Source organism: Aquarana catesbeiana, linkage group LG04, assembly GCF_042186555.1.
Source record: "Aquarana catesbeiana isolate 2022-GZ linkage group LG04, ASM4218655v1, whole genome shotgun sequence".
NCBI classification, from domain to species: domain Eukaryota; kingdom Metazoa; phylum Chordata; class Amphibia; order Anura; family Ranidae; genus Aquarana; species Aquarana catesbeiana.
In genome coordinates, this window is record NC_133327.1 from 56,195,654 (window position 1) to 56,260,555 (window position 64,902).

Here is a 64,902-nt window from a genome sequence, read left to right on the forward strand (position 1 = left end):
TGTCGTCTCAAATGGGCCAGATCATTCCCCGCAGAGGGTTCCTGTGTTCTCTTATGCTGTAATTCAAGGTCCTGTATATCCCCCAGTAATTTTGGAATCTGTACTTCTCGTGCATTCTTCAATCGGGATCTATTATTGATCAGAAACCCCCGTATTACTGCCTTATGTAATATATTTAGTAATACTGCGCCAACTATATGGGACCAGCAGCCAACATAAACAATAGACAGATTGCAAAAAAAGAAGACGTGTGTAACAATGTGGCGCTAAAACAGTTGTCCGTTATCAAGCAGAGAACTACCAGAATATGCGTCTGGAAATTGACCTGCATAACAACGTTTTATTGAAAAAAACTCAATTCAATTCAATGAGCTTAAAAGTGTGTGGATAATAACTCAAAACTTTGGTGCTTAGCATATATGCCTAGTGCTCTTCTTATTATACCTCATGAAAAATAAAAGTGCAAATAATGACTTTCTAAAATCATAAAATATTACAACTTGTGTACTCCCTAAACGGAGTGCACACAAGAAATACCAAATAAAAAGTGCAAATAATAACTTTATGAAAACATAAAATATTACGACTTGTGTGCTCCCTGAAAAGGAGTACACACAAGCAATATCAATAAACACAAGTGTGCATGCATCTGAAAACATGAAACGAATGTGACAACAAAATTGCATTTGTGTATAACCAGTAATATAAGGTATAGGGTTAAACCCGGTGAATGTTGACGTGTGTGTCAGTACAACATGATTGATTAGTCAGTGTTCACCAAAACATGGTATGGTACATAAATCTAGTGTTAAAAAAATTGAAAAGGAATCCGTTCCAATGCTTCCCAATGGGTTGGATTTCCTTGCTCTATGATGGCCGGAGTGGGCCCTGGGGAGGCCTGGCATATATGTATAAGAGGTGAAATACCCTTACCAGAGTAGGTGGACTTACTAACTGAAGGTTGCAAGTCAGACAAGCATGTATCAAAACCATCCAAGGAGTGGTTGTTCCAGGGGAGATGGATACCAAACCGGATCCTGACGCGGTGGAGCGTGATACCGATTACTCACCGATCGTCCCGATCGTCATCATACACTCTAGGAATCTCTCCAGTTGAGGTAGATAGATGCTGATACTTGGACTTCAAGTATTGATCGATCAGTAGGGTATAAGTCCCTCAGGGGGAAAAAAATAAGAGAAATCCTCCACATAGTGTAAATCCACTTCATAAAAATTTAATGAAGTAAAATGGTTTTCTGGTACTGACAAACAGAACCCAGATAAAAACTGACAATATAAAAAGCGCTTATAAAATAAGTGGCTCAGCAAGCATATCAGACCCGACGCGTTTCGTCCTCGTGGACTTCAATTGGGGTGCATGCCTGCTAGCCATAAAAAGACATCTTTATATATGAAATATAAAACCAACATCAAAATCACCTGTTTTCGCCATGTAAAGCATCACTTCCGGGTTCCTGGCATAAAAATGGCGTTCAGGATGTTATCTTAAGCCAATGGGGAAAGAGTGGAAAACCAAGCCTCAGTGTGGCTCTCCAATAGAGTGTCAACCGAGCGTTCTGGTTTGTCAATTGGCTAAAAGAGATGATGGGCGTTAAACTTGTCCAATCCAAGTTTGACTAACAAGGACGGCGCAGCGTCACCTACGTTAGCCGTCACCTCTAGTCTTGCGAGACACAACATCGCAAGTGAACCTTGGAACGCTAATGCGGTCCAAGCTAGTAGCACCACGTAAGCTACGTCCGCCGTCCCTTGTAGTCCCGCGAGACGTGCCAACGGTACTAGACCTTGGAACGCTGCCACGGTCCAAGCCTCGATATGACAATTTTATGGTCCAGTTTATTGAGGCCCCAACTAGGAATGAAGCTCTGTTGGACCTGGTAATCTCAAACCATGCAGAGCTTATTACTAATGTGCAGATAAAGGAACACCTGGGTAGCAGTGACCATAACATGATTTCATTTGATGTTAGCTGTAAACAAGAAATACATAAGGGAAAGATAAAAACACTTAACTTCAAGAGAGCAAATTTTCCAAGGATGAGGGCTGCTCTCGAGGACTTAGACTGGGAGGGAATATTGGCAGCGATAAACATAGAACAGAAATGGGAATTCTTCAAAAAGACTGTTTGGGACCTCACTGCAAAGTATATTCCCATGGGCAATAAGTTTAAAAGGCTAAAAAGAAAACCTATGTGGCTCACGGTCAAAGTTAGAAAAGCTATAAACAATAAGAAAAGAGCTTTTAAAAAATATAAAAATGAAGGAACACTAGTGTCATTTAAATGCTACAAAGAATTTAACAGAATATGTAAAAAGGAAATCAAGGGTGCAAAAATTCAAAATGAACGAGAGATCGCAAAAAATAGTAGGACAAACCCCAAAAAATTCTTCAAATATATTAATAGTAAAAAGGTCAGGTCTGAGCATGTAGGCCCTTTACAAAATAATCTAGAGTGGGTGACTGGGGACAAGGAGAAGGCTAATTTATTAAATACTTTCTTCAGCTCTGTATATACAAAAGAGCATGGGGAAGCTCATGTCCATAAGGGGGGTGGTATTGACACAGCCCCCAATGATCCACAATGGCTCAAAAGGGATATGGTCCACAAATATTTAGACAGAATAAAGGTGGATAAAGCACCTGGACCTGATGGCATCCACCCACGGATCCTAAAAGAATTGAGCTCTGTAATTTCAAAGCCATTGTATCTAATTTTTAGGGACTCATTAATGACGGGAATAGTACCGCTGGATTGGCGCAGGGCGAACGTGGTGCCTATATTTAAAAAGGGATCAAAGTCTTTACCAAGTAACTATAGACCTGTTAGTTTAACTTCTATAGTCGGGAAGATACTGGAGCGTTTAATAAAAGACCACATAGACGAGTTCTTGCTGGAAAAAAACATTTTAAGCAACAGACAGCATGGGTTCATGAAAGACAGAAGTTGTCAGACAAACCTGATTTCTTTTTATGAAGAGGTAAGTAAAACCTTGGACAGAGGGGTGGCTGTGGACGTGGTTTATTTGGATTTTGCAAAAGCGTTCGATACAGTTCCGCACACACGGCTCATGTGTAAGTTAAAGTCTACAGGCTTGGAAATATCAGTTTGTAAATGGATAGAAAACTGGCTAAAAGACAGAATTCAGAGAGTAGTGGTTAATGATTCTTACTCTGAATGGTCTAAGGTTATCAGTGGTGTACCCCAAGGTTCAGTGCTGGGACCCTTACTCTTTAATATCTTTATAAATGATATTGGATCTGGGATCAAAAGTAACATTTCTGTCTTTGCAGATGACACCAAGCTATGCAGTGGAATAACGTCCTTACAGGATGTCTCCAATTTACAAGCTGACCTCAATGCTCTGTCTAATTGGGCGACTATGTGGCAGATGAGGTTTAATGTTGAGAAATGTAAAGTTATGCACTTGGGGGCTAAGAATATGCATGCATCATACATGCTAGGGGGAGTACAACTGGGGGAATCTGTAGTGGAGAAGGATCTGGGGGTTTTGGTAGATCATAAGCTCAATAATAGCATGCAATGCCAAGCTGCGGTTTCCAAAGCGAGCAAAGTTCTTTCTTGTATTAAGAGAGGTATGGACTCCAGAGAGAGAGATATCATTTTGCCCCTGTTCAAATCATTAGTAAGACCTCATCTGGAATATGCAGTTCAGTTTTGGACACCAGTTCTCAAAAAGGATATCGGGGAACTGGAGAAAGTGCAGAGAAGGGCAACCAAACTGATAAGAGGCATGGGGGAGCTCAGCTATGAGGAAAGATTAGAGGAACTGAATTTGTTCACTCTTGAGAAGAGGAGAATAAGGGGGGATATGATCAACATGTTTAAATATATAAGGGGTCCATATAGTGAACTTGGTGTTGAGTTATTCACTTTACGGTCAACACAGAGGACAAGGGGGCACTCTTTACGACTGGAGGAAAAGAGATTTCATCTCCAAATACGGAAAGGTTTCTTCACAGTAAGAGCTGTGAAAATGTGGAATAGACTCCCTCCAGAGGTGGTTCTGGCCAGCTCAGTAGATTGCTTTAAGAAAGTCCTGGATACTTTCCTAAATGTACATAATATAACTGGGTACTGACATTTATAGGTAAAGTTGATCCAGGGAAAATCCGATTGCCTCTCTGGGATCAGGAAGGAATTTTTTCCCCTGCTGTAGCAAATTGGAGCATGCTCTGCTGGGGTTTTTTGCCTTCCTCTGGATCAACTGTGGGTATAGCATTGGGTATATTGGATTGTACGTTTTTTTTTTTTTTTTTTTTTAATGGTTGGACTGGATGGACTTGTGTCTTTTTTCAACCTGACTAACTATGTAACTATGTAACTATGTAACTATGAAGCAGACTGCGATCGGACTTCCAGTTTTTTAAAAGAAAGGAGATGGGATACTGGACAATTCCTCTAATAATATAAAGGGACAGTGGTGGTATGGTTACATGGCAATATCTGAATCTCAATACAATAAAACTTTAAGATTAAATTTAAACCTGTAAGTGTACCGCTTCACATAACGGCAACAGTATACTAACATACAGTGTAGTTCACATCAGCGACTATAATGTAACTTTATAAAAAATGAAAAAACGTATATAAATATTCTCCAATAAACCTATAAGAAACCCATATGTCCCCATAAAGATGAGGTATATATGAGTCTCACATATATATGTATTGTGAGGGTGAAAAAACCCTACCTTAGCTGATGGCAATGTCTGTCTAATCCACCAACTCGTAACATTAACGAATAGACATGTCTATAAACCATTCAAAGTAATGCATATAGAGTCAAAACAGACTAGGCACTAGAGGGGGGCGGTGCACCAGAAAAAAGACAGCGAACTTAAAAGATAGTGGTATATTTAATTTGAGCAAGGTCAGCCTTTATGAGGCTGAACTCCTTGTCCTAGACAAAGGATTGAAATTCGCCCCTCCCAGAAGGCTAAATAAATTCACCACTTTTATAGATATACAGAAATATGTACGGAAGCTGAATGTTCAAAGATGCATCAATTCCAATCCTATCAGACCCCATAATGAGGCCACTTCACATATTTTACATTTAGGACTCTCAAATCCCTCACTTTTTAACCCTCTGGGCCCCATTGCCCCTTCTATTTCGGGATCTAGTATTACAGGATGTTGATAAATTACCCGTGAAAAAAGTATTTAATGATCCGAAGATTAAAATAGGACTTGGACTACTATGCGAAAGGAAGGACTTGATTATCCGCCCCGCTGACAAGGGAGGGGGGATAGTCATTCTGGATAAAGATGATTATCACTCGGAAATGATCCGAAATTTGAGTGATACTGAGACTTACATAAGAATCCCCAATAACCCAACATCTACTTGTAAGAAATTACTCGCAGATGTAATTGATACGGGATTCCAGTTGTGGATTTTAGATAAAAAAGAAAAAAGTTATTTAATTCCTGTGGCCCCAAGGATCCCGGTGATGTATTATTTACCTAAAGTGCATAAAAGCATCGTTCAACCCCCAGGTCGTCCTATTATTAGCGGCATCGACTCTAAAAATCGATGTATTTCCCTATGCGGGATGTAATATTTACAACCTATCGTACAATCAACGCCGTCATGCCTGAGGGATACGAAAGATACTATCACCAGATTAAAACAAGTAAACTGTAGTGAGGATTTATTGCTTGTTACTGCTGATGTCACAGCACTATATTCGTGCATACCCCATAATTTGGGTTTAGCAGCAGTAGAATCTTTTCTATCCAGACAGGAGACCATCCCAAGAACCCAACAGAGATTCATTATGGATTTGCTAAGATTTGCGACCAAACAACTATTTTTGGTACGATGGAGATTTTTATCTCCAACAAAAGGGGGTGGCCATGGGTGCCAAATTTGCCCCAAGTTTGGCAAATATTTTTATGGCACATTGGGAGGAGGATGTCGTCTATGCCCTAGATCCCCCAGAACTGGTTCTTTGGGCTAGGTACATAGACGACGTCCTCCTCCTATGGAAGGGTAGTGCCGATTCTCTGCACTCCTTCCTCACTACACTGAATGCCAATAACATTGGCATTAATTTAACATATGAAGTGAGCACTTCCAGTATTCATTTTCTAGATCTAGAGATAACCAAAGCAGATGACCACTTAGAGACTAAAACATTTTTTAAACCCACCGACCGGAATGGTTACATTCTGGTCGATAGTTGTCACCATGCCACTTGGTTGAAATCTGTACCCCGGAGCCAGCTTACCCGAATCAGACGAAATTGCAGCAACCTCTCTGATTTTTTTCATCAAGCGCATGTCTAAAGACCCAGGATTTTGTAGCAAACTCTCATTAAGACGCTAGCACCACTCCGGGGAGCAAGCCGAGCCAGACAGGGAGAAGCAGAGCGTAACCGGGGTGTGATCTGACCACGTTATATTTCCAATGGAAACATCCCGTACAGAGGAAAGTAAATAATGTGGGACCAAGAATAGATCTATTCGAGAGTACATTTGATGTGGGTTAGAAAAAAAAAGTATAATCTTTCCCCTGCGTGGAGGATGCGCCAAGCATCTACCAGCTGCAATCCATATAGTTTCCTAAGGGTACGCTTCCTGACACTGCCTGGGACCAATGAAGTCCCTATGGAAGTGTCTACTGTAGGGTCCAGGGGGAAATTAAAATCCCCCCCCCCAGGATCAGTTTACCTTCTACAAATTCTGCTAGCTTTGGTAGGACTTTTGATGTATATTTGGTGCATATACAGTAGCCAGACTCTTTTTTGAACAGTGTCACCTTAATGCCATCAAGGTATCCTTTAAGAAAATGATAACGACCATTTCGATCCAAACGTTTTTCTGTAAGTGACCAGGATACTCGACTGGAAATCAAAATAGACACCTTTGGATTTTGCTTCTTGATTACAAGCATGATATACACAGGGAAAAAAATCTATTCTGAAGAAAAGGGAGTCCACTCACCTTAAAATGTGTTTCCTGCAAAAATGCCACATCAGTGCAGGTTCGCTTCAAGTCATTGAGGAGCATCCTCCGTTTCTCTGGGACATTTAGGCCTTTAACGTTTAGAGTAGTCACTCGCACTCCGTCCATCTCCCCTGGGAACGGAAGGAAACCCCCCCCAAAAAAAAACCCTACCCCCTTACTAAACCCCTAGAGAAAGCACCCACCTCTGAGCTTCGGCTCACGTGGGTGCTGGCCTATGTGGGGAGTTGGCTTGATGAGAAGCTCAAGCCAACTCCCCACATAGAAGCTCCGCTCCCAACTCTACTCCCCCGGCTGTAGTCGCCTAATGTATTACCTCCATACCACCCAGCCAAGACAAAAAAAAAAGAAATTTATATCATCCTCTACTCTTCCCTAAACATAGCCACATATTACATCATATAACAATCTTCCCCCTTATGTAGGAGAGAGAAAAAAAAAAAATAAAGGGGAGGGGGGTGACCTGAGAGGAAGAAAGGGACTCAGCAGCCCCCATCTTCCTTTTAAAGGAAAGCTGCCCCATGTCCATGTCCAATTCCCCTGATTCCTCCGATTTCACACCGCTCCCCTCTGACTCCCCCTCGGCCATGAGGTGCCCAGGGGCACTTCCCTCAAGCACAGTAGAGGCCCCTTCTTCCCTCACGGCTTCAACAGAGGAGGGACCTGACTCACCCTCCATAGGTGGGCAGACACCAGTCCGCACCACCACTTCCTCAGGCAGTTCTGTGGTCCGCTCTACGGAGTACACCGTGGCAATCGGCGTAAGACAGCAACGTTTTGCCCACAACAACCTCCACCTCCGTCGTATTTTTTTTCCACAACCACTGTTGTGGTCTCAGGCACTTTCGATATCTTTGGGCACTGCCTAGCAAGATGCATTCTACTCCCACAAATGTGACAGCTCCTTTTCTCAGGACACTGACCGGCTCCATGACCCTGCTTGAAACAATTGCGGCATGTCAATCCGGCCTCGCACTGGTCCCTCGTATGCCCGAAAGAAAAGCACTGTCTGCAGAAAAGAGGCTGGCCAAGGTACCACAGGTATCCTCGGTTTCTGCCAATAGAGAAGGCCTGAGGGGGATGCCGTACGCCACCTATACCCTCTGGGTCTGCCCTAAATACCACCCAGAATTTCCGGTGACCATTAAAAGGTACCCAAAACATTGGTCTGCTTTACACCAGCAGATACTGATTCACAATATCGAAATAAAAAGGCCACGATCTCCTTGTCCTGTACTAAAGAATTGTACATATGTACCGTAACAGAAACCCGCACTTTCGTCTCACTAGACTCGTCACCCTCCTTCTAGATCTTACGCAACAAACATGTCTGCAGGTCTTCCTTTTTCCAGAAAGTAACATCATAAAATCCAGTGGTAGGAAAACACTGCATGCAAAAAATGGTTTCTCTTGCCATACCGAAAAAGTCTTCAATCAATTGCTTCTGAATGAAGTACAATCCGACATTGAGGCTGGTCGTAGCGGAGCCTAGACGGAGCAAAGTATTAGGTGCGCTAGGGGGACCCGCCATACTTACGCCTGCCAATCCCACAGCCAACACATGGATGGTAGGGAAAGGTTATCATGCTCGTACACTCCCGGTGGCTTCCCTCCCAATAGCAGCATGGGATGCACCTAAAGGAAACACCCCAAGGCCGAGAGCGACTGGCAGCGGTCATTACCTAAAGGCCCAAACCAAGACAGGATTTTTTTTTTTTTTTTTAAAGCCCATGGCGTGCAAACACACCCAAAAACTTCACCCGGTGCCAAAAAAATGTGCACACACATAAAGAGTTAGATGCAAAAAAGTGCAACAGGTACACAAGTCCTCTAAAATCAGAGGACCTTGCCCAGAATCCCCTGGGGCGTTAGGCTCCAGACGGGGACAAGAGTACTTTACACTTGGTCTGACTGGCCGAAACCAGACGGACCCCGTTCTCTGGAGGGCCTGCCAAAACAGACCCACCCAAGTACTAGGTGGGGCTCCCCCAAAGTGAGACCCCATGAGAGAGAGCGAACTAAGCCAAAAGGCCATGTCCACTCCTTCCCAAGACTTTCAGGGCTGGCCCGAGGTCCTGAAACCTTACTTGTCACACAGTGCAACAAACCGTGTACAAAACATAAAAATACAAAAAACGTGACAAACACAAGCAATGGATAAAATAAAGTGGGGAAGGAATAAGAGGAGAGGGAAAAAGGTGGCCATTGTGTAAAACAATGACCAGGCCCTCTGGCCAGGAATAAAAAATTCCTCTGGTCCCAGCCAAAAGGCCTGGCACAAGAGGCAGGTGCTAAAAAAAAAAAAAAAAAAAGCATGTCATATGGTGCAGTGACCGTGGTGCCTCAAATCAAAGTGACTGCCACTCACAGTGATTTTTTGGCACTCCTGGACTGCCACTTCAGGGGCACATACTCCATAGGCTTTCAAACCCAACCCTGACCAGCAGCCCCCACTGCAGGCAGAAAGGCATGAAGTTCTGGGAGCTTGGTGAGAGCCCTTTACCATCAGGCCCCACCGTCACTTCCATCACTGCTTCCTAATTACATTCGGAATTACTAACCGCTCCTCCCCCTCAGCTAGAGAGGAGCCAGTGTTCTGTTCCGAAAAACTGTCCGCAGCTACAGCTACCACAATCTAGGCCAGAAGGCCAGGGACCCGACCCTCTGGATCAGATCCAGATGCAGCACCCATCCTCACCAGGAGCACCCTTCCGGACGGCTCAGACTCGAACATGCACCGGCCCCCAGTATACTGTCGGGCAGCACGGCGTGAACCCTACCGAAACCGTCTTTCCAGGTGCAATGACACCATTGGATTTGCATCTGCTTCTCACCCACTCATGGGAGAAGCATAGCGCCTCCTCTGGCAACTGATAAGAACAGATTTATTTATTTTTTTACCCATCAGTTCTATAGCATGTCACCTTTACTTCAATAAGAACCACACTGGGATTCTCTCTAGCATCATGCTTCACACACCATCTAGGCATTTTTTCCATAAATTATCATACACAAACATATACAGTACAAAATACATTTCAACCCCACCCCCAATACATATCTGTCTCCACCTTTCCCATCCACCTCCTATCCACTAACAAGACCACATAAAGTCTAGAAAAAAAAACAAATTAACACAGTCCTCTTCAGACAAGACACATTTCCTTCGTACTTCCCAGCATTAACCTGATTTAACAGGTCTCTCTGGAAATGCGTGCCCAAGATTACCAGTGAGTCTGCTTGTTTGACTCTAACTCCTGTCATTTCACAGGTCCCACTCAGAACGCAAACTTGACTCTTCTGCCAGTTGATGTTTAGTCCTGACATACTTCCAAACAGACTCAACTGCAGTTCCGCTCTTTTTGCATCTCTGACAGATGAACACACAAAGGTTACATCATCCATATAGCCTACAGATTTGACATAACTCCCTCCACTCCCGGGCAACAAATATTCCTTTAAAGTTCTTATCCATTTGTACGTGTCTCAACAGGGGCTCGTTGGCACAAATGAACATAATCGGGGATAGAGGACACCCCTGTCTCACCCCCGACCACACAGGAAAAGACTCAGATAAATTCCCATTTACCAGGACCTGGCTCTCAATCCCAGCATACAGTCCCTTTAGAGTGTTGGCTGAAATGGGTCTACTAGTACGCTTTCTGAAAACCTTAAACAGGTACGCATGTGAGACCCTGTCATATGCCTTCTCCAAATCTATGCCCATCAGGGCCAAAGGCATGTTATTCATCTGAGCATAACAGACAAGGTCCCTCACCAGCACAAGAATGTCTGTTATTCTGCGTCCTGGCACGGCACAAACCAGCCACTCCCCGATCATTTTATCTATCCCACTGCTCAACCTGCTAGCCAATAATTTAGCCACCAGCTTGTAATCTGCGTTCAGCAGAGTGATGGGCCGCCAGTTCTTCATGTCCCTTCTGTCCCCCTATTTAAAGATAAGAGTAATCACCCCCTCTCTCATAGAAGGGGACACCGTCCCTTTTGCAATACAGTGCCTGACCACCTCCACCAAATATTTCCCTAGAAGAGGCCAAAATTTCACATAAAACGCCTGGAGGAGTTGGCCTCCCAGTGGAGGTTTGTCTTTTTGCATACACCCTAGAACATCCTCAATTTCTTTTTCTGGGTCAAGCAAGCATTGCATCTCTTCACTCACCCCCTTACCCACCACCGCACAATATTCTGCCAGTTCTTCCCCAGGCACCTCCTTCTGGACCCCATAGAGGTTTTTATAAAATGTTGCCACCTCCTCCATCATCCTTTCACCTTCTACCTCCTTCTCCCCTGACAGCACTGATCTCATCACGTTATCATCTGTAAAAACTTTCTTAAAGAAAAACCTGGAACACTGTTCCCCCTCCTCCATCTCACGCACCTTTGCGTTAAACATAATTTTCTTCCCTTTTTCTTTCAGTATCTTACTTCTTTCCTCTTTTACCTCCTTCTTTTGTCATATCCATACCACACCTCTTAAACTTGTACAAGAGATGCAGTCTATGCATAAGCCTCTCCTCATTTTTCTTTTTCTCCCATGCTCTGACTCTACATGTCATCTGAAAAAAAACAGCAACTTCTTTTTTTGACCAGTCCCACCAGGACAATACCTCTGGAAAATCTCCTTTCTTTTCCACCACTCTATCCCAAAATATAGAAAATTGTTTGCACACCTCCTCCTCCTCCAGTACCGAAACATTTAACTTCCATATTCCAAACTTGACCCCTGCCCCCACCTCCACTTTACACATGATCATCCTGTGATCTGAAAAAAGAACTGGCACCAACATATACTCCTCCACTCCCAGAAGCTCAGATAAAAGAAAATACTCACTTTATTCCCTTCTTCCTCCACAGCTGCGTCTTTCAGCCTGAAGTCACCCACCAACTCATTCAGAATCCCAAATGTCACATCCATGCCACCCTCACCTCCAACCTTTCCTCTTTTTTCCTCACGCAGTTAAGGTCGCCTGCAACCACCGTTGCCATCCTCCGAGGTAAGTACAACCTTAGCGTATTCAAAAAATCTTTTCTTTCATTTTTATCCGCTAGTGCGTAACAATTAATAACCCTTAATTGTGATCCCAAAAAATCAATTACTACAGCCAAACATATCGCATGAAGAGATTATACCAGGCAGATAATTTTTATATTACCATTATTAATGAGCACCCCCACCCCTTCTGATTTTGAGGTTCTACTTGGTGCCCATACTGCGGCTCCCTTCCGCCAGTCTTTAATACCGCTCAAGTGTTCTATCCCACATTCCTGCAGACAAATAATATCGGCATTTATGGTGCACATATAGTCCATAATCACTGCATTCCTGTGTCCAGCTTTCATACTTCTGACATTATAATGGCGCTAATTATTGCTTCAATTAAAGAAACAAAGATTAGCCATCATAACTTTTTATTTGTTTTTCTCAGCTTCTTTCAACATCTTCTGCAGATCCCTCGGAATCCCCAGGAACATCAATGTGTAATACACTGTCATCCTCGTCACTCCCGACTCCTCCCCCTCCTTCCGAGGCCGCTTCGTAGCTGATTGCGGCTCGGACTCAGGAGAGAGAAGCCGCTGCCCACACTCGACACTCCCCATACTATCGACGCTGTCCATTTCCTCCTCCCCCTCTTCGTCACTAGATGACAAGTGACCAATCAGGGCAGACACAGAGGGCGGATCGGGAACAGCTTCCTCGCCTCCCACACCCCCTTCTTCACTCTTTGTCCCTCCTGCGGGACCTGGTAGCTCCTCCTCCGCTCTGCCCACCTCCATTCCATCGTCTTCTTGGGGAAGACCTGTGGGAACGCCGAGACCACCCGCGTGGTCCGCCATCTTGCCCTCCGCCGAACCGGGGGTAGCTGCGTCGGGACCCACAATGATAGCAGCCTCCACTGCATCACCGCTGGTCACCCGAGCACCGCCACTCCTCCCGTCAGCGTCCTTGGGCAGGTTGTCAAACACCACTGTGGAGGGGAGCCTGCCGTCAGAGCGTTCCTTACCAGGAGCTCCTCCAGCCTCCCCCCCACACCGCTGGTACTGTCTCCCTGTTCCCCAGTCCCCTCATACATTTTCTTTATCACAGCCGCTGCATGTCTCCTCTTCTGGTACATGTAGTCCTTACAATTTTTAGCCAAGTGGCCTGCTTTTTGGCAAATGTCACAAGTTCTGGCAGTATTACATTCATTTGCCTTATGTCCTGCTTGTTTCCAAAACCTGCATTTTTCCATCATACCGCAATCAGCACTGACATGACCATATGAAAAACATTTGCGGCAATACTTGGGTTGCCCCTGGTAATACAGATAATCCCTCTCACCACCAATTAAAAAAACAGCAGGCGAGCATTTTAACCCCCCCAACACAGTCTTTGTCCATTTTAAATCTGCCAAAAAATCTGTACTTCCCAGTCTATATTTTAAACTTATTCATAACATTTTCTCCCCCTTTCAGCTCTTCACAATAATTCAACAAAAAAGCTCTTACCAGTAGTGGGTCAGAAAAAAGGGCTGTACATGTGTACAATAATCATCTTCTCTTCCTCCATAAATAAAGAATTAACCTCCATACATTTCAGTACCTCACAATCTGCCTTCTGTCTTGCCATCTCAAAAACGTTCCAGCACACCTCGGTGGAAAAAAACGTGACATCATATATCCCTTGTCCAGGAAAATCTTGTAAACAAAAAATCTCACAAACCTTTAGGTTAAAGGTATTCGTCAAAACATCTACCATAATCGTCTTCAAGTTAATCTTTTCTTTTAAATCTGGCTTAACCAGGAAACAAATTGAGTCATGAAGACCACGGTTCGCCATCTCAACAGAGAATAACGCACCTCACTTCCATGTAGGGGACCCCACAAGCTCTTTCTTAAAAGACCAAGCGCTTTTACACACTTGATCTTTGCCAAAAGGCTGAGAAGCGATAACCCAATTATTCTCTTTTCCAAGCGAGTGGCGGCCTAGCAGAAACAAAGAGCTCGCTGAGAGATGCCCGTCTACCCTCCCCCCCCCGTCTAGACTGGCAGCAGCCACAGACACACAAACTTTTCACACCTACCCTGGCTTGAGGCCTAATCCCTTCCTGCTGGCCTAAACACACCTTTCTAGCACCTGCCCAACACCTGAGAAGCCCATTCTGACCTTGAAACTTGATTAGGCAGACCAGAGCACTAATTGCACAGGTCCAGGTGCTCTTCATTGATGCTCAATGAGGGAAATCATTTGCATGGGCCCGCCTACTGGTAACGTGGATGAAGAAGAGAGTCAAAGACCCACTAGAGGGAGACACAGGCTGCGGAATCAGAGGATATGGTCCCCAGATAGGATTATTTTCTTTCAGAATTTGCATGATACTTGTCCCCTATCAGACCTGCTGGAGCATAAATATTGATCACTCTAAAAGTAAAATTTGTTATTTCAAACATACCCAACAGGCATCTACCTGGAATCAGAATTTTAAATTCCACCACTCCGATTTTATTATTTTTAACTAAAATACCCACACCACAATTTTTATTATCACCCGCCGGGGACCATATTGCCTCCCCCTTCCACTCATTTCTCCCAGGAGGATACTTAATACCACATTCCTGTAGGCAAATAATATCATGCTTTAAAGCAGCCAAAAAAATCAAAAATAACCGCCCTCCTACTTACAGCTCCAACTGAGCGAAACATTTAATGATGCAATTGTGTTTTTTTCTGCAATAATGGCAGTGACAGAGAATGAAACAAAAACATTCCTATGTCTTTCTATCCAAACCACCACCTTTATTATCACCAGCCCACCCCCTCCTTGCTGCCACTATAGGGGACTCAGGGGATTCACCTTTATCAGAAGAATGAGGGTAGGGGGAACGCAATAGCGCCCACTACCTATGGGATTAGGGACAAGACAAATAACAGTTTAATACATAATTTAAATTTCAGTTAATTTATTGGTCACTTACCTGTCAGCTGACTTTTAAACTTCTAGAAATTTCTACAGTTGATCAGGTGATCCAACGAACCTATAAAAACAAAGAAGAGGTTATAAAAGCATCCAAACTAACGAATTTTACTCAGAACAACGGCTGCAGCAGAAGAAAAAGGCACCCCTGCGTTGTTCTCTCACTTGCCATGAATTCTTTGCTGCGTCAGCTGATGGAGAGGGCCTCTGCTCTGGATGGCGATGCCTGGATGAGATCCTGCTTATCTTCTGGCTCTTCCATGGCTTCACCGGCTCCTCTCCCCCCTCCTTTTACAGCTGTTGTCCCAGGTTTTCCTCCTTTTTCGAAAGCCTTTCCACCTGTCTCTCAAGTGCGGCTGACATTTCCATGGAATCTACTGAACAAGCTGCGTCTTCATCTGACACTGTACAGGTCAATAATTCTGGTGAGTCCGAACAATTACGTTTGTTATTATTGTCTTTAAAATATTCAGTAAAGGAATTAAAATGCTTTATTAGTAATTTGCCTTCTAGCTCCGAAAATTCGTTATTGCAAGCTTGGAAAGATGTTGATACGTCTGCTTCACATGTTACGCAACCAACGCATACTTTATCGCCTGTAGTGCCTTCCTTTTCAATGACCGAACGTGTCTCTATTCCTTCGGTCCCCGAGAGTTGTTTCAAAGAAGCATTAGTTTGCAAAGTCTCCCCTCTTGGTTTTCATTTATCAGCCTCAATTAAATAAAGAATCTGGAGAGGCGATTACATTGACCTTCTTTCTCTCCTTCCTTCGTTTAAAGAAAATTGTTTAGATAAAAGGGACTCTGAAAAGTTTGATGATGAAAAACGCAAACATGTGCCTCGTTCTTTCAACAACTGGCTTCAGGCATTCTGTGTATATGCTAGTGTCATGGGCGAAAAACACCCAGAATTATGTTGTGGAATGTTTCAACACGTGGACATCATTCTCGAGGCATTTAAAAATTTTTTGGGTTTGGCTTGGTTTTATTACGACGAGTCATTCCGTCAGAAGTTGGCGATTCATACAAATCTAAAGTGGGGTTCTAAAGATGTAGGCTTATGGCTGAATCTACTGATTATGAGAAAAACTTTGCCGCCCTCTCTCCCTTCACAACAAGCGCCTTTTAAAAAGGGCTTGTGTTTTGGTTTTAATGAGGGGCAATGTAAATGGCCTAACTCTTGTCACTATAGGCATGAATGTGCTACGTGCGCGGGTTCTCATCCTGCTAATAGTTTGTTGAAACAGCGGTCTCCGGCTGTTCCTTCGCATTCTAGGGATAATTTTCGTTGTGGCAATTACCCCGGTGAAACTAGTCGAAATGTTGCGGTTTCTACAAATTTGGCCAGATCGTCCGAAAGCAGGTCTCATTCTTGATAGCTTTTCTAATGGTTTTCCATTGCCAGTTTTTGATGGTACAGGTTGTGTCCATCATGACAATCTCCCTTCATTTCGTCGATTTCCTGCTGTAGTGGCTAACAAATTTTCTAAAGAAATTGCTGAAGGTAGAGTTGCTGGCCCCTTTCTTTCACCACCTTTTTCAGATTTTAGGGTTTCGCCTCTCGGTTTGATACATAAAAAAAGACAAAAATAGGTGGTGTATTAAACGAAAACTATCATTCCCTGTCGGTTCTTCTCTTAAAGATTGTATTGACCCTTTTGAGAGTTCCGTTTCTTATGCGTCGTTTGATGATGCCCTTTCGAAAATTCATTTAATTGGTCAATCTGCTTTACTTGCTAAGGCTGACATTAAATCCGCTTTCCGTTTATTGCCTATTCATCCTACGGCTTTCAGCTCCCTAGGTTTTTATTTTAATGAAGCGTATTATTTCGATAAATGCCTTCCTATGGGCTGCTCATTATCCTGTAAATATTTTGAGGCCTTTGCTTGCTTTCTCGAATGGACAGTCTCCTTTCTATCTGATTCTGATAGCTTGTTACATTACTTGGATGACTTTTTGTTTATAGGTCCAGCCGATTCTTCTCATTGTCTGTATTTGTTTAGTGAATTACATGTCATCTGTAGGCGTTTTGGCGTTTCACTTGCGGAAGAGAAATCTGTTTGACCTACTACCAGTCTTGAGTTTTTGGGCATTACCATAGATACTTCACTGATGGAATGTCGTCTCCCTTCTGCTAAAGTTACTCGATTGCGCGCTTTGGTTTCTTTTGTCATTTCTCGACCTAAGGTTACAGTTCGTACCTTACAGTCCTTATTGGGACTGCTCGCTTTTGCTACTAGAATTATACCTATCGGTCGGGTTTTTTCTAAAAGGTTGTACAAAGCATTAGTAGGTTTTAGGTCACCTTTTCACTTTGTTTGGATTACTTCGGACTTAGTTTCTGATTTATTGATTTGGGATGAATTTTTGTCTTTTTATAATTGCAGTTGTATTTGGCAAAGTCCTTTTTGTGATTCCTCTACTCTTTCATTATTTACTGATGCTTCCGGTTCGGTCGGTTATGGAGCCTATTGGTGCGGCAAGTGGTCTATGGACTTTTGGCCTACTTCATGGGTTGATCACGGTTTAACGAAAAATGTGGTTCTGCTTGAGATCTTTCCTATTTTAGTCGCCCTTGAACTCTGGGGTGATCGTCTTCAGAATTCACGCATTCTCTTTCATTCGGACAATAAAGGTGTTGCGTTTGCGATAAATTGTTTAACATCTAAATCTTTACCTGTTTTAGCAGTATTAAGAAAATTAGTTTTCAAATGTCTTGCCTTTAATTTATGGATTAAGTATATTCCAGGCTCCATTAACAATATTGCTGATTCCTTATCCCGTTTTCAGCTGGATCGATTTTGCAGTTTGGCACCGGATGCAGACATCCATGCCCGGAACATTTGTGGTCGGTGGTTTGTTCTCCGTGACTTCTGCTATCTCAAGTTCTTTGGCTCCTTCCACGTGGGCACAATACAACGCCGCGTGGTCTCTATGGAGCTCCTTTTTACATTCTGCTAATGTTCCTGTTCACTATTTCTCTGAATTGTTGTTTTTGGCCTTTCTTGATGAGTTAATGAAAAGATCCTATTCTTCTTCTCATTTGATTAAAATTTTGGCGGTTATTTCCTTTTTTAATAATATGCAAGGTCTTCCTCCGTGCTCGCATTTCTTTTTTGTTAAATAAGCCCTTAAAGGGTACCGTAAAAAACATTGTAGAGTTGACGACAGAGTACCGATTACTTCTGACATTTTACATCGTCTGTCGCTTGCCTTGCCCGTCATTTGTTATTCGGATTATGAATCCCTTCTTCTGAATGTTTCCTTTTGCCTGTGTTTCCTTGGAGCTTTTCGCATTTCAGAATTACTGCCAAAGTCGAAGTCTTCTTGCAGTGGCCTTTTAATTTCTGACGTTTTTATGCATAATGATTGCATCAGAATCTTGTTGCGCTTCAGCAAAACCGATCAATTAGGGAAGGGTCCTTGGATTGTCATTCACATAATGGCTGATTCTCCAATGTGCATCCTTTCTTTACTATCAAAATATTTGCTGTTGTGACCTGACGGACAAGGCCATTTGTTGTTACACAGTTCTGGTCTTCCACTTACGCAATACCAGTTCAAGGCAATTTTGCGTAAATGTCTTTCCTATATGGGCTTGGGTCACTTGCATATTACATCGCATTCATTTAGAATCGGAGCGGCTACCGCAGCTTCACAGTTAGGTTTGTCGTCTCAAGCTATCAAAAATCTAGGTGGTTGGAAGTCCGACTGTTTCAAGTCTTATGTCAGGCCTAATCTATGTTTTTTCTAACTTCCTTTTAGGGCACTACTGTCATGTCTGGATTATAGGACATTCGTTCGTCTATTGGGCAAAAAGGAGAGCTTCATTGAGATGCTACGGTCTCAACTTGAGTCTTGACACCTCATCTTACAAAGTTTCTTGGTTTGGCTACAGAGGCATGTCCTGGTTCAATCTACGTCCTGCTCTTGATAATCTATTTGCCTCTTTACCTACTCCATCTATTATTGATTTTCATCTATCTGGAAATGATTTGGGTTCTTCTAAAACTTTGGATTTGTTGGCTCAAATTCAAACGGATCTTTTACATCTTCATACTGTTTTGCCTTCCACTGTTTTAATCTTCTCTGAAATTGTTCCAAGATTGCTTTGATTAACTAATCTAGACTTTTCATACTTGGAAAAGATCCGAAAAAGGGTTAATAGATTAGTAGCAAAATTTATGCTGACCATTGATGGGACTATCCTTCCGCCATGTTGATCTGGAAGGGGGTTCGCCTGGTCTCTATCGTTTTGATCTGGTCCATCTGTCAGAAATCGGCTGTGATATTCTCAATTTGGATTTTAATACATGTGTAGAATTGGCCGTGGCCCGGGTGGGGTGCAAGGCTCATGTTAATTAGGCGAGCCTGGCATATGGGATAGTGGTTTTGTTATTGTTTGGTTGGTTCGAGCTTTTAAAGCTGAACCATTGGTATTTATAATCTATGAATGGTTATAAATGTTATATCGTCGAAGTAAAATGTATTGGTAATTATTATTGGTTATTTATATCGTCATACCAGTGATAAAGGGCCGCGGCCATTCATACCACATTATAATATTTTAAAGTATAAGTTGAATAATATTTGGCCTCTAATCCCAGACACAATTTCCAACAAATGCTCCATTTCCGTCCTAGGTTTTTTACAAATTGCACTTTCACTCTCCTCATCATTTTCCATAACTCTCTGTCCAGGAGTTAAAGAAGCACTATCTTCCATTTCCATCTTTGATCCCCAATCAACATCAGTCATTCACCCACATTACCATCTCCCTCTGTCACCTCCATCTCTGCCCCTTCCACTTCTTTATCAGACAATAAAAGCTTCTTACTTTCTACTGCAGTCAAATTTCTTTTTAGTTCTAATTCTCTCCCTAAGGTTGCCTGAAGCAAATCCATTTGCAAAGCCGCCACGCCCACTCCGCCCTCTATTCTCTGTTCCTCACTTGTTACAAGGCTCTCCCTAGCTACGTCACCACACGAGGCGGCCGCGGCCAAACCCACCTTTGGCGTCCCAGTGCCATCTTCTCCTTCACTCACCGCCGATACACATACCGCTAGTGCGGTCTCAGGGCGCACTATCACCTCCTCCTCCATCCACTCTTCCTCCCCACGGACCCCACATTCCAAAATAAGCTTAAGGGCTTTCTCTTTAGCCACAGCTCTACCTGCAAATTGTGCAGCAGCAGCCTGTACTTCAGGGAACACATACGGACCCTGAGCCTTGCCTCCTTTTACAGCATCAGCAAAAGTAAAAATCCAACACCCTGCCTTATCCTTTTCAGGACAATTTCTTGCAAAGTGCCCTGATTCATCACACAGATCACACTTTCTATCCTGTTTACAATCCTTTGCCATATGGTTCTCAGCACCACATTGCCTACACCTCATTAAGACTTTGCACTCTTCTTTTTTATGGCCATATGTAAAACATGTTCTACAGAAAGGAGGTTGTCCAGAAAAAATTAAAGAGCACCTTTTCTCCTGCAATTGAGAAAAAAGGTGGGAGCAGGGTATACACACCCTTATCAACATTTAATTTTACTTTAAACCTAATTTTCCCCTGATGAAGTCACGTGGTGTGTGACATCATGCGTAGGGACCGGACAGGCACTCTTTACTAATTGATGTGCACGAGTTCGCCGCACGTTGGAGATATGTCATGCTGCTCTGCTTTATGCGAGTACCTCATGTTGTTTTAATAAACACCTATTTTGGTCAAACATTATTATACTATGTGGTACCCCCTTTCTTCTATCTACGTCCCCTGTACCTACTGAGGGACCAAGGTCTTTGGAGAATGGATTCGGGTCCAAGATTAATAATAGAGGGAGCCAGTACCAGCACTGCTGTTAATGCTGATACCTCATTACCTTAAGGTAAGGGGCCACTACCTATCAGTGTGGGATTCTTTTTCACGAAGAGGAGTCACTACTGTTTCCTGGCTTAAGCACAACACGATTATTATCTGCCTAACAGAACGCTTGCTTACTCTGTAGAGGAATACCTTTAGATGTTTGGATTCACTGGATACTGCGTTTGCACAATATGGACTGATTTGAAGCTCTGTCACTAAGTTTATTCATCCTGCACTAGACACTTTGTTATTACAATTTGGATTGATTTAAAGTTTTGTCACTGTGTTGATTTAATTTTGCACTGGACACTTTGTTACTGCAGTGCGTCTGATGCGTTTATGTTATGCACAACATCGTATTGTTTGCACTGGATGTTTGCACTTTACACAATCGGTTTCTTTTTGGCAGAAGTCTGCACTTCTACTATATTGCACAATTATTTCTTATTTTATTAATTACACTTATTAAGTGTCATTTATGCATCTGTATTGCACTCTGCACCGTATTATTGTATAGAATTATGGCACATAACCATTGTCGTTATAGCTAAATACTAGTGGTATGTTTGGTATCCCTCTTGGGATTGTCTTTTATTTCGATATTTATCCATACTGCTACCTTTAGCACCATTGTTTTGTTATTGGATTAGTGCAGCACCACACCTTTTACTAAACTTAATTTTGCTTCTATACATGCCATATGAGTTTCTAATCTTCATACCCGCATCAATAACAGATTCTTACCACCTCCTGTTCTAAGTTTTGTTCTATCTTTCAAAGGTTAAAGGTGCACAACCACGTCTCTTTTCTCTGCATCAAACAAGGGTTCAATCTCCACGTCTTCCCATATACCACTGTCACTCTTCCCACAATATAGTTCGTATGCCCTTAAGCACACAACCTCAGAATAAAACGAAACATCATAAGTTCCTGTCGCAGGAAAATCCTGTAAAGCATAAGGCTCGGTTCACACTGGGGCGACTTGTCAGGCGACCTAGTCGCCTGACAAGTCGCCTCCCGTTCTGTGCTATGGAACCGTTCTAATCGGAGCGACGCAAGTCGCTCCGACTTAGAAAAAGGTTCCTGTATTACTTTGGGGGCGACTTGGGGCGACTTGCATAGACTTCTATGCAGAAGTCGTCTCGCAAGTCGCCCCGCAGTCGTTTGCAGGTCGCCTCGCTGAGGCGACCTGCAAGTCGTGCCGCCCATGTGTGAACCGAGCCTAAATGTCGCCTACCAGTCCTTCCAGCAAAAAATCCTCAATAATTTTCTTCACTGTAAACACCCTTCTTTTTTCTGGTCCGACCACCAGTCTCAATGATTTTGGTCAAATTCTTTTCGCCATTTTTCCCGCAATCAAACACAAAATATCCTGGATTCCCCAAAGGGGAGATCCAGAGCTTCACTTCCACCGGTAAATATGAGTTTTTTTTTTTATTTCCAACTGTAAAAGTATTATTATGATGAAGAGATTGTATACAAAAACATAAAAGACGCCAAAAAGAAACTGATTGTGTAAAGTGCAAACATCCAGTGCAAACAATACGATGTTGTGCGTAACATAAACGCATCAGACGCAATCCATCCATCCAACAACATCCATCCTATTCTGACTACCTAACTAAAAACCCCACACTTATAAATGTACTAGGACAAACAAACAACCACTCCTATTCTACAACTTTAGGCAAACATATACAAAACCAACTACCTTATAAACTTCACTTACTTATCTTTGAAATCATAAGCTAAGGGTAAAAGACGCACCCACCTCCCAAAACTCACATTCACCGACTTACACTCATTTACAACCTAAACACCCTAATTCCCTACATCAAACACACTCCACTTTTGCATCTTACAATCTCATTTGTCAATTACTTACACACCTATTCTATCCATACAGACCTCAACCCACTCCAACTTTCACAAAATTGTTCCAAAAATTCCTATGCCAAATCCTCTGACTCACATCTTCTCCTAGCTTCTTCACATGATAAAGAAAGATCTATGTAGCTTCATCAGGATCATTTTACAACACCATTTTACTTCCAACTCTTTTTTTTTTTTTTTTTAAATATATTTTATTGAGTTTTCACAGAGGTTACATCAATGGAAGCAGAGATATATATGTCACAAAGTAGCCAGAGATCAAGTAAACAGGTACATCGTAATATACAACGTTGTATCTTATAAAACACAATTCGAGAAAAATAAAAATAACGTTTAGATATTTTGTTGGTGGTTTTCTATGTGATGGAGGAATATTCCTTAAGTTTCGTAAAAGGATGTCGGAAGGAGTCCCATATTGTGTATTAACATTTCAAGTTCGATATGAAAAATGCGAAATGAGAAATGAATCGCTATTTCCTATATCCCTATGGTTATTGCTGCATCTATGTCTGCATCTATATCTGCATCTATATCGAAATGCGACTTGAGTCGTTACGCTGAAGAGGCGTTGTAATTATAATTTAATTTTCATTTTTATTTTTTAAATTTGTTGTTAATTTATGTAGTGTTGTTTTCTGTTCATTCCTGTCTCCTTCTTCTCTTTCTTTCTCTCCTTCTCGTCCCTTCTGTAACCTTCTCTATTCTCTCCACTTTTCCTCCTTTCATCTTCCCCTTTCCTTTACCGACCTTGTCTGCTTAATTCCCTCCTCTGGGCACCCCTATTGGGAGCAGTCTGTGCCCAGTGGGGGGATATAAGAACAGGTATGTCAGAAGCGTGTCGGTTCTGTCTAGATAATAAAAAGAGTGAGCTGTAGTGCCTCCTAGCAGGTCTAACTCGGTCTGCGAGAAGTCACTCATGTTGTGCGGGGTATCATGATGGGTAAAAAGGGTACTGCGGGGGGGGATGAGGGGTGGTGGAGGGTTAGTGTGAGCCAAGAGATGATTCCATTAACTGTGCAGTTATTTGTGTGGTCGTGTTCTCTCCAGTCCTAATAAGAGTGGGACCTGTGGAGGTATGCGGGGTTTGGGACGATTTGAAATGTATCCAGCATGCCCATATATTCTCATACTTGGATGGCGTGTCAGTGGATTGATGGATGTTCCATTTCAGCTATTCTATCGACCCTCTGGATCCATTCCAGAACAGTGGGGGGGATGTGTCTCTCCAGTGTACAGGGATGCATAAGGTAGCTGCGTTGATGAGGTGAAGAACCAGGGATTTCTTATAGGTGTGTTGTGGAAGTGAGGTGTGATGAAGTAGGTATTGGGCCGGAGTGAAGTCAGGAGTGTAAGTCGTGATCTGTGAAATTAGGCGATGTATGTTGGTCCAGTAGGTTTGAATGAGGGGGCAATCCCACCATATGTGAAGCAAGGTGCCTCTGGATGCATTACATCGCCAGCAGAGCGGGGGAAGATTTGGGTGGAATTTGTGAATCCTGTCTGGAGTTCTGTACCATTTCGTAAAGATTTTATATCTGTTTTCCTGTGTGGAGATATTGAGTGAACCTTTATGTATATGGTTGAGGGCACGTTGCCAGTCGTCAGTGGTGAGATCTAAATCTAGGTCTCGTTCCCATTGTTTAATCAAGATGTCAGTTTTAAGTTCGTGGGATGTAAATAGGATTGTGTATATATAGACGAGATAAGGTGTCTTTGAAGTCTTATGCAACAATCCCGAACCTCAAAGGGCGTAAGTTCCCTATGCAAGTCTGTGATGGGTTTGAGGCTATTAGTGAAGTGGCGTATCTGCAGGTATTTATAGAAGGGAATGTGGTAGTCCGGAAATTCACGAGTCATTGCCTGGAACGACATGATGGTACCCTGTTGGAACAATTGGTGTAGTTTTAGTCTGGGTCTGTCTGGGTCTGTCGTTGGAAGTAGGGTGTGTACTCCTGGTACGAAGTCTGGATTGTTTTCCAGAGGTGTCATGGGACCAGGTGTGGGTTTCAGTTTAAGTAGTTTGCAGGCCGCTTTAAAGTTAGTTAGAGTGGCATTGATGATTGGGTTTGATGTGGCCCCCTTAGGTATTTTTTTTGATTAATCCATGGTAAAAGTTTTATCGGTAGTGGGGTGAAAGCATTTTCTAGATGTACCCAGTCTTTGTTTGACCTGTTAGTATGCCAGTCGACAATCCTGGAAAGGTGGCAAACCCAATAATATTTTTGTATGTCTGGTATGTGTAGTCCTCCTTGGAGTTTGGGATATGTCATTCTGTTCCAGTTCAGTCTAGGTTGTTTGGAGGACCATATAAAATTCCTACATAATCTCTTAAGTGTGCCAAAGAAGGGAGGAGGAAGTTGTATTGGAATGGTTTGGAATAAATAAAGCAGTCTGGGTAGTATGGTCATTTTTAAGATGGCTGTCTTCCCGAACCAAGAAAACGGTCCTGAACTCCATTTTTGTAGGTCTGTTTGAATGGTTTGTAAAGTAGGTAAAAAGTTTAGTCTATAAATATCCGTTAATTTGGAGGGTATTTTTAATACCGAGATACGTGATTGCATGGGATTCCCAGCCAATTGGGAAATTAAGTTTGCATTGTGTGACTATCTCATTAGGTAAGGAAATGTTTAGGGCCTTGGATTTAGAGAAATTTATTTGTAGGTTTGAGAGGAATTTGAAATTTGCAAAATCCTTAAGAAGGTTGGGGATGGTAGTAATCGGGTCAGTGAGGAATAGTAGATTATCGTCCGCATATGCAGCAACTTTAAATTGTTTGTTGTCAATTTCCAATCCCTTGATGGTCGGATTATCTCTAAGTTTGCGGAGGAAGGGTTCCAAAGTGAGAATGAAAATCAAGGGGGATAAGGGGCATCCCTGCCGAGTACCATTGGATACGGAGAAGGCGTCCGACAGGTGACCATTCACCCTAACTTTTGCTGTGGGTGAGGAGTATAGGGTCATAATCATTTGGATTAATTGCGGTGGAAGTCCTATGGAGCATAAGGTTGCTTCCATAAAGTCCCACGCTACCCTGTCGAACGCCTTCTCCGCATCAAGGGACAGGAAGAAGCCGTGTGTGTTAGAGGTGGTTAGCCAGTGGTGGATGTTTAAGGCTTTAGTGGTGTTGTCTCGGGCCTCCCGTCCGGGAACAAAACCTACCTGTTCTGTGGAAATTAGTTTGGGAATTAGCGGTAATAGACGGTTGGCAATGGCTTTAGCAAACATTTTGACATCTACATTGAGTAGAGAGATAGGACGGTAGTTGGAGACCATGGTTGCGTCTTTCCCTGGTTTAGGGATGAGGGTGATGTGTGCTTCTAACATGTCCTTGGTAGCTATACTTGAGGATGGGAATTTGTTAAACGCCTTAGCTAAGGGTGGGATAAGTGTGTCATAAAAGGATTTGTAATATCCAACCGTTAGTCCGTCAGGACCGGGACTTTTGCCTGGTTTCATCTGTTTTAAGGCTAGTGTGAGCTCCTGTGGCGTCAACGGGGAGTCCAGTGCCTCGGAATCCTCTGCCGCGAGGGGTGTCGGGGCGTATTGGGCCAGGAATGTTTTAATTGCCTCCTGTCTGTCCTCTAGGGTGTTTGGCGTGTGGGGAGGGCGTAGGTTGTATAGGTTTGTGAAGTAATGGACAAATTGTTTTGCTATGTCATCAGAAGTGGCAAGGGGTTTACCAGAAGGGTCTTTGATTGTATGTATGGTGTGAGCAGCTCTCTTGGCCTGTAGTGCTCTTGCGAGGAGCTTCCCCGACTTGTTGCCAAATTCATAAAAACATTTCCGCTGCAATGTGTATCTGAGCTTAATTCTTTTATGTAGTTCTTCTAGCAGTTCATTTCTAGCTTGTGTAAGTTCTGTAAGTGCCTCAGAGGCTAAGGATTTTTTGTGTTTTTGCTCCAAATGAGCGATGCGTTTAGTCAGTTCTTCCAGTTTAGCTTTTCGGAGTTTGTTTCGTTGTGCAGCTTCAGAAATGAGTGTGCTTCTTACAACACATTTATGTGCTGCCCAGACCACTTTAGGTGTGGCCTCCCCCTTGCCATTTTCTGTGAAGTAATTGGTGAGTTGTTGGGAAATCGTGTTTAAGACTGCAGTGTCGGTGAGAAGGGAGTTATCTAGTCGCCATATAGGAGAGTGCGTCCTCTTGGTGGGCAGTTGTAAAGTTAAGGTTATGGGGTTGTGGTCTGATAAGACCATCGGTTCGATGGTAGATTTTTTGACCAATGGTAAGTCGTCTTGTGATATAAAGAAGTAATCGATTCGTGAGTATTTAGAGTGTGGTGGAGAGTAAAAGGTGAAATCCTTACCACCAGGGTACAATGTACACCATGTGTCATGTAGCAGTAGGGCATTGAGTTGCATTTTTATGGCACGAAGGGCTCTGTAGGTGAGAGAAGAGTTACCATTGGAGGTGTCGAGGTTAGGGTTTAGCGGGATGTTAAAGTCGCCTCCAATTATCAATGTACCGGAGCTGAAGGATGTGAGTATTTGAAATGTATTGCGGAAAAAGGAGACTTGTCGCGAATTTGGGGCGTACAAGTTAGCAATAGTGATTGGTTTCTCGTGTAGGGTGCCTTTTAAGAATATGTATCTTCCGAGTGGGTCCCTGTGGATATCCAATACGATCAATGGACAGTTTTTGGAAATGAGGATGCAAACACCTTTTGATTTGGCGTCATTATTGGAGGCATGGAATATAGTCGGGAACTGTTTGTCGTGCAGTTTGGGGATTGTGTCCGTTCTGAAATGTGTTTCTTGGATCAGAGCAATATGGGTCTTGGACTTGTGTAGGGAGGAGAGTAAGAGAGAACGTTTTTCTGGCGTGTTTAGTCCGCGTACATTGATGGATTTGAGATTTAGAAGGGTGGGAGATATCGTCTTATCTTTTGATGTTAGATTGGGATCCATGACCTCCGTCTGGGTCGGGGGAGGTATATAAAAAAAAAAAAAAAGGGGGGGATGGGAGGTTATCCGAAGAGGCAACAGGGATAATTAATTATCCCGTTTTCTCAAGTCTAGAAAAAGATTCGGAATTTTACAGCGTAGGTGTAGCGCCTAGCCCGTGAAACACTGGTTAGTACACTGCACCGTTACTGTATGGGGGTTGGTGTAGACCTTACACGAAAGAGTTGGTGAGTGTGAGTAAAAGGTGTGAGCCCTGCGATCACGTGACCATGGAAATGTATGGTAGGAGGGGTGCATTACTCGTCTACCGGGCATATATGTGAATGTCGGGGTCAATTAAACTAATAGCAAAGGTAGTGGATATGTCACATCTATAACCTAGGGGACTGCCCTTGTTATTGAGTACATCAGAAATGTGTTCCTTAGTCTCAGACTCTGTATGAGTCATATTCAGACCCCCGGAATCACCGCAATGTCTGCGTAGAGATGCAGCGGAGATTCCAGGGTGTGAATTCTAAAGTTTTATACAACCTATATAGTAAATAAAGTGAACCTGAATCCTACAACTTGAGCAGGTATACTTAACATAGCTATATAGAGCTGAACGTACCTTTGAGAAACAATTGGTAAACCATGACTATAGGAAAAAGACCGTCCATATAAGTTAATAATGCCGCCGGAAAAGTACCTAATGGGGTGTACCTGTAAAAAAAAAAAAGATTTATTGCAAATATCTGCCGGATATTAACTATTTTGGTATGAAGCACCCCCTTCTGTGTTAGATGGTCCTATCTCCTGGAGAACCGCAATGGTTTAAGGTTCTGCTGCTATGCTGAGTTTAATGGTGGTTGCAGGTCTTTACTTCAGTATCGGGGGATCTGCATACTGTCAGCTGATCGATCTGGTGTTTACAAGTAGGCGCAGCCTCTGGCTGCAACACGCTTGTCCTCAAGCGATCATCCAAGTGGGGCTGTAGGACATGTAGATCATCGTCGCTTGGTTGTGTTCTCAGATGACTGGTACTTGAGGCTCTCCGCGATGTAAGCTGCGACGGGCCTGGGTGTCGGTCTTCCTTTTACCGATCGTCATCCAGGGTAGCGTTTCAAAGGGATAGGTATAAAGGCTACGCAGTGTGAGTATCCGGAACTCAAAGTCCAGTTTCTGTTGTTGAGGTGACAGAGTCTGTGGGGTGCGCTTACAGTAGTGCACAGCAACATCCGCCGCTTGCGGGATTGTAGGTGGTCATTTCCGGGAGAAGCGCTTGAGGCAGTATGGGGGTTGTAGGCTGCCGCTCATGTGACGAAACGTAGAGTCAGAGGGACGGTCGTCAAGAGAGGACTCTCAATCCTATTCGTGGAATCCGGTCAAGCCCTTACGGTCTAAGCCTTCTCAGCAAATCTAGCCATACTATACTAGTAACAAAAAAGTTATCAGTAAGTGAACACATCAAAACCCATTCTGGCCTTATTAAAGATATTGCTCGCCTGGCATAACTGAATTTTTGGGCTACGGTGACATTGATTGCTTCCCTGACCTTTTAGCGATCCCTTCTGGCTCTCCTCGAGGTAGGCGAAGCCGCTGCACCGAAGTCACGGTGTTGAGGGCGGTAGGCGCCGTGGTATGCCGAGGTGGAAGGCGACCATCTCCTCCTATGGCCCGAGTTCAGGGCTTCCATGGGTTCTTCAGGCTGGCGTTCTCTATGGACGGCCGAGCGGCGAAATTCCGCGTACCAATTAGGTACCTCCACGATGGGGATGTTTAAAGCTTCGCAAAAATGGGGAAGATCCTCAGGCACTTTGAGGAGTGCTGTGCGCCCTTGCGAAGAGGCTGCTAGGCAGAAGGGGAACTTCCATTTATATGTTATGCCTTTGGCGCGAAGTGTGTCCAGTAATGGTTTCAGGTCTCTGCGGTGCTGGAGGGTTATTCCGGAGAGATCCTGAAATATTTGTATGGTCTTTCCTTCATGGACAATTTGCGGAACGCTCCTGGCTTGTCTAAGGATGTCTTCTTTGACCTTGTAGTCAGTTAGGCAGCATATTATATCCCTGGGAGGTTCAGTGTCCTTTCCTTTGGGTCTCAGTGCGCAGTGTATCCGTTCAAATTCGACAGGTGTCTGCAGATGTCTACGCAGTATACCGTTAAACAGGCTAGTTACAGAGGGTGTCAGTTGATCTCCCTCAATCGTTTCAGGGAGCCCCCTGATCCTCAAGTTTCGTCTTCTGCCCCGATTATCGAGATCTTAGAGGTGCCTCTGCATATCCCTCATCTGGAGGGTATGTGTGTCTACATGTCGGGTAGTTTTGCGTATTTGGAGTTCTTGTTGTTCCGCCGTTCGTTCCGCCACCGCTACCCTGTCAGATAGGGCGCAGATGTCTAAATGGAGTTCGGATATGGCGGCCGAAAGAGTGTCCTTTATATCCGTGGCAATCATTCGCAGGTCGTTTATATTTAAGTGGTGCTGGGGAAGTTCTTCAGTGGTATTCTCTCCCATTAGGCTGATAGGTAGATCGAGAGATGGCGCTCCCTGTGAGGAAGATGCGGCCTGTGCGCTTCTGTGGCGGGAGGACGCCATGTTTCCTCTGCCCGTCCTGAACATTTCAGGAATATTGTAGCCGGGGTTGTCTGACTGTTCCCTCGGAGATCTGGAACAGGATGCGGATGTGTTCCTGGAAGCGGTCGCCATGTTTTATGATGGGTATAGCTCGTTTAAGCCTCCTGTGAGCTGAGTGCACGTCGTGTGATGGCAGGAGCTGTGGAGTTAAGCAGCCATCTTCATGCCAGGTCCTTACTTCCAACTCTTCTTTCCTAACCACTAGCTGGTTCCGCCACATCTCTCAAAGAACTTCCTTAAGCACAAAGCAAAAAATCCATCCTAAACATAATCCCTCCACCTTCCCCAGGCCAGCACTATTTAGTAAACTAGCATAGGACAATTTACTTTTACATACTTTGTCCACAAACAACTCAAAGCACCTCTATAGCATAATAGCAATCCCAAAATACGTGTTTAACATTCTCGGTCCCTCCACACCCCACTCTAGGGCATCTTTCAGAAAGAATGATATCACGCCCCTTCAAAAACTCCATGGTTAACAGGCCATCATGCAACGCCAACCATGCAACATCACTGTGTCTGGTGGACACGCCTTCTACTTCTAAAGCACACCAGACTTTAGTTGCCTCAAAAGATCTTAGACCTCGAATGTTACACACAATAGTTTCTTTAAACATTTCTTTCTTCACTTTGGCTTTAACATTTCCTTCCAATCCCAAAGCCACCAAACTATATTTTGTCCTAATATCATCTAACCTCTTATAATGTACTGATATGAAAAAGGATACCGGTTTCTTGAGTTCTACTTTTTTCCATTTCCACCTCCTAAAAAGCCAACCACCCATGTATCCCATCATATCAGCAGTTCTTCCATCCAACATCATAGTTCCTAAGGCCACCAACCAAAAATGCATGTCAACAAATTTAACCAGATCTGGAAATCCCAAACCACCTAGACCACATGCCCTTTTCACTATTTCTCGCGAAATACGCTCCATCCTGGAGCCCCAAAGAAAACTGAATAAAACTTTATTTATTTTTATGGCCCAGATTTTACCCATTGGCAACACTACTGCGGTATACAATATCAGAGGGAGGATCACTACTTTTATAATCAGTACTTTACTTTTCAAAGATAATTCCCGCATTGCCCAAAATTCCGTATTCTTCTTAAATTTTCTCATACAGCACTTCATAACATTCTTTCCCTTTTATCGTTCTTTTGAAGATAATACCCAAGATCTTAATATTTGGTGTGACTTTCAATTTATCGTTTTTAATCGGTACTTCCGTACCTAAATTGCACAATCCACTTTTGTCCCAATTAACACTCATTTTGGATACCATACAGTAAATATCTGTTACCAGACACACTCGGTCAACTTCCCGTTGTGAAGATGTCACCACAACCACGTCATCCATGTACGCCATGGATTTGACCACCTTACCATCTCCTCCAGGAATACAAAACCCTTTGCACACCTTAACCTTCTGGATGCTCTTCAACAAAGGCTCAATGACACAGATAAAGGCAAGTGGTGACAGGGGACAACCTTGCCTTACCCCAGATTTGATTTCAAATGGCTCACTCGGAATTCCATTCACCAATACCCGACTTCTGATTCCTACATAAAAGCCTTTGATAATCCTCAGCAAACTTTCTGGTATCCCCAGACTAGACATCACCTGAAGCATAAAGGTATGTGATACCTTGTCAAAGGCCTTCTCTAAATCAAGTGACTCCACCACTAAAGGTCTCTGATTTTTGTTGACATAAGCAATCATGTCTCTCAGTAGAATCAAATTGTCTGAAATCCTTCTTCCAGGTATAGAACAGGTCTGCCATGGCCCAATCACTTTTCCCAATACACGCCTCAATCCATTAGCCACCACCTTATAGTCCACATTTAGGAGTGTTATTGGTCTCCAGTTCTTCATATCAGCTTTATCTCCCTTTTTGTAAATAAGGGTAATCACCCCCTCTCCCATTGTAGTCGATATTTCTCGTATAACCGAGCACACATCGGGTCCAATATTCTCCCAAAAGGACCTATAAAATTCGACTGTCAGGCCATCACTGCCAGGAGTTTTATTTTTGGTCATTTCTGCCAATGCATCCTGAATTTCTCTATCTTGAATCTCTCTTCCCAACCACTCCTGATATTCTCTTCCCAACTTCTGGTCCAATACCTCACAGTAGTTCTTCATTTCTTCTTCATCCTCCACCTCATGACCTTTAAATTGATTTCTGAAAAAGGCTTCCACCCCCTCCACCACATCTTCTCTTTCCACTTTACCATCGTCCAATTTTACACTATCCAGCACATCCTTCTTCCCATATGCTTTTTTAAAGAAATAACGTGTACATCTCTCATTTTCTTCCAAATGCTTTACTTTGGCAAGATAAACAATTTTTCCATTTTTCTTTTATCAATTCCCTACTCTCCTCTTTTACCAACCTCAACTCCTCTTCCACCTCCATACCCAGTTCTTTAAACTGGTGCAAGGTCCTCAACCTTAGACCTAATTTTCCATAAAACATTTTCCTTCCCTCCGCTTTCCTCCTTCCCCATGCTCTAAAGAACATGCCAAATCTATGTTTAGTCCAGTCCCACCATTCCAGCAAATTTGAAAAACAATTCTTTTTTTTTTAAATGAGCAAACAACAACACAAAATCATTTTTTATTGTTCCATCCTCCAAAAGCATGTTATTTAATTTCCACACGCCTCTTCCAAACTTAACCCCTCACTTCATGGGGAATTCCGCCTGAATTCCCTTGTGGTCGGAACAAAAAACATCAAAGGTAGAAAAGGCATCATATTTTAAACTCTTTGAACAAAATAAAAAAATCGATTCTAGACTTAATTTTACCCGTTTCAGAAAAAAACGTAAATCTATCTTGCTTTGGACCAATTTCTTTGCCCACATCACCCAAACCAAAATCGCAAATCGTATTGTTAAGCAATGTGCTTGTACTATCAAGACTTCCTCCGCTTCCGCTCACTCTATCAGATACTTCTCTGATGGTATTAAAGTCTCCGACAATAATAGTAGGGATCCTTCCACCCAAATAAATTTGTAAACTTTGAAAAAAAACAACCCTGTCAAGTCTTACGGCTGGTGCATACACATTAAAAATTCTAAAACTAAAATCAAACTGAAAAACACCCATTATACATCTTCCTGGGGTAATGATTTTATGCTCCAGCAATCTAATTTTGTCACTTTGAATCAGAATGCCTACTCCGGCATTCCTATTTCCACATGCAGGTGACCATACAGTCTTTCCTTTCCATTCGTTCAGGCCTGGCGGGTATTTTATGCCGCATTCCTGTAGGCAGGCAGACTATATCGTGTTTTAACCCATCTAAGAAATCAAACACTATCGCTCTTCTATTCACAGAGCAAATAGATTGGACATTCAAAGATGCAATAGTCACTGCCATTTAATCATGAAAAAACAAATTACAAAAGAACAAAACTTATTCCATTTCTTCCACTCCTCCACCTTTATTTTCCCCTACCCTTCCTCTTCTTGCCAATACAATCTGCGAATCAGGGGTCTCTCCCTCATCAGAGGAGGAGATTATCCCCAAAAGCGCCGTAACCTCTGTCCTAGCTCTTTTACATCCACTTTCTATTATACTCTGACCTGGAGGCAAGGACCCACTCTCTTCCATGTCCACCCCTGCACTCCAGTCAGAAATCTCCAGCCCAGCTGTAACAGGGTTAATTTCCTCCTGAGGACCTTCTCCCTCCGCTACTTCCATCCCTGTCTCTTCTACTTCTTTATCTACTGTCCTCACTTTCTTTTTCACAGCCAATTCGCATTTCAGTTCTTTTTCTCTCACTAAGTTAGCCTGTAGTCCCGATATTTGCATATGCCCCGCCTCCTCCCTTTGGTCATCAACTTGCGCCCCGCCTATTCCTCTTCTTCCCGTCATCTTCCTTACTGGACGCCGCACTGTCACATACTGCTGACATGCTCCCCTCTCCTATTACCACCTCCTCCTCCATTCGTTACCCATCCTCTTTGATCCCCTGCTCAAGGATGAGCTTGAGGGCTTTATGCTGGGCTTCCGCCCGCGCTGTAAAAGCCTCCGCTGCTGCCTGTACTTCGGGAGCTATCTCAGGACCACGTGACCTGCCTGAAAAGCCCCCCCTCACAGCGTCAGCAAAGGAAAAGATCCTGCATCCAGCCTTCACTCTTTCAGGGCAGTCCCTAGCAAGGTGACCCAGAGTATCACACAGGTCACACTTCCTAGGTTGTCTGCAGTCTTTTGATACATGACTATTATCTCCACATTGCCTACAACATATCTTTCATTTACAGTCCTCTTTCTCATGCCCGTACTTATAACAGGTCCTGCAAACGGGAGGCTGACCAGAAAAAAACAAAGAGCACCTCTCCCCTGCCACTGTGAAAAATGGGGGAGGGTAAGTATACACACCATCATCATTCTGATTAAAAACACATTTGGTATTTATAGGAGCAAAGTGAGGTTTAAGGTTAAGTTTAATCTTTGTGCCTGAAACAACAGTTGAACAATATTTTAATAAATAAAGACTTACCACTCAAGAAACAGGTTGTAAAAATGGACCACAATATCTCTCTTTTCTGCTTCAAAAAGGGTTTCAATTTCAATTCCATCCCAAATTGGGGCTTCATCTCTTACTTGTCTTTTGTATTCTTCAAATGCACGCAGACAGGAATCCTCCAAATGAAAAGATACATAATAAATCCTGGTTGCAGGAAAATCTTGCAGTGCATATATATCGCTTACCGTTATACTCAGAGCTTCCATCAGGCAGTCTTCAATAACTTTCTTCACTATGAAAATTCTCCTCATCTCTGGTCCGACGACCAATCTAAAGGATTTGGGTAAAGCACGACATGCCATACTTCGTTTCGTTTTGGACACCCCAAAAGGGGGACCCAAAGACTCGCCTTCTGCCGACCACACTAAGTTCCCCTAGTCTGATCGCAGCCAAAAGGCCGAGAAGCGATTAACCCAATTATTCTCTTTTCCGAGCGCTGCCCGTCCCGGGCGAAAAATAGAGCTCGCTGAGAGGTGCCCGTCTGCTCTGCCCAACACCCTTCCCCCTGTCTAGATTGCCCGGAGCCGCCAATCCACAACTTTTCAGGGATGCCCAGGCTCGAGGCCTAATCCCTGTCTGCTGGCCTAAACACACCTTTCTAACACCTAGTCCCCAGCTGAAGCCTATTCTGACCTTTTAATGTGCCATTTTTTCAGCCCTGAGCACTAATTGCACAGATCCAGGCGCTCCTCATTAATGCCTAATGAGGGAAATGATTTGCATGGGCCCGCCTCCTTGTTAACGTGGACAAAGCTGAGACCCATTAGAGAAAGACACAGGCTGCAGGATAATGAATTGAATGCCGCCTCAACTGAATTTCAGTTAGCTGCTGCATCAAGTGACGTAAATGTAGCACAGTCAACCCCCATTCAAAAAGGACTCTCCAAACTGGCACTGGCAGGAAAGGCTTCATTTTAAGCCTGGGAGATAGATAGGTAAAACACTAGCTGTCTCATCAAAATTTGCGTGATGTGGCGTGACATGAAGCAAAAACACCAATACACACAGGGGTTAAATGCAAGTTTATTGCAAGAATTAACAGATTGTGAGCAAAAAAAGCAACATTGCCAGTGAGCAAGCAAAAGGAAGATTTTTGTTGTTCATTATTCTGTTTTTTGAAACTGCATGAGAGAGGGGTGCACCGGTCCTGGAGGTACTGCAATAACAGGTCGATGCTAGGAGTAGACAGAGCAAGCTCTTCTTCATCTCCCTGTTCTAAAAATCCATTTAATATATGGTCCCCAGATAGGGGACGTATCGGATATTAAACTGATAAGAACAGACTACTACTCTACTATTCAGAACAAGATTTTCAGTACATGCAACATTACAGTCGTGGTACAAAACCATCTGTACAATCTCTTCATCATAATAGTACTTTTATACAAAAAACATACAACAAAACAACTTCCATCCTATCCTAACTTCCTGAACTAAAAACCCTACACTCATAAACAAACTAAGACAAACAAACAACAACTCCTATTCTACAAAGTTACAAACATTGACAAAAACCAACTACCTAAATTACTACACATACTTACCTTTGAAATCATAAATTAAGGGTAAGAGACGCAACCACCTCCCAAAACTCCCATTCACTGATTTACACACATTTACAACTTAAACACCCTATTTCCCCATATCAATCAAAAAAACTCCACTTATTCCTCTTACAATCCCATTTGTCTATACTTCCACACCTATCCTATCCATACAAACCTCAACCCACAGCTACTTTCACAAAATCACTCCAACTTCTTCGTTTCCATATTCGACTTTTCTCCCAAACTCCAGACATCGTACAAGAAAGCAGCATGTAACTTTACTAAAATCATTCTACAACACCACCTTACCTCCATCTCTTCCGTTCTCATTACCAATTGATTTTGCATATCCCACAAAACTTCTTTTAACACAAAACAAACAATCCACCCCAAATACTTTCCCTCCACCTTCCCAAACCAACACTTGTTAAGTAACTCTCATAAGTTAATTTACACTTACATACTTTGTCCAAAAACTCATCAAACATAATCTTTTTGTGCATAATCACATTCCCAAAGTACATGTTTCACATCCTCATTCCCACCACATACTTCTCTTGGGCATCTCTCTGACTGAATTATGTCACGTCCTTTCAAAAAAACTTTTGTTAATAAACCCTCGTGTAGCGCCAACCATGTAACGTCTCGCTGTCTATTAGACACTCTTTCAATTTCCACTGCACTCCAAACTCTAGCAGCCTCAAAGGATCTAAGTCCTCTAATGTTACTTACAATTGTTTGTTTACCAATTTCTTTCTTCACTTTATTCTTGCAACATGCTTCCAGACCCAAAGTCTCCAAACCATATTTTTCCCGTATTTCATCCAATTTTTTGTAGTGCACTGATATAACAAAGGATACTGGTTTACCAAGTTCAAACTTCCTCCATTTCCACCTCCTGAACAACCAACCCCCATATATCGCATCATGGCATCATGACAGCAGTTCTTCTATCAACCATTACCGTCCTAAAAGCCACCAACCAATAGTGCATGTCTACATATTTTACCTGGTCTGGAAACCCCAAACCACCCAAACTACATGTTCTCTTCACCGTTTCACGGGCAATACGTTCCATCCTGGAACCCCAGAGGAAACCAAAAAGGACTTTGTTTATTTTAATCACCCATATCTTCCCCATAGGCACCACAACTGCAATGTACAAAATTAAAGGAAGTATCACAGCTTTAACAATTAACACTTTACCTTTTAGGGATAATTCCCTCATTGCCCAAAACTCCACCTTCTTCTTAATTTTTATATGCAGCACTTCATAACTTTCTTTTCCTTTTATAGTTTTGTCAAAGATAATACCTAAGAGATTTTAACCTCAGGTTTGAATTGCAATTTATCATTTCTTATATATCACTCCCCAAGCTACACAAACAACTTTTATTCCAGTTGACTCTCATCTTGGATATCATACAATATATTTCAGTTACCAAGCTCACACGATCTACCTCCCTTTGTGATGATGCCACCACAACCACGTCATCCATATACGCCATAGACTTTACCACCATACCTCCTCCACCTGGGATAACAAAACCTCTGCACACCTTATCCCTCTGTAAACTCTTCAATAGTGGCTCGATGACACAGATGAATGCCAAAGGTGACAAAGGACACCCCTGCCTTACACCGATTTTATTCTGAAGGCATCACTCAAGTTTCCTTTAACAAGAATTCTACTTTGGCTATCCATATAAAAACCAATACAAATTTTAAATCATATCTTCCACGCCTCCTCCTTTCTTTTCCGCTGTTCTCGCTCTTCTTGCTACTACCACTGGGGAATCAGGGGACTCCCCCTCATCAGAAGAGGAGACCATTCCCATCAACCTTTCTATCTCAGTTCTTGCTCTCTTACTTGCAATGCTTTCACTATCACTTTGAATTTCCTTAGTTTTCTGACCTGGGGGCAAGGATCCAATCTCCTCCATTTCCATTCTTGTACCCCAACTAGAATCCTCCATTCCAGCAGTTACAGGGTTAATTTCGTCTAACATACCCTCTACCTCTGCCACCTCCATCCCTGTATCAACCACTTCTTTTTCCTCTGTCACCGCTTTCTCTTTTTCCTTTTACAGCAAATTCTCTTTTAACTTCCAGTTCTCTCACTAACCTGGCTTGTAACCCAGACATTTGCATAAACTCCTCCCTCTTTGATTGCTCCTCCTTGCTCGTTCCGCCCTTCCCTTCTTGAAAGGCAGGCACAACACCTCCCACCGTTTTCATCACATCAGCGCTCATAGAAGCCATGCCCCCCCTCGGCGTTCCGGCGCCATCTTCTTTACCGAGCACCGCCAACACAGACACCGCTACCGCGCTCTGTCTTCCCGCTGTAACTTCCTCCTCCATCTGCTCCTCATCCTCTCTAACCCCATGCTCCAGGATGAGTTTAAGTGCCTTTTCCCAGTCCGCCACCCGCTCTGCAAAAGCCACGGCTTCTACCTCTGCAGCTATCTCGGCTCCATGGTACTTGCCAAGGAAACCCCCTTTCTTCACAGCGTCCGCAAATGAAAATATCCTACACCCGGCTTTAGTTTTCTCTGGGCAATCTCTTGCAAAGTGACCTGTAGTATCACACAAATCACATTCTCTGGGCTGTTTGCAATCTGAAAATGAGGTGCAGGCAGTGTGGGGATGAAAATCACATGGCCAGGGATTGCAATCTTCTTTCTCATGCCCATACTCAAAGCAAGTCCTGCAAAAAAGCAGGTTGCCCAGAGAAAAACAAGGAACATCTCTCCCCTGCAACTGTGAAAAACGGGGGGGTAAAGTATATGCACCCTTATCATCACGATTAAACTTAACTTTATATCTAACTTTACAAATTCTTATGGAATGTATAGGAGTAATTTTTGTACCTGAATCAACCATAGAACAAAACTTAAGCAAATAAATTCTCACCACCTCCTTTTCCAAAAATGAATTGTAGAAATGAACCACGACATCTCGTTTTTCCGCTTCAAATAAAGTTTCCACCTCTATTCCTTCCAAGATAGGCACATCATCATTGACTTGTTTTCTATATCTTTCAAACGCTTGCAAGCAGGTATCCTCAGAAAAAAAATGAAACATCATAAATGCCAGTTGCAGGGAAATCCTGCAATACATAGATGTCACTCAGCGTGAGACTCAAAGCTTCCATCAGGCAATCTTCAATCACTTTAACCGTGAACAGTCTTCTCTTTTCAGGTCCCACGACCAGTCTAAATGATTTGGGTAAGAACCGTCTCGCCATCTTAGTCCGTCAATCAAATGTCACTGGATTCCCCGAGCAAGCGGCGGTCTGGCCGAAACGAAGCACTCGCTGAGAGGTGCCCGTCTGCCCTTCCCCCACGTCTAGACTGGCCGGAGCTGCTGATGTGCAACTTTTCACACCTACCCGGGCTTGTGGCCTAATCCCTGCTTTCTAGCCTAAACACAGCTTGAAACTGTTGATTAGGCAGACCAGAGCATTAATTGCACAGGTCCTGGTGCTCCTCGTTGATGAGTAGAGTACTAGAGTAGGGATATGCAATTAGCGGACCTCCAGCTGTTGCAAAACTACAAATCCCATCATGCCTCTGCCTCTGGGTGTCATGCTTGTGGCTGTCAGTCTTGCTATGCCTCATGTGATTTGTAGTTCTGTAACAGCTGGAGGTCCGCTAATTGCATATCCCTGCACTAGAGGGAGACAGGCTGCGGAATCAGAGGATGCCTCGACTGACTTTGCTCCATTTGCTCTATTTCCGTCCCTTGCTGCAGCTGGCTAATAGTCAGCCCTTCTTCCATCTCCCTGTTCTAAAAATCCATTTAATATATGGTCCCCAGATAGGGGACACGTATCAGATATTAAACCTGAAAAGAACAGATGTTTTAATTTTTTATTTTTTTATTTTGTGTAAACCTTTAATAAATCCATGGTTTCAATGGAAATAACAACATTGATAGTACCACATCTGTCCCTTAAATGTAAAATGAATAGGAAATAATGTCCGGCCCATGAATCAAGGCCTCACCTTGCACCCCTAGGGGTGTTTGCAGGTTAGACACCTCCATGTCACAGGCATTAAACTTCTCAGCACAGACTGTGACACGTTGGTACATTGTGAAGGTCACAGATAGCCCCGAGGAAGCAAGGAGGCTGCGGAGGAAGCTCTCTCGAAGAGGGAATCAAGTTTTCTGATGTGAATCAGGAGCACTGTATGCCAGGGCACGTGGTGAGGGAGGATCAAACCCACAACCTGAAGGAGATGGTGGACGAGGTAAGCGAATTACAGGCACTTGCGGAAGGAGAGGAGGATTCCCATTTAGGGTGCTCATATCTGCTCTGGTCCACCTTTCTGGTCTTATATTATAAAAATAGAGGGGAGGAATCAAACCGAAGCACCACATCCCAATGACTTAATTAACAAAGAAAAGGGGACTTTTGGCCATAGAGTAGGCCAGGGACTTTTAACGGTGCTTAATAGTCAAAATAGAAATTTGTAAGATAAAAGAATATATTTTATTTATAGATCCATTTTTTAAAAAACAGACAAGAGACAAAACATATACATTTGTTTACAAAACAGTTGTGATAAAAATATGATACAGTGCTTGATACCACTTTCTCAACATGTTTCACTTTCTTAAGCTTCTTCAGGAGATATAATGTGGCATCTGATTAACTATAAAATGAAAAATAAACCATAAATGTTCAAACAAATATACAAAAATATATAGAAAAAAATTGTTAGGGGATATATTAGTTTAATGCTACATGTTATATAAGTCAAATGTCAATATAGAAAGTATCAGCAAAATTGCAAAACAAAATAGTAATGGAATATTTATAATATTTATATTAGTTGGGAAAAAAAAGGGGGGGGGCGTCCATCTTACCCAATGTCCTAGAATATGTAGATATATATTTTGATTCGAAATAGTACACCAATAAGTTGTGCCCTTTGCATGCCTTACCAGGAGGTCAGGGCTAGAGAGGGGTATTAAAGGGTCTCAGTGTATCAAGTGACTGGAAAGTCTCTGTAGTAAAGAGAAAGATATCTAAAATATATCAGGTTTCACAGAATGAGCAGCAAAAAAGTCATATAAATGAGTCAGGGATGATTGGTTGAGATAGTTAATCAATTTGCAAATACCTATAAAAGGTGAGTAGAATCAATCCAAATTCAAGGTTACATCCGTTGGATGGTTAAAAGCAATGCAAGCCTCTTGGTGAAGGGTTCCAAGAAAGGAAAAAGCAGGCGCAAACAAGCAGGATAGAATAGATGACCCCACAGAAATTCTGTGGGTGCAGCTGGGATAAAGCGTCGCTATTATTACCTTAGGGCTGGAGACCTGAGAAGTTGAAAGATATATATATATGGATATATTTACTACAATAAAAAATATATAATAAAGAAAAAATCAAAAGACGCAAGTTGGAAGCTTATTTGTCAAAATGGGCTGTGTAGAAGACTTACTAGTGATCCATATAGCATTCAGAGAGGAACCCCAAGTAGTCCACCAGGGGACTGCAAAGTTGTCTCGCTGGAGTCAGGAGAGAAATGACAGAGGGTGGCGGGAAAAGCCCCGCTATATATCCCTCTCCAGCGTGGCGGCATCTGAGTCGCCATCACGCTGCGGACAGAGCAGGAGGACTGCGCATGCGTAGGCAATCGGATCAAGATAGTTTCGGCGGCGTCAGTGACGTAGGGACATTCGACTGGCCAGTGGCCATTTTGAGAAATCCTGTGCCCAAACAGCGGCGCAGGAAAACATCCTCAGAGATAAACAAGGGGGAGAATTTACCCCCCGGTTTCCGAGGAGAAAGAAAAAACCAAAAGGATTTAAAGGAGATAGACCTGGGGAGAATGAGCCACGCGATGGTCCTCATGGTAAGGGCACACAGCTGCAGGAATATTGATTAAAAACAATGCCAGCTGGGTGCCCTGGGTGTCCGTACATGCCATAAGTAAAAAATGGAGGGCTGAAATGGTAAAGGGCATCAACATTTACCGGTGACATTTATATACAGATATGTATGTCATATAACATTAAAAAAATTAAAAATATTTTTATTTAATTATCAGTGTGTTCAGGTATAGGGTGGATGGAAGAAGAAAAAAAAAACAAATATATATATATATATATATATATATATATATATATATATATATATATATATATATATATATATATATATATAAATAAATTATAAAAAGGATTTAAAGCTTAAGACATCATTTAACCCAGGGTATTTAAGGGCATTCAAGGTGAAGATACACCTGGTTTCTCGTTGCAGCAGGATCCTATCATAGTCTCCACCTCTTTCATTTGGGGGGACATACTCAAGAGCAAAAAAATGCATTTTTTTGTCCTCAAATTGATGACATAGGCCTATATGGCGGCTAATGGGGGTTTCCGTCTTTTTCTTAGAGACCACGTCTCCTTGGTCAATAATTCGATGGAAAAAGGGACGTTTTGTTTTCCCCACATAAAAAGCATTACATTCACATGTCATTAAATAGACCACGCCGATAGATTGGCATGTAGCCAAAAAATTAGGATTGTATACTTGTCCATTGGGGAGAACAATATTACGTGACGCGTAAATATAGCTACAAAAGTCACACTTATGACAAGGTCTGGTCCCCTTAGCCTTGATGGTATTTCTGGAGAAGGGGGCATAATGACTGTGGATAATCTGGTCTCTTAATGAGCGGGAGCGTCTGTATGTAATTTCCAGGTGATCTTTTAAATGTTTAGATACATTGGGATCTCCCATCAGTAAATACCAATGCCTCTGTAAAAGATCCTGTACCTGCTGGTGTTGTCCAGAAAATCTTGTAATTAGTCTCAAACCGGAATCCGGTTTGGAGATGGTTTTTCCATGAATGAGGTGGGTACGGTCCTGTTTTTTGGCCCTTAAATAAGCTCTTTTGAGGCATTTGTTACTATAGCCGCGTGATTTCAAGCGGTTTCTTAGTGCTTTGGCCTCTATTTCAAAATGGGCATTTTCACTGCAGTTTCTTCTTAGTCTCAAATATTGTCCATATGGAACATTGGTTATCATGGATCGTGGATGTGAACTGGTGGCATGCAAGAGAGAGTTTCCCGCTGAGTGTTTACGAAAAAGGGTGGTCCCTATTCTATCAGGATTAACAAAAATTGTTATATCCAAGAAAGTAAGAGTAACTTTACCATGGAAGCAAATCAATTTAAATTGTATGTATTCAATTTGAGGCCCTCAAAAAAGCGGGAAAGATCCTCCCTGCTACCCGTCCAGATAAGGAACACATCGTCTATAAAACGTCTCCAAATTGGTATGTATTCAAACCAGGCCTGCATGTCGTCCCGGAATGATAGGTTTTGCTCCCACTCCCCCAGGTACAGGTTCGCATAAGAGGGGGCACATTTGGTCCCCATAGCGACCCCCTGCAGCTGGAGGTAGTGGGAGCCTGAGAACATGAAAATATTGTTGGTCAGAATGAACCTCAAGAGGTCCAAGATGAATCCATTGTAAGCCAATGAGACGTCAGTGTTCTGAGAGATGAAGCCCTCCACAACTGCCAGACCCTGAAGATGGGGAATGGAGTTGTAGAGGGCTTCCACATCCAGGGTCACAAGCCAAGCCCCTTCAGGAATGGCTAGGCCGTCCAATGCTCTGAGAATATCGCTAGTATCTTGAAGGTATGATGCCAGGCCTTCAACGTGGGGTCTGAGAAAATCATCCACCAGTTGACTGGCATTCTCAGTTAAGCATCCGTTGCCGGATACTATCGGATGGCCTGGGGGATTCTGTGAGTCTTTATGTTCTTCCTAAGATCCACATAGTGTGGGGATACGGGGACAAGGGACATTGAGAAAGTCCCAAGTTTGTTTTGTAATTAAGCCTTGATGATAGGCAGTCCCTATAAGTTGTTTGTAGCGAGTAGTCATATTAGTAACATGAACTGCAGATACTTTTTTGTACCAGTCACGATTTTTCAACAGGCGTAAAACCATGCATTCGTATTGGTCAGTGGTCATTACGACAAGGTTTCCCCCCTTGTCTGAAGGTTTTATAATTAGACGTGGGTCCGATTGTAATGACTTTAAGGCTGCTTTTTGTTCAGTTATCAAATTTGACTGTGATAGGCCCCTCCATTTGGTCTTACGAATATCGTCCGTAGCTTGTTGAGTAAAGGCCCACACATTGGGATTACCTTGTAATGTGGGAAAGGTCTTATGCCCCGTACACACGGTCGGACTTTGTTCGGACATTCCGACAACAAAATCCATGGATTTTTTCCGACGGATGTTGGCTCAAACTTGTCTTGCATACGCACGGTCACACAAAGTTGTCGGAAAATCCGATCATTCTAAACACGGTGACGTAAAACACATACGTCGGGACTATAAACGGGGCAGTGGCCAATAGCTTTCATCTCTTTATTTATTCTGAGCATGCGTGGCACTTTGTCCGTCGGATTTGTGTACACACGATCGGAATTTCCGACAACGGATTTTGTTGTCGGAAAATTTTATCTCCTGCTCTCCAACTTTGTGTGTCGGAAAATCCGATGGAAAATGTCCGATGGAGCCCACACACGGTCGGAATTTCCGACAACATGCTCCGATCGGACATCTTCCATCGGAAAATCCGACCGTGTGTACGGGGCATTAGACTTGGATTTATACTCCCTGGGGGAGGAGAGAGCTAGGGGGTGAGGGGCAGTGGATGAAAGACCCATGGATCCCTCCTGTTGGAGGGCATGGGCCTCCATGAGTTCCATTTCGTCAATGTGCCCCTCATCCCATAGCTCCAGGAGTTGCTCCATAGCTTTGATGTCGTCTAAGGTCATGTCTTTCCAAGAGAAATCTTCTTGGGATGTCGACTGGGTGGATTGTTTGGATTTGTCATATAGAATACGAAGCATAAGCTTATGGGAAAACAGATTTAGGTCTTTAATAAGTTCGAACTGATCAATTTTCTGCGTCGGACAAAAGGTTAAACCTAGTTCCAAGGCAGAAATTTGATCAGCAGTTAAAGCAAAAGGGGATCAATTTATTACCTCAAATTTTTGGCTTGTTTCTGAAGTAACGACTCCTCCACATTGGTCGTCTTTTTTAGATCGTGTACTGGTTGTGTAAAGATTCCCATTTAGGGTGCTCATATCTGCTCTGGTCCACCTTTCTGGTCTTACATTTTTATCTCCTTAATGTTCCAAGCATGCTCCAATTTAGAGCCAAACTTTTTTTTTTTTTTTTTTCTTAAAAGCCAGTGGAGTGCAAAACACACCCAAAAACTACTCATCACACAGTGACAAACGTGTATACACACACACCAAACAAAAAAATACAAATAAGTGACAAACAGGGGGATGAATAAAAAGAAAGTGGGGAAAATAAAGGTGGGAGAGTGAAAAGTGACCATTGTGTAATACAATGGCCGGCCCTCCGGCCAGAATAAAAATTTCCCCTGGTCCTAGCCAAAAGGCTCGGCCCTAGAGGCAGGTGCGAAAAACGTGTATTGTGGTGAAGTGACCATGGTGCCATAAATCAAGTGCCTGAACACTGTGACTGTACGGCACCCCTGAACTAGAAGCCCATCTTGCTTTCTACTTCCTTCAACCCGGGCTGATTCTTCTGTCTCCTCCGGGGAACCGGAGAACTGGCGGATTCCTTTTCGGAATCACCATTTTCAGACATTATTCCTCCTTCACCCTCCACCCCACCAGACCAAGACAAATCCACCCTAGATCTTTTACTGGCGGAAGTGTCCGCTAATTCCGGCGTAATAGAAGAATTGTCCATTCTTTGCCCACATTCAATGCTGCTAACACTATCCATATCACTTTCCTCCAAGTCACTGTCCGACAAGCTTCCAAAAAACTGCAAAGCCAACTGTGGTTCATCTGCAGTTGGTATTCCCTGGTCCACCACCTTCTCTCCCGGAGATGTGTCATCACTCTGTCTTCCAGTTATTCCCTTTTCCTGCTTCCTTATTCCACCAGAGGGGCATAGAACTTCGCTGACGCCATCTTCGCCCGGCACGACATCCGCGGCACCAGAGCTACCACAACCACCTGCCACTTTATTCACAGTCGCCATGGTTGTGTCTTCTGCTCCTGCCACATCACCTGCCTGCTCATCGGATGCAGCTTCACTGGCCGGGTGTTCTGGAGGATCACAAGGAGGGCCCGCTTGTACATCAGCAGCACTCCAAGTCCCCTCCTTTGTATCATCCTCCGCTGCCTGCTTTCTCTCTTCTCCTTCCCTGGGGTCAGAACCGTAGACAGCCACTCTCTTCTTGCAGCTTGGTATGTCCCACATTGTTTTGCCATATGTCCAGGTTTTTTACAGATATCGTATACCCTTCCTTCCTTACACTCCCGTGCCACATGACCTCCTTTCCCACAAAACCGGCACTTAAGCTCTTGATTGCACTCGCTGCTAACGTGTCCATACAGCATACATTTTCAACAATATCTAGGCTGTCCGGGGTAATAAAAAAAAAAAAAACCCTTTCCCCTCCAATAGTGAAAATGGCAGGGGGGTCTTCTGACACCTCCCACACAGCTATGTCATTCTTAAAAGTTCCAAAAAACGGTACTTCCCAGACCAAATTTTAAAGTTATTAAATACTTTATTCCCACCTCTTAAGTCATCACCAAGTTGCTTAGGAAGGCTCTCAGCAGATTAACATCCGCAAAAGGGTTATACAGATGGACTGTTGTTACATTTTCCTCCTGCATGAACAAGGGTTGCACTGCAAACTTCCTTCCCACTTCGCTTTCTTCCACCAAACTTCTCGAAGATGTTCCAGCAGACCTCAGTTGAAGGAAAGGTGACATCATATAAACGTTGGTTCGGAAAATCCTGTAGACAAAAGATGTCTCTTACCCCTAGGCCAAGGACTCCGTAAAAAGATCCATGACCACGGTCCTCAGCGTCACGACATCCGAGAATCCTGGCTTCACCAGGAACCGAAGCGAGTTCCGAATTCCCCGGACCGCCATTTTCAATCGCCTTCAGATCCAGCCACTTTCCTATGGGGGCCCCCACAAGGGGAAACCCCCACAGTTCCGCCAACCGCCCAAAGAACAAAATGCCTTCAAAAGGGCGATCGCTCCTCGTTGCCCGGGGACTAAGCCTAAGGCCAATAGCAGCAAGGGGGGGCCTCCGAAAAAGGGACGCTCCCCCCAAGGCCGACTGTCGGGTACCCTGGGCACCTTTCAACCAAGATACAAGTGAGCCTAAGACTGCACTTGATCTCAGCCAAAAGGCCGAGAAGCGATAACCCAATTGTTCTCTTTTCCAAGCGCTGCCCGCCATGGGCGAAACAAAGAGGTCGCTGAGGGGTGCCTGTCTGCTCTGCCCAACACCCTTCCCCCTGTCTAGACTGCCCGGAGCCGCCAATCCACAACTTTTCAGGGATGCCCGGGCTTGAGGCCTAATTCCTGTCTGCTGGCCTAAACACACCTTTCTAACACCTGCTCCCCAGCTGAAGCCTATTCTGACCTTTTAATGTGCCATTTTTTCAGCCCTGAGCACTAATTGCACAGATCCAGGCTAACGTTAACGTGGACAAAGCCGAGACCCATTAGAGGAAGACACAGGCTGCAGGATAAGGAATTGAATGCCGCCTCGACTGAATTTCAGTTAGCTGCTGCATCAAGTGACGGAAATGTAGCACAGTCAGCCCCCATTCAAAAAGGACTCTCCAAACTGACATTGGCAGGAAAGGCCTCATTTTGGGCCTTGGGAAATAGATAGGTAGAACACTAGCTGTCTCGTCGAAATTTGTGCACTTACTAATTCTATGACTTCCTGACTTTAGCGTGATGTGGTGTGAAAGGAAGCAAAAACACCAATACACACAGGGGTTAAATGCAAGTTTATTGCAAGAATTAACAGCTTGTGAGCAAAAAAAGCAACATTGCCAGTGAGCAAGCAAAAGGAAGATTTTTGTTGTTCATTCTGTTTTTGGAAACTGCATAAGAGAGGGGTGCACCGGTCCTGGAGGTACTGCAATACCAGGTCTTTATGAGGAAAGGTTGCGAGCACTGAACTTATTCTCTCTGGAGAAGAGACGCTTGAGAGGGGATATGATTTCAATATACAAATACCGTACTGGTGACCCTACAATAGAAATAAAACTTTTTAGCAGAAGAGATTTTAACAAGAATCGTGGCCACTCATTAAAATTAGAAGAAAAGAGGTTTAACCTTAAACTACATAGAGGGTTCTTTACTGTAAGAGCAGCAAGGATGTGGAATTCCCTTCCACAGGTGGTGGTCTCAGCAGGGAGCATCGATAGTTTCAAGAAACTATTAGATAAGCATCTAAATGAACGCAACATACAGGGATATACAATGTAGTACTAACACATAATCACACATAGGTTGGACTTGATGGACTTGTGTCTTTTTTCAACCTCGCCTACTATGTAACCAGGTCGATGCGTGGAGTGGACAGAGCAAGCTCTTCTTCTCCCTGTTCTAAAAATCCATTTAATATATGGTCCCCAGATAGGGAACCTATCAGATATTAAACTGATAAGAACAGATTTTTTTTTTTTTCTTACCTATCAGTTCTACTGCACTTTCGAGATGGTCACCACCAAGAACCCAAAAGGACTTTTTCAAGCCCACAGTGCTTCACACATCATCTAGGCAAAATTTTTCTTCAAAACTCCTTTTTAACTTTAACCAAGGAGCACTTTTAAAACAGACTTAAAACATGTACAAAAATACATTAAAAAAACATCCTCAACCCTTCATCTACCCCCACCCCTCCACTCCTCCCATCTCCAAAAAGCATTAGCTTCTTCCACCCCCATCCACCTCCTGTCCACCAACAACACCAAATATAACTTAGCCATACACAAATTCAAACAATCCATCTCCACCACCACACGTTTGCTTCTCACCTCCCAACACCTCACATTCCACATCACCTCCTTAAATACGGCCACGAAAATCCATACTCTCCTTTTCTTATCCTTGTCCCCCCTCACCAAACCAATAAACCAAAGTGTAAATATTACCGTCCACCACACCCAAAATCCAATTCACAAAGGGGGCCAGCAGCTTCTGCACCCTTTTCTCAAAGCCACACCCAAAAAGAGCGTGCTCAGCCGATTCAATCTCGTTACACCCAGCCCTAGGGCACACATCTGTCCTGCACAAATTCCGAGCTCTCAAAAAAGACTTTGTCATTAAGCCTTCTTGAAATGTCATCCACATCACTTCCTTCTGCCGATTTGAAGTTCCTTTACACATAAAGTTGCTCCAACATTTCTCCGTCAACTTTGGGCCCAATCCTCTTAAATTTCCCACCACCTCATCTTTATTAAGCCACTTGACCAGATGATCTTTCCCCACAGCTCCAACGCCCAACTTCTTCAAATCGTAAGATTTATAAAACTGTTCAAGCCTGCCATAAAAATAAGGGGCCAATAAGGCCATAGGCCTCAATAAATCCTTCTTGCACCATCCCCATCTCACTAGGGACCAGCCTGCCAGGTAACGCATAAGGCATGCTGCGTTGCCTCCACCTGAAAAAACCTAAAGTGACCCAGCCATAGATGCATCCCCAGAAAAGAAGCCACATCAGGAAAGCCACAACCTCCAAGCACGACCTTCTTCATTACTACTGCTCTGGCTACTCGCTCCATCTTGGCTCCCCAGAAGAATAAAAAAAGGCTTCTGGTCATCTTCTGGATCCACCTAGCATTAGGAGGAAAAATCACTGAAAAATACAAAAGGATAGGTAGCACAACCGCCTTCACTACCAGCACTTTCCCGTAGACCGATAATCTCCTAAGCTTCCAGAATTCCAACTTTTTGGAAACCTTTACCATAGCTCTTTCAGCATTCACATTATTTAAAGGATTCCTTTCGAAATGAGTTCCCAAAATATCTATGGAATCGGACACTTTAACTTTAACATTCTTTAGCATCAGAGATCCACTTACTACACAAGCCTGACATTTGGACTTTAACATTCAGTCCGGACATACAGCCAAAAACACTTAACAGTAACTCTGCTCTCCTCACCTCCCCCTCCGAATAACATACTACTGTGACATCGTCCATGTAACAGACAGTTTTTACGACATCACCACCACTCCCAGGGACAAAGACACCTTTCAACCTTTTATCATTTTGCAGATGACAAAGCAACGGCTCAATCGCACACACAAACATGAGAGGGGACAACGGACACCCCTGCCTCACACCTGATTTAACATCAAATGGGCTGGACAAGCACCCACAAAACCTGGCTCTTTATACCATGATACAGCCCTTTTAAGGTTCTCAGCAATGCCTGCGGGAGACCCATCCTCTCCAACATGCAAAACAAAAAGGAATGAGAAACCCTATTGTAGGCTTTCTCTAGATCAAAGCCTAATAAGGCTAAAGGCATGTTATTTAATTGCGCATAACTTGTTAAATCACGCAACAATACCAAGATGTTCATAATCCTGCGCCCTGGTACTGCACAAACTTGACCTTCTCCAAGCAGGACACTGGCCACCAACCCCAACCAATTAGCCAACAATTTTGCCATCAATTTGTAATCAACGTTCAGAAGGGTTATAGGTCTCCAGTTTTTCACCTCCCACCTCTCCCCCTTCTTAAAAATCAGGGTAATCACAGCTTCTTTCATTGAACTAGACATGCGACCAGTCTCTATACACGATTTCAAAACCTCCAGAAGATGAGTCTTCAGAATAGACCAAAACTTTACATACCACTCAACCGGTAGCCCATCCTTCCCAGGAGATTTATTCTTTGCCATACTCTTTAATACCTCCTCCACCTCTGTTTCTGTTATGCACTTCACCAAACCTTCCACCTCCACTTCTTCAAGCTTATTATTCACCACTTGGCAATAATCCCGCACTTCCTCTTCCTCCACCTTCTTCTAAGCATCATACAGATCTTTATAAAATGCTCTTACCTCCCCCAACACCACTTCACCTTCCACCTCCCCCACCAACACTGAACTCATCACACTCTTGGGTGAAAAGGCTTTCTTGAAGAAAAAACGAGTACACTGCTCCCCCTCCTCCATATCCTGTACTCTGGTACGAAAGATCACACTCTTCCCCTTGTCTTTCAACATCCGACTTCTCACTGCTTTTACCTCTCCCAACTCTTCTGCCACCTCCACCCCTGCTTTCACACACTTATACAAGAAGTGTACAAAAAGTGTAACCTTCTTTATCAACACTTCACTCCTTCTCTTCATCCTCGCTCTCTGAGCACACAGTTTGGGTGAAGGGACGAGTGGCTGACTTCTTCAGCAGTCTCACCATTGCAGTACATCCACATAATCCTCCTTACATAATACTATAGTCTCAAAAAAAGGCACAAAACTCTTCATATACACCTTCCTCCTCCTAAATAGAACAATTCATCTTCCAACCCCCTTTGCCAAATTTCACTCTAGTTTCCAGGTCCACTTTACATGATAATAACACATGATCGGAAAATAATACTGGTTCTGTAGTGTAACTTAAAATATTTAGAAATTCAGAAACAAAGCAAAAATCAATCCTAGAGGACACTGAGCCTTTGTCTGAGAAAAAGGTATGTGCGGGCACACTCCCCTCCACCTCCACAGCAGCATCCCTTAAACGAAAATCCCCCACCAACTCATTCAAAAGTCTAGTTCCACTCACTTTCCCAGACCCGTGCCCAGATCACCACTTTTCCGAATACAATTAAAATCACCCACCACCACTGTAGGAATTCTTCCAGGCATATACATTCTTACAATTTCCAAATAATCCTTCCGCTCTCTCTTTTCAGCAGGTGTATAGCAGTTCAGGATCCTCACATGCTTACCACCATATTCCACCACCACCTCCAAACACCTCCCAGGCACCACAATCTCATAGGATAACACATTTATATTAGTATTATGGATCAGAACACCAACCCCCTCCACTCTAGATGTGCAACAAGGAGCCCACACCGTCACACCCTTCTCCCATTCTGCTAAACCAATCGGATCATCCGTCCCACATTCCTGCAGGCAGATCACATTCGCATGCACACACTTCAGAAAGTCAAGTACTGTAGTCTGGCTCCAAGCTGACTTCATCCCCCTTACATTAATGGCAGCCCCCCGGGACAGCAGTGGAGTCCGCAACCACGGTACTCACACCTGCCCCTGGCACACCACCAATACTCCTCCCTGTCTCATTGGGCAAAGTTAAATTTGCCGCATCAGCTGGGAGCACGACACCGGGAGGCACCTATACGGGAACCTTTCTAGGTATCCCCTCCAGTGCGTCACTTGCAGGCCTCCGCTCCTCCTCCCCCCGGCTTTTTTTTTACCAGAATACAGTTCTTTCGCCCTCAAATATTCTTTACATTGCCTGGCAAGGTAATGTAAGGCTGCTTACAAATGTCACAAGTCCTTCCCACAGGACAATCTTTAGCCTTATGCCCAACTGACAGTAAAACCGGCATTTCTCCATCATCTCGCATTCATTCGGGAGATGTCCATAAAGCATACACTTACTTCAGCTGCCCCTGGTAATATAAGAAACCCCTTTCACCCCCAATTGTGAAAACTGCAGGTGGGCGCCTCATACCCCCCACACAATCTTTATCCAACTTAAATCGGCCAAAGAACCTGTACTTCCCTGTCCAAATCCCAAAATGGTTCAATACCTTCTCTCACCCCCTTTTACTTCCTCACAATAGTTAACCAAAAAGGCTCTAACCAAAGCAAAGTCAGCGAAAGGATTATACATATGTATAATAATCATTTTTTCATCCTGCATGAAAAGGGGTACCACATCAATCATCTTCATCACTTCAACGTCCTTCTTGTTCTTTGGTTTTGCCGAGGTCTGTTGGAACCTTTTTGAAGCATCAAAGGTAACATCATAAATTCCTTGCATAGGAAAATCCTGCAAGCACACGAGCTCTCTTACCTCACAAGCTCTAACCTTTAAATTAAAGGTGTCTGTCAAAACATCCACTACGATCATCTTCAAAGAGATCTTCTCCTTGTAGTCTGGCTTCACCAGGAAACGCAGCAAATCCTTCGTCCCACGATTGGCCATGGCAGCAGGTAAGTTTGGGAAAACAAGAGAGTGTGGGCAGACACCAAGACTTTATAGGCACAATAAGGATAATAGATCATTAAAAATATTATTTTTATTTCAAAAATATTGTGTTAAAAAAGGGGGAGGGAAGACAAGACATAAAAGGTAGGTATAGCATACACAGTTAACAGATTATGCACTCCATACACAATAAGTAGGTTGGTATAAAAAGGACAACGGAACTACAGAACCAACAAGAGAAAGACACAACTTATTGATCTATATAGTTACAATACATATCGTTGAACCAAACGTTATGTGATGGTGGCAATCAGATTCTGTATAAGCTCATAAGCTCGAAATGTTACGCGCTTTATGCGCTTCTTCAGGAGCACAGAGTAAGGAAACTGTAATGAATGATATAGTGTTGTCAGAATTTCCAAAACATTTTTATATGTATATATATATATAAATCACATATGAGACAAAAAGTAATAAATGGAGGCTGTTTAAAAGAAACATCAGGGGCGCATCATTCCCGCAATAGTCAGGTGGAGAAAAGGCAATGTGGGGACGAATGTAACATGGTACAAGTCTATAATAAGAAGATAGGGAGGGTAGGGAGATATGATATAGACTAGATAATGGGTATGATGGGGGGGGGGAGGGGGAGGAGGGGGGGGGAAGGAGAGAGGGGAGGGGAAAAAAGGAGGCAGGGGAAAAGGGGGGGGGAGGGGGGGATCATGTAAGTTTCCCATTGTGGGGAGTGTTATTCTTTTAATAAATTTACCCAACACGCCCCACAATGGGGTACTCACATAATCCTGGTGCGTAAGTGCACCGCTCTGAGTACCCCATTGTGGGGAGTGTTATTCTTTTAATAAATTTACCCAACAATATTACATCATATAGTTTCTCTCTTGTTTATACCCGTGGAGCTGCATTGAATCAAGCTGGAGAGTAACGTCTGATATCAGCATTGAGCCCGGGGGTGGCTCCAAAGTGTGATTTGACTCAGGGCAGCAGCTGAGTCACATGCTCTGAGGTGAGCATATTAGCCTAAGGGGGCCACTGGAGTGCACTGGAGCATGGTTTGCAGCAACAAGGATTTATGAGCATGTCGGATAACACCACATATGGACACTATCTACACGCACAGATTTGATATTGTTTTATGCAATTTTTTTCACCTATCACTTTGTCATTATATAATGGGACATTTGTTAGGGTTATCATGGAGCACTAAGCACTTTTTATATTTGTTTATGCGCTTTATATTTGTATTATTTAATATTTAATATTTTGTATATGCACATTGCACTTTATACGCTAGATCTATATGAATTCACTTTTACTTGTTTAATTTATTTCTCACGTTATACACAAGATTTACAATTGTATTATTTATTGGCAATTTATTGGCAATTCTTCACAGTATAAGTGTCCATTTACACATCTCATATTCTAGAATTATTGTGTTCACCCTAGCGCAGCGCATATTTTCCATCAAGAGGAAATAACGTCCGGCCCATGAATCAAGGCCTCACCTTGCACCCCTAGGGGTGTTTGCTGAGAAGTTTAATGCCTGTGACATGGAAGCGTATAACTTCCAGGTGTCTAACCTGCACAGACTGACACGTTGGTACATTGTGAAGGTCACAGGTAGCCCAGAGGAAGCAAGGAGGCTGCGGAGGAAGCGATCTCGAAGAGGGAATCGAGTTTTCTGATGTGAATCAGGAGCACTGTATGCAAGGGCTTGTGGTGGGGGAGGATCAAACCCACGACCTGAAGGAGATGGTTGACGAGGTAAGCAAATTACAGGCACCTGCGAAAGGAGAGGAGGATTCCCATTTAGGGTGCTCATATCTGCTCTGGTCCACCTTTCTGGTCTTATATTTTTATCTCCTTAATGTTCCAAGCATGCTCCAATTCCGAGCCAAACTTTTTTTTTTTTAAAAGCCAGTGGAGTGCAAAACACACCCAAAAACTTCCACCCGGTGCCAAAAAAAGTGCACACACATAAAGAGTGACACACAAAAACGTGCAACAGGTGTTACACTGATCATCCACTAGGGAAGGACCTTACCCTGATCCCCTGGGGCATTAGTGTCCAGACAGGGACTGAGGTACTTCACTTGGGTCCATCTTGGCAAAACCAGACGAACCCCCGTTCTCTGGAAGGTCTGCCAAAACAGACCAACCCAAGTACTAGGTGGGACTCCCCCAAAGGGAGACCCCATGAGAGAGGACGAACCAAGCCAGAAGGCCTTTGTCCACCCCCTCCCAAGACTTTCAGAGTAGGCCTGAGGACCCACACACTACTCATCACACAGTGACAAACGTGTATACACACACACCAAACAAAAAAATACAAATAAGTGACAAACACGGGGATAAATAAAAAGAAAGTGGGGAGAAGGAAGGTGGGAGAGTGAAAAGTGACCATTGTGTAATACAATGGCCGGCCCTCCGGCCAGGTATAAAAATTTCCCCTGGTCCTAGCCAAAAGGTTCGGCCCTAGAGGCAGGTGCGAAAAACGTGTGTTGTGGTGAAGTGACCTTGGTGCCATAAATCAAGTGCCTAAACACTGTGACTGTACGGTACCCCTGAACTGCCACTTCAGGGGCACATTCACCACTGGCTTTTCGTGCAACCCTGACCCCCAACCCAGACCACAGCAGCTCTCACCCCAGCCAGGAAGGCCTGAAGTTCTGGAAGCTTGGTGAGAGCCCTTTACCATCAGGCCTCACCGTCGCTCCCATCCCTCCTACCTAATTACATTTGGGAAATACTAACCGCTCCCCCGGTGGGAAAGAGGAGCCAGTGTTCTCTCCCAAAAAAACTGACCGGAGCTAGAGCTACCATAATCTAGGCCAGAAGGCCAGGGACCCGATCCTCTGGCCAGACCCAATGGTTCTCCATCCCCATCAGATGGGTACTGCTTGGCTCACAATCCCCGTATACAACCCTCTCAAGGTCTCCAGGAAGGGTGTTGGAATTCCCATCTCCTCCAGAACTTTAAATAAAAAGGAATGCGCCACTCTATCGTATGCCTTCTCCAGGTCTACTCCCATGAAGGCCAATGGCATATTGTTCATCTGGGTATAAGTCCAAGTCTCGTAGCAAAATTAAGATATCAGAGATCCTTCGACCAGGAACAGCACACACCTGTCCCTCCCCTATCAACTTATGTACCACCATGCTCAACCTATTGGCCAACAATTTTGCCACTAATTTATAGTCTGCGTTTAACAACGTAATAGGGCGCAAGTTCTTAATCTCTCGCCGATCTCCTTTCTTAAAGATTAAAGTAATTGCCCCCACCTTCATGGTAGGGGACAACTCCCCATTTGACACAGTATCTAATGATCTCAGTCAAATGCCCTTTCAGAGCTGGCCAGAATTTAATATATAATTCGACAGGAAAACCGTCTTTCCCAGGAGTCTTGTTCTTATGCATGCTCTTCGGCACGCTCTCTACTTCCAGTTTAGTTACATCATCCAGCAACCCTTCCACCTCCTCCCTCTCCAAACATCTTCCCAGCACACTACAATATTCCTCCTGCTCCTCCTCCTGCACTCCCTCTTGCACATCATACAGTTTTTTATAAAAAGGAAAGACCTCCTTCATCAATCTTTCACCCTTCTCCTCCTCCCCTGCCAATACTGCAGCCATCGCTTTCTTGCCGGAAAAGGCTTTCTTAAAAAAATAACTAGTACACTGCTCCCCCTCCTCCATATCTTTTATGTTAGCATTAAAGACAATACTTTTCCCTTTATCTCTTAACATATTGTCTCTCATCTCTTTCACCTCTTTCAACTCTTCAGCCACATCAATGCCTATTTTTTTGCATTGATACAAAAAATGCAATTTCTTTATTAGAGTTAACTCTCTCTTTTTCCTCTCCACAGCCTTCATCCTACACATTTTCTGGAAAAATTTCACCAGACATCCCTTTGCCCAATCCCACCACACAAGGACATTCACAAAATTCTCCTTTTGCTCCACCAACTCCTCCAGGTACCACATTTTCCACATACATCCTCATCCTCCAGTATTGTCATGTTTAGTTTCCACCAGCCATCTCCAAACTTCACACCTCCTCCCAAATCCAACTTGCAGCATAATAATCTATGATCCAAAATGAGTACCGGAAAAGTCTCATACCCCTTTATCTCAACAAATTCAGGAACAAAAAGAAAATCAATAGGAGATGATACAGTCCCCTTATCAGAAAGGTAGGTATGTGTTGTCTGTTCCCCCTCCACCGCAACATCCTTGAGCCTAAAATCATTTATCAGTACATTCAGAAGTCGGGAAGTCACATCCACCCCTCCACCCTCACTGACTCTACCTACCACACCCCTTCCTCACACAGTTGAAATCACCCGTAACAATTGTTGCCACCCTTCCTGGTAACTTAAGTTTCAATACATCCAAAAATTCCTTTCGACTCCTTTTATCGGCAGGCGCATAACAATTGATCAATCTTACTTTCTCATTCTCATATTCTAACAAAACTGACAAACACTTTCCAGGCACCACCTTCTCATATGACAACACTTTTAACTCGTCATTTTTGACACCCCAACACCTTCCGATCTGGTCTCACAACAGGGTGCCCACACAGCCACTCCCTTCCCCCACTCAGTAATGCCACGCAGATCCTCCACACCGCTTTCCTGCAGGCAAATTACATCCGTTTTAACAGATCCCAGGTAATCCAAAACTCAAGCCCTCCTACCACCGGCCTTTAGACTCCTAACATTTAAAGTGGCAACGATAAGCGCCATAATAAAAAAATAAGTAAGGGGGGGCATGTCCGGACGTGCAGCTGGAAGGACGTGCGAGTGTTGAGCTCCCTATAACCAACACTAATCCAAACCCATCTGCCGCCTTACTAGCCTTTTTAGAGCTACAAACACCACACATAGGCTCCCAAACTCTTTTGGCTCTGACTCTAGAGATTATTTTGGACGTTTGCCGGCTAGATCTGTCCCTGAGCCGAGATTGCCTATACACAGCCGCGGCCCTGCACCATTTTGAGGCCTACAGCCCGCTCGGAAGTCCCGGAGGCCTGTGCCGGAGATTTGTGGAGGGCACGGACACACATCACACACCAAACTGCCATCCCACACCCGGCCAGCGTGAGGAGCGGATCTCCAGCCCAGGGAGGCCTTTTACGGTCGGCTCTGGTAATCGGCGGCCTTCCACCCTGCGGCAGCCTGCGGACTCGATTTAAGCCACCTTCCAGGACCGCAGTAAGTACCGCTCCACGCATCTCCCTCCTAAGCTAAGACCCCCAGAGGTGTGTGGGTGTCAAAGACTCTCCTCTGCCCTTAACAAACGATCTCTAAGGTCTAAAACGGCAGAGATCACTCACCCGGTGGCCACTCCCATAGGAAACTCCGTGGCTTCGGCCTATCTTCCAAGGACGGAGGCCATCTTACTGCTCCAGAGACACCCAATCTCTCACATACTCTGTTTTTACAGCAAAGCCTGCATTAGACCCTCATAACCAGTCATGCCACCTGAACTTTTCCATTAGCTATACAACAAAATAGCACAGGCACTGGATACATGCTAACCCTGTAATAAACTCTTTGCTGCACAGTCCTCAAACTTTTATGGGACAGCCACCCCCACTCATAAACTCATAATCGCACCACAAATGGTGCTCAGGAGGGAGAGTGGCTTAGCAATGGCCGAGTGAGGATTCGCTTTGGAGGGGTACCCGGCCTCCCTCAGTCCAAACTGACCACAAACAACTAAACCCAGCTTTGAGCAAGGCATGAGCATCCCCCGCAGATACAGGACAAGATCTGCGAACCGGAGACATGGAACACAGAACTCCCAGACCAGGATACAGCACTACTTCAGAAACGAGCAACTCCCCTCCCCCAGCGCCATTGCTACGGCGCCACGAGTCAGCAACAGGAGGATGGATACAGACATACTGACAGACTCTACAATGCCCTCCACCCCACACAGTGATCTCCCTGGGACATCGGCTGTATTCCGTTCTGAAACAGAGGTACCGACACAAAACCGGAGTCACCTAGATGAAGACCTCCGCTCCCTACTGCAAGCCCTCCCCACGCGTGTGGACATTGAGGCTTTGATACTACGCATAGAGGAGGCACACAGCAGAGACCTGACAGAGGTGAGAGCAGATCTGCACACACTCACATCGGATCGGAGAATGGAGAATCATCGATCTCCTCGTTAGAGAATTGGGTGCAAGCACTAGTACATGCACAAGAGATACATGCCATGGAATCCCAGGAGATGCAACTGCATCTAGAAGAAATGGAGGATCGCAGTCGCCGTAATAATCTGCATCTGCGGGGAATACCAGAAGCAACAGGCCCAGAAGATCTAGCAGAGACAGTTACAGCCATTTTTCTTAGGCTCCTGGAAACGCCTCCGCCATCTCTAGAAATTGACCGGGTACACCGTACGCTCGGTCCAAAATCAGCAGACCTGGACAGGCCTCGAGATGTACTCTGCCGCCTACATCGCTACTCGCAAAAGGAAAACATCCTCCGCAAAGCATGGGAACACGGCGATATTGAATTTGATGGAGTGCACATCCAGATCTTACCGGGTATTTCTAGAGCAACTTTGCAGAGGAGAACCCTACTGAAAACAGCGCTGGAGGTGGCAAGACAACATGGCTGCACCTACAGATGGGGGTACCCCTTAGCAGTGATCTTTCGCAAAGCACAAAACTCCTTCACGCTGAGAACACCAGCAGACCTACCAGCATTCTTCACATTCCTGGAGGCGGAACCAGTTCAAGTTCCAAACTGGCTTCAGAAGATTCCAAAGCCAACAGGCCGCTCGGGGCCGAACAGAGGCAGACCATACCAGCCCTCCCGAGATCGGAGACCCAGAGGGAGATCCCGAGCGCCTTCCAACAATCGGTCACGTGAGTCATAAGAACACACTTTAGTCAATTCACCCTCCTGTTGCACACAGACTGTTTGTTTACCCCAGTAATAGAGAGTTTGCCCCACTGGACTGCCAGTAAACCCACTAATCACCCTCCAAAACTAGCATGTCTGCGAGAGACGGCAACCTGGCAGATTCTACACGCTGAACCGTTCTCACCCACCCTCCCCCCCCGTTGGACTTGCATGCTTGTATCAGCAAGTAAGGATTACACACAGCACTCTCCGGACACTCAGGGGTGTGGAATAGACATTGACTTTGCTTGCTTTATAGTCATGCAGACCCACTGAAAAGCGTCCCTGGCCTCCTCCTGGAACAAGGAGTAAGGGACTCCGAAGTCGGACTGCCGACAGGAGGCCAGGGGGGGAATAGAAATATTACTGGTCCCTCCGAGTACCGAAAGACCTTTCCCGAAACAGGGAGTCTCAGGGAAGTACATGAGGGGATGCATATAATTCTAAGCAGAGAGATACTTACAGCCCACATGGTCACGGTCTCACAAAGGTAGCCATAATTTTACAACAAATTCCCCAAGTTGATATAGACTCCCTATAACAGAATGGAGGGCCAAGTATTTCACCACATAAAGGAGGGTTATTTAAAAAAAAAAAAAAAGCAGGGGGAGGGGGACTAAGTGTTAGTTCTCCATGGAGTTAGCATGTCGGGATGTTGTAGATATAGTCCTGTATAGAAGTAGCATAAAGGGAAGCAGGATTTTGAAAGTGACCATTGAGGGATGACAGCAAGTTCGGGGCAAGCTTAAAAGGGGTTCCACCCAAATTTTGAACATTATCTCTATGCATTCTCTTCCTTGCCTAGATGCTGACATGCTGTGTAAAAAAATTTAAATCGCCGTAATTACCTTTTTTTTTCTAATCTTCTTAGCACTTCCTGGTTTTCCTCCCATGGGAGTAGGCGTGTTTCTAGCCTCTCCCAGACCTCCCACAGTCCCCTGGGAGCTAGTCTCAGGCTTCCCAGCATGCATTGTGCAACAGCGTCATCACAACATCTCGGTGAATGCTGGGAGCACAGCATTCACCGCATCCAGGAAATACATGCTTGTGGGCTTCAAATGCCCACAATGAAGATGGAAACCGCCTTCAGTGAATTTTATAAGTTATGCCCCGTACACACGGTCGGACTTTGTTTGGACATTCTGACAACAAAATCCTAGGATTTTTTCGGACGGATGTTGGCTCAAACTTGTCTTGCATACACACGGTCACACAAAGTTGTCGGAAAATCCGATCGTTCTGAACGCGGTGACGTAAAACACGTACATCGGGACTATAAACGGGGCAGTGGCCAATAGCTTTCATCTCTTTATTTATTCTGAGCATGCGTGGCACTTTGTCCATCGGATTTGTGTACACACGATCGGAATTTCCAACAACGGATTTTGTTGTCGGAAAATTTTATATCCTGCTCTCAAACTTTGTGTGTCGGAAAATCCGATGGAAAATGTGTGATGGAGCCTACACACGGTCGAAATTTCCGACAACAAGGTCCTATCACACATTTTCCGTTGGAAAATCCGACCGTGTGTACGGGGCATTATTCTTTACAACGAAATCGGACACAGGCGGACTTATTACACAGAACATGTGAGTAGATAATCATGAGAAGAAAAGTTTGTGAATAAACTCCAAAAAAAAAAAAACGATAGATAGGTGGACCCCCGCGTTAAAAAACTTAAGAATGTTAAGTTATTGGGGCTGTTTATTTGCCTGTGTGTGTTTTATTAGGTTCTCTTTTATTTTATGACTGTTATATTGTCAATGTTGAATTCCTGTAATGTTAATACATATAACGGGATGTCTGAGGTCAGTGAACTGAATATTAGACTTATTCTCGATCTATGAACATAATTTCCTGATAGTAAACGGAACACATTAGTTGCTCACATCATAAGCAATAATAGTGGTCACAAGGGCTGTGGGGGCTGGGGCTCCTCCTACTGGCTCTTGCTGAACATAATCCCACATAGGAAGACGCTCATAGAACAGTTGATTTGTTTTAACTGTAGAGCTTTATAGCAAAGTATTGCTAACACTTTAGTAGTATTTTTGCCCAGGGGGTGTCCACTTAGGCCACCGCTCTCGGGTAAAAAACTATTTCCTACCCCTAAGGGGCGATATTACGGTTTTTCTATATTTCTATTTTTTCCCCCCTCATAACTATTTACCTATTCTTACCTTCTTATCTTAACACCCGTACCCCCCCCCCCCACGACAATGGAGGCACTAAGCATCATGACATTAAACACTAAGGGACTAAACATCCCTGAAAAGAGAAGGATGCTATTACATGATATGCGATGTATGAAAGCCGATATAACCCTGCTTCAAGAGACGCACTTTCGGGGAGATACCTTTCCTGTACTAAAGAATAGATACTACCCCACAGTATATCACTCAACATATTCAGAAACCAAATCTAGAGGGGTCTCAATTTTAATTTCAGCTAGAATTCCCTGGACATTAATTGACATGAAAACAGATCCACTGGGCCGGTTTTTGTTCCTCAAGGGGTGGATAGGAGACGTGAAGGTAACAGTCGCAAACTTATACATGCCAAACACTAACCAAGACACCTCCATCAAAAAACACCTAGAACAACTACAGAAATTTACAGAAGGGCAGCTCATAGTGGGAGGCGACCTTTTTTTTTTTTTTTTTTGAAAAGAATTTTTATTGCGCACATATCAGAATAAGCATACAGAATCAGTAGTTGGGATTACAATATCCAACAAACAATAGAAATTGCATATCCATCACAATATTATCACAGATATATATATCCGTCTTTTCTGCATGTGTCACATAGATTTCCATTTCCACTCTACTTTTGCAATATATATGTGCATTTTTTTATTTAATTAAAGAAAACAAAAAAAGGGGGGGGGACCCCCCCCCAAAAAAAAAAAAACAGAAGAGGAAAACCTCCCATAACATTAAAACAAAGCCCATTTCCCCCCTGAGATGTCCGCATTCGGTGTCCCAAGCACTAATCAAGAGATCTTATGCTCTAACTCTGTAATGCCCCGTACACATGGTCGGACTTTGTTCAGACATTCCAACAACAAAATCCTAGGATTTTTTCCGACGGATGTTGGCTCAAACTTGTCTTGCATACACACGGTCACACAAAGTTGTCGGAAAATCCGATCGTTCTAAACGCGGTGACGTAAAACACGTACATTGGGACTATAAACGGGGCAGTGGCCAATAGCTTTCATCTCTTCATTTATTCTGAGCATGCGTGGCACTTTGTCCGTCGGATTTGTGTACACACGATCGGAATTTCCAACAACAGATTTTGTTGTCGGAAAATTTTATATCCTGCTCTCAAACTTTGTGTGTCGGAAAATCCGATGGAAAATGTGTAATGGAGCCTACACGTGGTCGGAATTTCCGACAACAAGGTCCTATCACACATTTTCCATCGGAAAATCCGACCGTGTGTACAGGGCATAAGAGGAGAAAGGAAACCAACTCCCCCTATCCTCCCTTCCTTATCAAATTGAGAACAAAAACAACAGCCCTTACTGTCCCTCATTCAATGGCTCTCCCTCGTCCAGCGTGTTTTTCGAATCCACCCATCTAAACCAAACCTTCCTAAATTTCTTGGGAGCTCCCCTAGCTTCATATGTCATCCTGTACATCAGCACATCCGCATTGACTATTTTTATCCACATTCCTAGTGTCAGCTGTTCTTCATGAATCCAGCGTCTGGCAATAAGTTTCCGTACCCCAAAGTATAAGATCCTAAGAAACAGTTTGGTACATGTATTCATCTCCTCCTGGTCAAAGACCCCTAGGAGACAGCGTAAGGGTGAGCAAATGTTAGGTAAGGCGAATTTATCAGAAATAAATTCAGTTACCTGTGACCACAGTGGCCTCACCTTCTTGCACTCCCACACCATATGTATGAAAGTGCCATCCTCCTCCCTACATTTATGACAGAGAGCTGTTTCTTTTCTTTGCATTTTGAAGAGTCTAACAGGAGTATAATACTGTTGATGAAGATACCTAAACTGAATCATTTTGTCCGTAGATGAAATAACAGTCACCACATACGTATCCAGTACCTCCTACCACTGCTCCTCCGACAACTCCGGGACAGCCTCTACCCACCGCTGCTTAGCTCTAGTCGTTATTATCTTTATCCCTGGTCCCACTGCCCCGTAATATCTAGAGATTCGCCCAGACAGTTCGGGATCTATCAAAGCCTTCTCCAAATCTGTATTCTGGACCAGAATTGTATCCCCTCCAAACTGCACCTTCGCTGCGTGCTTCAACTGCATATACCGAAACAGCCATATCTTGGGTACGTTAAACTGAGCCCTCAATTGATCAAAGGTGGCCAGTCGATCATTCTGACAAATCTGGTGCAGGTACTTAATACCATATTGCGCCCAGGTCTTTTGCCCATCTGGCAATTTCAAAAATTCCCCCAGTGACCCATTGTACCATAGCGGACTGTTCGGGGACAGTGCCAGTGACGTATCCTTTCGCCATTGGGAGCACAGGTGAAATACTTTCCCAGGAAGAGCCAGAACTGATCCCATCTTC

General features: G+C 43.7%; 1 non-coding gene and 1 pseudogene across 1 annotated transcript; both read right to left on the bottom strand.

Annotated features, from left to right (window-relative positions):
- Positions 1-35,931: 35,931 nt before the first annotated feature.
- LOC141141870 (U2 spliceosomal RNA) lies at positions 35,932-36,112 on the bottom strand (annotated as a pseudogene).
- Positions 36,113-48,723: 12,611 nt separating this feature from the next.
- Positions 48,724-48,920, bottom strand: LOC141141882 (U2 spliceosomal RNA). The gene has a single exon (XR_012244271.1). It is a non-coding gene; the product is annotated as a U2 spliceosomal RNA (small nuclear RNA).
- Between the last annotated feature and the right edge of the window lie 15,982 nt (positions 48,921-64,902).